We start from the raw sequence: 72089 nt of genomic DNA, 5'->3' as shown, positions 1-72089 counted from the left end.
TTCTAAAAAGCACCTAATGCATAAATGGCAAATGTCAGCACACTTAGAGAAGAAAGTATAAAGACAGACGAAGAAAATTAGTCTGTGAATGGAGCAGTAGCAGGAAAAGAGGCTTACTGTATGGCTTTGTAACATTAGAAATGGTGTTCAACACAACAGCTTAGTTGTCACATGCCTTTTCCACAGTCCAACACATTGCCAGCCACAAGTGATTCCTCCAGAAATCTCTCTTTAAACTATGGCATAGAACACATTAAAATTAAAAGCTTTTATCCAAAGGTAGCTCCCAAATGCTTCCAATAAGTAACCTCATAGCACAGGGAAGGAATTTTAAACAGAAAATTATTGGGTCTGGACCTCAACATCAGAGGTGACATCATTTGTAAGGCAATTTACAGACGTTAGTTTCCCTCCCTCTATTTAAACATTCGGGTAAAATTGCAGGAAGACTTAGTTTCCAGTCCTAAGTGCTTATAATCCTTTGCCCTTGGTTCTTTTTCAGTTAGGATCTGCTGCTTACATGGCATTTTAGACAACATGCTTGCCTCAATGGGAGTGTCCAGAGCTTCCTGGAGAGCAGCCCCAAGACAGCGTTTCGTTTCCTGGCATTAACCTATTGAATCTCAGTCCTGAGATGAGGTCAGCTGCAGGACCAAGCCTGGCTTTCAGCTACACAGAAAATTCTAAGGAGAAAGAGTCCTGGCAGAGTTACTCTGTGCAAGGTGACAGAAGAGTGACATCCTCCCTCAAAACAAAATATTGCAGTAAGTGATCTTCCAGACCTAGAGGTGGGCAACAACCACACTTTTGGGGTTTTATTGTCCCTGTAGCAGCACATTCATTGTTGCTGATGTTTCTGAAACAAGTCAGGATTACAGCACTAGACCTGATCACAGAGTAAGGTCCAGCAATGAGCAGGAAAGATGTTGAATCCTGGATCTCTATGAAGACATACAACACCGCACGCACTGCTTCACCCTGACATTAAGCCAAAGCAGTACCATCTCTGCACAGCTTCTCCACAATCAGAATCTCACCCTGAAGTGACTTTCAAAGCAAACAGCAGTGGCGCAACAAAGCTACATTGCAAATGATGCAGCAGAGGCGCAAGGATGTGCAGAGCTTAAGGGGCACCTCCGTCTGAAACAGTTCTTGCTGAAAAGGAGAAATGGGGGATTAATTTGCTGTAGTATTTGCGACAAAATATATAACTGAATGTCTTCAGTGATAAAAGGGCTATTAGATAAAGTGGAGCAGAAAACATATTGATGTTAGGAAATATAACATGGTTCCCCTTGTAATAGTATCCTGCCACATGACACAATGCAAGCTTTTGTGATATTGCCCATTATGATGAAGTAGCCACAAAATCAACGTTCCATCTAAAGAAAAGAGAAATCCTTCTCTGCAACTTTTGAAGAGAGCCTGTCCTGCCGACTGTAAAAACATTTCGCCTAGCTAAAGGGTTAAAGGAAGGCCATCTCATTTAGGGCCCCATGAATATTATGTGGTTTCTTTGGCTAGCGCTGTTTATTTTGAGGGTTTCACAGACAAGTCTGTTTGCTTTCTGTTTACATTTGTCGCCATTGGGAACTATGTACCTCTCATATCTCAACTGGTACCAGTAATAAAACAACATAGCTGGGGGCAGGCTGCCAATCGATTAAGGCAGTAACAGGCTGTGTTAGAAAACGTTAGCGCTCTTGCAGTGGTGATCAAGAAGAAAAGAAATATTAAAATAAAAAGTAGTAAAAAAACCCTGACAATTCTTTCTAACTGATGACAATAACATTACAGCAAGACAGGTAACAGGCAGAGGGCAGAACTGAAATTATGGCTAGCTCAGATTTCTTCAAAAGGAAATGTTTCAGAATTTTTTTACCACCTACTAAGTAGCTCTGGCAAGTCACCCTCAGAGAACTGCATCCCTTGGCCAGTCTGGTGGTGTCCTTCTTGCATTGAAGAGGAGAAGCTTTTCTTACAACATGTCAAATCTTGACCATTTAACCCTGCCTTTCTAGCTCACAAAGTCAAAACACAGATCTCTAATGAAAAATATGACTACATATCTAACAATATTTGAGAAGTTTGTTAACACTTCCAATTTCATCACGGCAGAGAAAGATGGAAAATATAAAAAGACACTTAAAAACACTAAGCTTCCCCTTAATACACTGCATAGGCATATGACGTAGACATATGAAACTTGCTACTTCTTTCTTCAGCAATGGGCCCTGGTAATTTCAAAATGTCCTGTCAATCCTTCATCATGCATAACACGCTTTACACTCTCCCCATCTCATTTCTCCTTCTCCTTTCCTAATGTTTTTCTTCCCTTTCCCACTCCCTCTCTGCTTCTGCCTCTGTGTTCCATCCCTCCTCTTCTCCCTCTTCTTCTCCCTCTGCCTCCACAGACAGATAAACTTTGGAAAGACAAGATCACACAAAAAATATGGAGTAGGAATATATCATATAGAAATAATTTTTCACACTTGAATTAAGCTTCCACTTTTTCAGTGCACATACATCCGCGATGACCTCTAAAATCTCAGGGAACAAGCCCCTTTTAACATTAAGGGACAAACACAATCATGAAGCAGGAGCCGTATTTGAGAGTCATATTTGACATTCAGAAGTCACTAAATCCACCTAGATTTACTATGCCTCTGAACCAATTTTTTTACATAAAAATCATAGCACTTCGGTGACACTTCAACATAGTTCCCATCAAATAATACTGAGGCTCTTGACTAGAAATCGTGAGTCTCATCTTGAAACGAGGTGGAGTCTTTATCAATCTGCTGAAAAAGATTTTTGGGCATACACTTACAGCAAACAATTATGAACAGTACCTGCTACTTGAATTTAAAATGCATAAGCCACACAGGAAGACAGCTGGGCTGTTTACTTGCAATTTATCATCTTATATTTTCATTAAAAGACCATTCCATACTAAACCAACAGCAACAACAAAACTTAAATGAGCTTTGTTGCATGTCAGCAAGTCTGCACTAATAGAGACGGGTGCTGTTCTGACCTCTACTTACCAGGGTCTGACATCTGGTTTAGATACCAGTTAGGAATGTCACCTGAGAGTGATGTTACTGATGCATCATAATGGCCAATTGCTGCCATTTATACAACACTTACAATTCAGCAAATGGAGGCAAAGCTTGAATGAAAAAAGCATTCCGCTACTACACCAGCTACAGAAAACTTGGCTCCTAACCTGCCTGGCTATATAAAATAAAAAATTCTAAATATTTCTCATGTGATGAGAATATTTATTTCAAGTCACAAAGACAAAAATGAAACTCTGTTTCATTTATCATCACAGTGATAAACTAAAATACTATAGTTTCACAGCTATCAACTGAAGACTTCTAAGAATTTCCTGTCACTCCTGTTATTTACAACTTACTAAAAGTACCGACCTTTTCCCTTATCTTCAGTGCTCTATCTTGCAGCATGGATATCTAGTTTTTTTAGTTTCCTCTTTACTATTCTAAGTAATTGGACATTTCTTAAGTACAGACCCTGCAGCACTCAGGAATGATCTTTTGGGAGCTTAAACATTACAATTTAACTGTAATGTTAACAGTTTTAAACTTCCCAGTCTTGTACTCGCTAATTTAACAGTGTCTTCCCATCCCACAAAAAAAGAAAGAAACTGAGAAGCTGCCAGTTTTAAATAGATAATAAACTTCATGACAGTGTCAGGTCTGTTAGAGTGTAACCTTTTGGGAAAAGCCAGACTTAGTCTGTTTTTCCCTGACTACCTCTACAACTTTGTTTCAGCAGAGGTTACCCATGATCTTCAGATGCCATCATAACACTAAAAACACAACATATCAAGAGAGATTCTTGTTCTCTCTTGCAGTATATACGTAAATAATAGGATGCAGTTGGTGGTCTGAAAACCTTAGAAATCTACAGGACGAAAATTACAAACAAAATTGCTGTTCCTCCAAATTTACAAAAGGTAAATTGAGACTAAAAGTTTAAATGGTTTAGTAAAGGTTATGTACCGATTTGTTCCTTAGTTACTTGCTTATGATGAAATGTCCCTATATATCTTCCACAGATAATTATCCACATTTCTACAATATAAAGCTGATTAAAGCAACAAAAATAAAATTTGACTTTTTAATAAGTGTATGTCTGTAGATCTAGTTCAATATACGTGATCAATAAAAGTAAATTAAGCAATGCAGTGTGCTTATCGTGATCTAAATATGATATAGGTGACAAAACTGGATACATTTTAATAGCAACATAATGTGTTATGTGTAAAAATAGAAATTGAAATTACATGGCTTTAATACTAGGTTTGTTTCTATTTTTAAAAATCAATATAATTAAAAAGGTGATGATGTATAGAATAAGAGAATTATGAAAAAAAGAGGACTATGTGCAATTCCATTATTCTTACCACATTTAACTGCTCAAACAGGACACAATGCTCCTATACAAAGTACAAAATGTAATTGAAACAGGGGGAAAAGAGGAGGGAAACAGAATTGAAAGATTGTCTACATTTATCTTTCCCAGCCTCCTCAATCATCTCTCACGTGATTACCTTACTTGCCATTGAATTGGTCAGACACTTTCCATTATTAAACGCTGTTGAAGAGAATGTCAATAATGCCCAAATTTCCTTTTCAAAAGCAGGGTTTGCAAACATCAGAGGCATCTGTGCCTTAGCTCCTGAAGCACAACGAGAAAGGCTGATGCTGTCAATGAGTTCCTACTACTGGAAAATGTATGTGTGCTCATCACAGATAGAAGAGAGAAATCCCACAACAGACGTGTAAAATCAAAGTGTTGCTTTTTCCTTTCAGGTTCACCCCTTTAGGACTGCAGCATGGCTTGCCTCAAAGGCTCAAAAGTTATTTCAAATCTGACTCTGAAAATGTTTGCCTCCTCTACAACAAACCAACATCACATAACAGAGAACTGGGCCTTCAAATTTCTGGTGGATGGAAATATTAGAGAATGCGAAGAAATGGTTTCTTTTTTGTTTACTTTCATTGCCATAAGCACACAATGCAGTCTGATAACCAGAGTAGACACCTGCAGGCATTCTAAAGATGCCCCTACTTCAAACAACAAATGCTGTTCAGAATGGTTAATAATGCTGTGAGCTTTATGGAGATAAAAAATGACTTTTTTTTGCCCTGCTTTAGGCAATTTTTTTTTAACTGAAAAACATTTCTTGTCTCCTGAGGTTCCAAATTTAGCTTCAGCTAGCTAGAACAAGAAGTGGTGTACAGCCAGTAAAGCACTTTCAGACTGAAACCCAGAGCCCAAATCCCTCTGTTCCGCTGCAGACCTTCCAGCATCTGCCTGTCATAACACGTGTCTTACAGCACCCTCCCTTTCGCTGGTTGCATTACTGAATGAAAGTTGTGGTGGGTGCTTGTGGTGGGTGCTTCTGATGAACTCAGTCACATCGGTCTACGTTGCTCTCAGATTGCATGGGCCTCTCCAGGGGATTCACTTACATAGAAAGAGACTTAATTTGGAAAGACCATGTAGTGTTAGAAATGGAATAGTCAAGTCATGATTCTTGGCTTTCAACAGTCATTCAGGACCTAAGCAAGCTCAGCAGGGTTTTTATAAGCTCTCTCTTTGACTCATGTTCTTAAACTTTGCCTTTATTACACTTGAAGTAATTACATTGTACTTGTGATATTGAGGCTAATTCCATATTAAACATTTACTCAGGCTGAAAACTGTTTACATAGGAAATCTCCAGAGACTGAAAAAGAATTGGGAGGAAGGAAAACTGCTTTCACAACCGAAACAGATAAAATGGTTTAAAAAAAGGCAACACTTAAAAAACATGCACAAAGTCTGACAGCTCCCTGGATATTTTGTGTCTGCAGGAGGAGTGGATTAAATGCTATATTAAAGGAAAATATTACATGGGCCAATGTAATGTTTCTCTATGGATCTCATGGTATCGCTTCTAATAGTACTGCTCTTTGGAGTATGCTTTATGTATTTATCTTTTTTAATTTCTGTTTTAAAATTAAGGGGAAAAAAATCCCCACTAGACTAGCAGTAGAAAGCATTACTTTTTCTGAGATTTTTTCTAGCCTTTAAAAAAAAAAACAATAAGGAAGCAAATTAAAAAGAGGAAGTTTTATCTCTCCAGTCACTATTGGTGCTTTATCACGCAGCATTTTCAGTTTCGGTTTGACAATGTAACATATAAAACACTTGATGATTAAAGTAAGAACCAACTATTTTGCAGTTTAATCTCATATGTGTATAAAAGTCTGAATTACCACTCTTGCTAGCCCATCTGTTTCCCTCATTGCTGCTGGCTTCTCCACAGGGATAGAAAACAGTAATTTAGTTGCCTCATTATTAACACCTGTGATTTTTGCTGGCTAAGTACAAATATGCTTGGTTCGTGAAAAAGCTATACTAGCTTTCAGGTCCCTACTCTTAGAAGATCATTTAATGCTGGGCAAAGGTAGAAGGTTACTACCACTGGAAACTCTTGATAAGCTAATATAAGCTTCTGTATATTACCCTGCCAATATAATCGAGTTCTGGCTTAAGTTTTATTCCATCATTTAAGGTGTTGGGGTTTTTTTCTGTGTGTTTGGGTTTGTTTGTTTGTTTGTTTGTTTCAATTTATGGATCAATGGGTTGTCTCAAGGGAATTAGCAAAAATTAGTACCATGAACTCTACATTCCAGATATTTGGACAACACCTGAAGTTTTACACTGAGGGAAGTACAGTACCTTGAATAATTAAGTAATTTTTTAAAAACTCATTTCACATTTTTAATAGTAGAATCTGGAGATCCAAATTCTCAAAATCCAGCCATTTTCCTTCTTTATTTCCTTATAATAAACAAAGTACATTTTCTTCATCAGTTCAATCGGAAAAACTCTATGAATTACAAGGAGCCTCACGCAAAAAGAAATGTGGATATTTATTCAATTGTTAGAATTACATTTTGGTATCTCCATCAAACAGAAGATCATTTCTGACAATGTAGATTACTGGTTTACAGATAAATCAAAGTACAGGATTAAAATAATATTGGCTTCATAATTATTTTTTCATTATCTATTGCAAAACTATTATTAGGAATTGGAGCCTTTAATCTCATACAATAAACCAATCCTCATCAGGTAATTTAATTTGTGCAGCTGTGAATAACATGAAAGAGTCTTACAGGAAACATTTTGTCTGGGAGCTGTAGGTTGGGGACCACTAATCTAAAGATATGTAAATAAGTTTTAGGTTTATCTTTAGGATGCTCTTCCTCTTTTTTATCCTCCATTTAACATTTACTCCCTCTACCTCCTCTCTTTGAGTTTTCTATTTCCATGCATGAAATATAGTTTCTGTAGAGATAAAAGTCCATAGCTTGATATCCAAGTGGTAGAATGCCTAAATATTGTGATAATGTGAGTGGGATTTGAAGGGCATTAACGCAGTGCTTTCTAAATTGGAGGGATTGTCTTGTTCAATACTAGTCCACCAACACTGACATAAGTGCTAGAGAAAGTACCTATACTTCAAGGAACAGTCGTATTTCAGACTTATATCTTGCATCTCAAGGTGTTTATGAAGTTAACTGAAAAAAAAAAGTAAGATTTTTGTTCGTTGCTAGGTAATGAAATTAATACTTTCTTAAAAGGGGAAAATCATCAGATTCTGTCAGAGGAATTGCTACAAAAAGAGTGAACATGTCTCAGGTTGAAACTGATGTATAGTGTAGAAAGACCTCATCGTTTTTTCACTCTTCCTGCCAGTAGATAAAGAACGTTTATGTTAGGCTTGATGAGTGTGTTGCTTACTTTTGATATGAGAAAGCACAAAGAACTTTTGACTTGGGAGTGAACAGAGCTACTCTTGAAAAGGTTTCATCTTTTCTGTTGGACATTTCAAAGGGTAGTTCTGATAAAAAATTCTTTTGTATATCATATAAGGACTGTCTTATTCTTGGCTTAGTCTTTTCTCTGGCCAGCAGGACTGTGAAGTGTAGGAGCACTTTCCCCAGAATTTTCACTGCGGTGGTAGCATTCAGGAGATTGACAGACTTACAACAGCTATCACACTCTTAACCAATGAGAAAGTTACAGCTGGGCAGATGAAGCTCAGTCCAAATAAATTCTCAATATAACTGTTAGGGTAGATGATTCAAAACATAAGGCAAGGTGAAGATTTTTCCTGCAGTGCATGGTTGCCAGTTTTTTTACAGTGAAGGAGTGAGATTTCCAGGCACTGTAACATCAGTCATGTGCAAACAAGATGTGCAAGAAGGCATTTTTCTTTTTCTTCTTTTTCTTTTTTGTTTTTTTCCCGTGTGATAATGTCCTACCATCTGAACATGATAACTCTTATCTAAAGAGGTATTCTTATTGGTTTACTGGGACTCTTGTGTTTACAGTTTTGAGACTATCTTGCTGCAGGGTACCCTAAACATATTTACACCTCAGGCCAGTTTAGAAACCAAAACCAATATAAAAATCTGTGGCTTCTTTATTGAGTTGATTTCTCAGTGGGAATATATATGATAATTTTGTGCTTTGCACTAGCTGCCTTCAGATCTCTGGGTGGAATTTAAGAGTTTGATATTTATCTATAAAGACCAAAATAGTTTGGTTTCTGCCTATTTGATAAACTGCTTCCCTTCTATGGTACAGCAGTAGACAATGAAAAACACTGCAGTAAAATGTCCTCAGTTTCACCGAGTAAATGGTATTTCTAGGTCAGAGGGCCACTTTCAAGGTGTTCTCCATTATCAATACAGAAGAGAGCAAAGGGAATGAGGACAGAGAAAGAAAAACAAAGGAAGGGTGCTTTGCCTCCTTAATAGCTTGATTCGTATTGCACTCTGGGGCTTTGTGAGATGCAAAACTTCACCTTGATAAGCTGAGGAAGGACTGACTGCAGTTTTCCATTTCTTATATAAGTAAGTGCTGTACAACATCAGGAAAAAATATGTTCATTGCAGCATTTTTGAGACAGTTCAGAGCTGACCATGTACATTAAGAATCCTCTGAGCGCATGTGAAGGGTTGGGGTGGGTCTATGCATGACATCTCAAAGGATCATATATGATTAGTGAAACTGTGGAATTATCCCTTTTGGGTATCTCCAGGATCAGGACGTTGAACTACTGTGTTGTGGCAGAAATATTTCGATTGATGCAGCCTGCTAAAATTTAGTGCCACTTTCCTGCTTGGGTTGTTTGTTAAGGATTTAACTAATATTTTGGATCCCTCTGCACTGGGAAGAGTAATTCATCCCAACATACTGTAGACTCCTATCGGCTGGTCAGCTGAAATGTCTCATAGAGTCCCCTGCATACACTGACTGCATTTCCACTGAGTATAGTGGCAGCTCAAATGCTCCTTACTCATGCAGATAGCTAAATGTTTTAGTCTCAAGCTTATTCCACTCCTACTCAGAGAATATGGGAGGAAGCCACCAGAATGTGGAAGTATGCTTCATCACAGAGGAAAAAGTAGCTCTGTGTGCAGACGTGTCCACAGAGAGCAATGGACTGATAGCAGGTTCCAGATTCCTCTGTGTAGAAAGTCTCAAATTCCTCATCTCCAAGTATTTTGATTAAACCAGAAGCCAAGATGCCACCCAGTAATGTTCATTAAGAGACAGTCTTCTTAATTTCGCAGCTTTTCTTTTTTAAATCCAATAAAGATATTTTCCTCCAATGATCTTGTTTAAACAGTAAGTAGGGTTTTTTTATTATTTATTAATAACACACAGCAGTCCTGGGGGCTGAAATTGGTTGACTTCATATAAGCAACTTGCTCTTACTCCAATTGACAAGCTACAGATCTACTACTGATATGCACTGTTGGCATCTCCATTCATTGGCATCTTCCTGCTTATTGAAAGGAACACTGCACAAATTTTTTCTCCAGATTTCAAATGATTAATGGTACTTTTAACCCATAGTGGTAAGTAAAGAAATGGATACACGTGTCATGGTTCAATCACAACAGGCAACTAGACCACACAGCTGCTCGCTCACCCCCCTCATTTTGGGTGGGGAAGAGAATCAGAAAAAGTAAAAGTGAGGAAAAAAAAAAATCATAGTTTGAGATAAAGACAGTTTAATAAGTAAAGCAAAAGCCACATCACACAAGAAAAGTGAAACAAGGAATTAATTCACTGCTTCCTGTCAGCAGGCAGATGTTCAGCCCTCTCCAGGAAGGCAGGACTCCATTACATGTAATGGTTACTTGGGAAGACAAACATCATAACTCCAAATGTCACACACACACACACACCACCCGTCTTCCTCCTTCTTCCCCCAGCTTTACAGAGAATCATAGAATCTTCATGGTTGGAAAGGACCTTTGAGATCATCGAGTCCAACCAAACAACCTACAGTCTCTGCCACTAGAGATGATATACTGAGCATGACATCATACGGTACGAAATATCTCTTTGGTCAGTTGGGATCAGCTGTCCCCAGTGTATCTCTTCACAACTGCTTGTGTATTCCCAGCCTACTCACTGGCAGGGTGGTGTGAGGAGCAGAAAAGGCCTTGATTGCTTAGCAACAAGCAAAACCACCAGTGTCCTATCACACTATTCCCATCCCAAATCCAAAACACAGCATTACACCACCTGGTAGCAAAAAGTTAATTCTATCCCAGCTGAAACCATGGTAACGTGGTAAATGTTCTGGTATTGATGGATTTTCCTCTCTTGGCTATAAGAATTAGGAACTGCTAAATAATTAAACTAAGCTTGTAAATTTGGTCAAACAAGACTACACACTCTTCCCATATTTCACCTGTGATTTCATCCAGTTTCTCTCCTAATTGTGAATGTAGGGTACCATTAAAGTATTTGCTTTTTCCTTCTGAATTTAATTTTTGCTCCTATTCTGTTCTGGTTATCATTAGAAAGGATCCTGCAGTGCCTTTAACTTTCTAGTAGGCTAAACGATGTATCATTATGGAAACACGCAGCAAGAGTTTACACATTCTGCATTAACTAGGGAACCTGCAGATTTTCTCTGAAGTTTTCCGAAACAGTCACAGGAAATACCTCACTCTGTGCTATTGTGGCTGCCCTCTCACACCTTGTACATCTGATTAAAAAACACTGAGAAATCCTGCAGCCATATGCACTTGTTGGCAACGAATCCTGTCCTCCACCGCTGGCCAGTGCAGGATCCACTACATGCACATCATTCTTTGCACGTGCTTGTCTCGTCTTTCTCAAAGCCTTCCCAGAAAAGCTATTCTAGAGATCTGCCATTCCTTACTGTTAGGAAGCTTTTATACTGTTTGCTTGCTTTGTTGGACTCGAAATTTATGATGAATAAACCTAAACAATGAACTGGATGCAAGTTATGCTACTTGTTTAAGGTATGCTAAGGAGATGCCTACTTCAAACTGTTCTATACCGTAAAGCAGCTGTTTTGGGGTAGTTGCCAGACTATAAGACATTGTTTTATTTCACACAACCACATTTACCTACAGTTTTACAGACCTCATAAAATGCTTAATTACCTCTCATGGACAAATACCTCCAAATGAGGACTGGTGAAGCGATACCATTGTCTGAGATTGTTGGGTTCTTCGCTCATGTCTTCTTGTCCTTTTTCATTGCTTCAGTTGGAAATTGGCACAAAATTTATTTCCTCTTGAGAAACCAAGCAGGAGTGACAGAAAATCTAAATGTGACTGTACTTATATATTGGCATCTCTGTAAGATTTTCATAGAGCTGATTCTTATTTTCATGACCATGAGATGGTCTTGAAATAGATCTACTTATTGATCCTCTAATCCTTAGGTATCTCAAATTTTGCACTTCTTTTAAGAGTTAGAAGGTCATTGTCCAGTTCTTAACTTATCTTAAAATTCTTCTCTGTCAGCCATTTCATGCACAGAAAAATTATAAAATATTTAAATATTAATATCTCTTCAGTGCTAGAGAGTAAAAGTACTTTTTATGCAATGGCAATTTAATAGTTCCTATTCTATGCCATAAAAGAGCATTTTTAGATTTCATCTAATTTAAACTCTTCATTATTCCAAGTCTTCTGTCATGTTTTCTTGGTCACAAGTTTCCCTCGCATAGCAAAGTACAAAAGTCATCTGATGTCTCTTCTCAAAAGTGCTTATGCCACACGCATATCACTCCTACGGGACACAGTTTCTTCTCAAACATCTTTAATGAATAGAAAAAGACTTAAGCACATGCTGATCACTAAGTATGACCATAAATCTTTTGGTTAGCTGAAACTCAAAGCTCTGGCAGGATTTCAGCTCATTAGGTATTTTCTCTGCTATTTTAGAAAGATGATGTATAGTTTTTGGCTTGTTTAACATTAACACATAAACTTCAAGGCAATTAAAATAGTAATTTTTAATGGCTTAGTTAGTTACAATTGTAGACAAGCCTTTCCATTTACTGAATACTCAGCCAATAAATGAATGATCATTTACAGCCCGAGATTCTACTTAGTATAGCTCAGCACTGTTTTACTTACATATTATTAAAACCTGGTTAAACTTTAGCTGAGACAAATTCATTGTATCAGGATACCAAGATAAACACTGAGTTAGAGTATGGAATAGCTCTATTGCTATCTGATTAATTAAATGAATTTTTAGAAAAAAAACCCAACAAACACCACAAACAAACGAAAAAACCCAACCCCACCTTGTTTGTTCTGATACTGAATAGCTGCTTAAATGCACGTGTGAATCCCAGACCAGCTGCATTAAATGTCTTATGCTTGTCTTTGATCGGTTTTCTCTGAATCAGTTATTTCTTATTCAAGACAGTATCTTAAAGATATTTTATCACTGCTGTTAAAAATGTAACAGATAAAAACAGAGTGTTAGCTGAGGAGTTACTATCTAGAATCAGGAAATTTTAAGAGCTTTGCACTTTTTTTGTTTCTCTCTTCAACCTGATTAGTATCAGATGTGATCAATAAGGATCATATCAATTAGACGTTGTTATATTCAGATGTTGGTAAAAATAATTAAATACATCTCTTTCTCTGCTGATAACAAAACAAAGTAACTGTTTTTTTCGGTTTTTTGTTTGTTGTTTTTTTTTTTTTTTTCTGAGAGGTACTTTAAATGAATGTGAATTAAGAGAATGGAATTCTTTAAGACGTAAATGCAAATAATTAAAATTATTACAGTATACAATCAGTGATTTAAGATCAGTTTACCAAACATCTCTAAAAGTTATCACTGAGGAGACATCATTAAATAGTATCTACTGGAAAGCCAGAGGGTTTGGTTGTAGCCTTAATGCTATCTAAGCAATGCACGATACACCCGTACCCCTTCTAGAAAGCAGTGACTCTGAATAGATACGTAACTTTTCAAGTAGAAAATCAGCGGACTGTGACCTCCCAGTGATACTCTGTGGAGGAACATCCTTGGATCTGTAAACAATTCCTATAGAAGAGTAGGAATTTGATTTTAACCCTGAATAAAGGCGTTTTAAGGAGTCCAGCTTTAAGCATACCAGATACAAGAAACAGAATGAGATACCTTATTCCAGGATGGAGATGTCTTACAGAAGGAGATTTGCATGCATTTCTTTTCCTAAAAAACAAACAAACAAACAAAAGGATGTCAGGCGATTATCCTATAGAGTGCATAAATATAATCTTTCATACCTCCTTTTTTTTTTTTTTTTTTAAGGGCTCTAGAAGAAGTGTCAAAGCTATTTCAGTGATGAGATAGACAGAGATCAGAATAGAAATGAGGACACAGCCTTTCACAGTGACAGTGACTAGTCATCGCAACAGCTAACCATTCAGTACCAACTGATTCTCTCTCTCTGAAAGCCCTCAGATTAAAACTGGATAATTCCATGGAAGTTGTCTCTTAGTCAAACCCAGACATTCAAATCTGTAGGTAGTGTAGCTTGATGACAACAAGTTTCAGTTAAGCCCAGGGTTAACCTTGCTGAATTAAAATTTAAGTGTATTCAAGGGGCTACAAGGACATTAGCCAATCTAATGGGCTCCTGTAAATTCAGAAGGTATGTATTAGCAGGGTAACTACACTGCCCTCTTTGACATGCTATAGTTTTTGGCAGCTATTGTTCATATATCCTGGACTGCGGGATGATAATTAGACTCGCAGTATCATTTCAGCAAAGAGAAATAATGGTTCTTCTGAAGCATCACTGTGGTATATTTGATTTTTCTAATTGGACCAATACTAGATAAAGTGAAGTCATCTTCATCCATGTGGTGTTTAAGGCACAAATGGGACTTTGAGCAAGAGGATCAGAGTTAGATATCTATTACAAACTTTGCTGTATTACATTGTAACCACTGCTCCCAATCTTGGGCAGTTTTAGTATTTCTTTTTTTTTTTTTTTTTTCACATCGGCAGCTTTGATTAAATTTGCCATATGAAACTGATCCTCCTCCTAGTCATCTGAAGAAAACACTCAGAATGGAAAAATAGTCCCAGTGGAGTTCAATTTGAAACTATGATATTAGAAGGTAATATGTTGCAATGTCCAGGATGTGTGATGGTACAAAGGGAAATAGTTACAGTGAATGAAACCACAAGAACCTCCCCTTAGAAACAAGGTTAAAAACATGTTTTTAGGAGACCTTTAATTTACTACTTGCTGAAAGCTGTGGTATCACTCATCTTGCCTGAGGTTTTAAAACCTCTGCGTTAGCAATCCCAAGAAAATGACGAGGCTTTGTATATTAATTACAATAGCTTACTTTGCTCACTCTGCAGGTAAGTAGGGGGGTTTTGTTGGGTTTTTTAGTTTTTGGTTTGTATTCTTTTTGTGTGTGTGGAAGGCAGTGCTAGTTTTTAATCAAGGATGAAAGCGTCAGTTGCTCAGTTTTACTTTGTAAATTCTTCAATTCCCTCTTATGGAGGGAAGCAAAAACGAGAAAAAAAGTATGAAAGTACTTAAAAGAGTAGGTAGAAATTAAAATTACATCTGACTGACACAAAATTAAAATTACATGTGAATGAAAAAGGAGAAAAATATGGGTTCATTTTTGTATGTTAGGAGTCTATACTGATGTTTCTATATATAGGTCAACCGGACAACATGTTATTTCAGGATTTTTTAAAAACTGTGTCTTGGAGTACTTTTAAAAGTGTATGTATTCACTTAAACCAAGAAACTTAAAAAAAAAAAAAGAAAAAAAAAAACAAACACAAACAACAGCATAAAAATTAATTGGGACTATATATTTTTTTTTTAATTGTATAGCCTGATGAAAATGCAAAGATATTTCAGGTATGAGTCAACTGTTTCTTTTCACAAAGTTCGCTACATCATTGACTGAGGTGAGACTGATTTTCTGTGGGTAATGAAATATTGCTATCAATGTGATATATTGATTTTTAAGATACTTATTTTTCACCCAAATGAAAGGTGTGTCCTAGAAACTCTTCTGGATTATTTCAATTTTAAAACATTTTTCACGTTTGGCTTTCAGGAAACTCTTCCAAGTACAGCTCAGTCATTTCTGAACATACATTTATTAGTGTATAATTTCAAATGATAAAAAGTCTAAAAAGAATGACTGTATAAAAGAGGAGTAACCAGCTGTTTTAAAACATTTTATTGATTTGTTCTTATACTTTTAAAATCGTATTTTGTCTGTTCTTAGTAATAACTTTCCAATTTTTTGTACTCCATATAAAAATGCTGATGTAAAACTTAAAAGACAAACTCTGTTTTATTTGAAAGGAATTCCATAAATACAAGAACATTTGTGGTAAAAACAACCAACATTTTATCTGCTTAAACCTTTATTGTGGGATGAGATTAATCTTGCCTTTAAGTTACTATTTTTGTTTATTGACTACAAAGGGAGAGCACGGTTAAATGTAGGCATTTAAATGTGGCCATTTAAAGTATAAATAATTGAGTTTAAAGGTAGAATAATCTCACGTGATGTATTAGTTAAAATTTCAAATCTCAAATGTAGATAAAATTTAGTCATGTAAGGAGCTAAAAAGAGTGAGATGTGACCTGAAGTGGGTGTCAAGGGGCAGTTCTGTTATTCAGAAGAAATAGTAAGAGTTCATCACTACACTGCCTGAAAAAGCCCCTTCAAACTATTCTCCAGGTGAGGATTGCTTAAGTAGAATGCCTTTCAGTGACCTCCAGGAGTTGGCTCATGCCATCATGCCTGTGGTGAGGGAGGAAATGCAGACATTGAAGCCTGCCAAGTATTAGACAGGCTAGCGATTGCCTCTGGAAGAGGGACTGTCTAAATGCATTATCAGTTTAGCCTTCTGGATCCTTTGCAATTAATATCAGATTTGTTTCTTGAGGTGTATTGTAGCACGATGCTTTTTGTGCACACGCACACACACACACACTTTCTTTTTTTTCCTTTATCTATTCAAAGCACAGCAGTAGATTTCCTTCAGGCGCGCTCAGTCATTTTGGTCATTGTTGCCTGTATATGTGCAAGATTTTTTTTTTTTCAAAATCTCCATCACCTATCCATATAAGGCTTTACTTGAAAAATCAAAAAAAATACCCAAAGACCCTGGAATGTGATGTCAGGAACTACCAAAGCTGAAAAATTATAGAAATTGAAGATTGTTTTGAGATTGTATAGAAAATATTCCAAGCAGTGAGTCAGTAGCTGAATACAAGCACAGAATTTCTTTTTTTTTCATGAAGTACTTATTACTGTTGTGTTTATTCCATTTTTAATTTTTACTCTATTTCACTGTAATTGTGTTACCTTGTTTTACAGTATTTCTGCCCATAGCAAAATGTATGCAAATATTTAAATAACAATGTATTGAAATAATAAGGTAAAATTAACGGATAATTAAAATTACTTCTAATGAAGGTAATAATGATCTTTAGTTTCCTTCGGTCTAATCCCATTTTAATATAATCCTGTCTTTACATATATATATATATATATATATATATATTCACACACACACCCCCCTCTAGAACAGTTGTAACTGCCATTTTTCCCTAGATCTCCTTCAAATTCACAGCATGGAAAGAGATTTTTCACATCTTTTCCTTAGTTTAATAATATCTATATTATATTCTAAATTTTATCTGTGCTATTGGTAATATGTATTTCCTGGTAAAAATCCTTCATTAAAAGTACTATATGCACATATCCAGCAATTGTGAAAAGAGCATTTCAGTTTTGCACATTGATCAGAATAAAGGTATTTGAGAGCTTTTTCAGTAAATTATTACCAAAATGAGTTTTAGTATCATCCTTAATTTTTATACAAACTTTAATATGCCCAATGACTATCAAGTCATTCTTAATTGTTTAAATACTGTGTCTGACAAAATTTTATAGAGACAATAACATTTGAGCCAGAAACTATTGTATACATAGGAAATACGCAGACACTTGCAGAACAACATTTGAACTTTGTAAAAGTAAGTGCGTATTTTCCAGGATTTTTTGCAAGTGGAAAATATTGTCTGAAATTTCCCAGATCAAAGCTTTGTTATGAAGGAATCCCAGAAGTTTAAGAATAATAACTGTACACAAAATTAATGTAGTCCTCAGTTCTGTTCGCAATTCCTACATTGTCACCTCCCAGGCTTGCAGTTCTTATACATTACATGGAATTTACTCGGTATACAATCTTTAGGCAAAGTTACTGACTGTCTAACTCTGTTTTGAAAGCTGAGTGCAGCGTTTGTTCCTCGGAAGGCAGTTGTTTGCCTCACTCAAGTGGACCTTTTGTGCTTGTAGCTGTGGCTTTCTGTACGTCCGTATATCGACTACACCCACGTATTCAGCCGGCCAAGACAACCCTTCCTAAGAAAGCATACCTCTGTTTACTTGAATGTGCTTTATTTGCACCTTACAGACAGCACTGGGTCAGAGCTTTTGGTGATGCAATACCCTGAAGATGCCAGCGTGCTCCTTAACTCCACGGTGTGGATGCTGTGTGTATTTGAGTACCCCAGCGAGGAGAACGAGGAGCCAGTCGTGTACTGGAGGAAAGGCCCCAACTGCCGCAACCAGCAGAGCCTCCAGTCGAGCCATGACGCAGGCAGGCCACAGGTACAAATTATAAAGAACACTCTCAGGGGATTCTCCATCTTAAAACTGAGCAACGTCGACCAGAATGCCAGTAACTCCTATTTCTGCGACGTGACGCTAACGCAGAAAATCCAGGGCAAACGTGGAAACGGCACCAAGCTGACCGTGCATGGTAAGGAGCGTTTGGGAATGACAAAAATGGACTTGATGTGTGCAAGTTGAATTAAATTTTCTTTCAGCCTTCTCTCTCACCGCTCATCTCAGCTGTAAGAAGGGTGGCAAAAAGCAGTCTGCAGTCGTATGAGTAGGAAAGGGAAGGGATGCTTTTTGTTTGAACCGTTATACAGCTGGACAGACAGACTTCTCAGGGACAGAGACTTTTCTTTGGATCTAAACCAGTTCGCTGTGCAGTACAACATTGACTCTATACATTTATATAAATATAACATTAATTATTATATATATGTATAAAAAAAATTTTTTCTTAATATTTTACACAAACATTTGCTGTACCTTTACTCCATACCTAAACAAACAAACAAACAAATAAAAAATAAAATCCCCGACAATCTTTCATTATCTTTTTTTGTCATTTTCTTTATTCTTTAAAAGCCAGTGGTCTCTTTTGAAATATATAGTTTGTGCTTGCTCCTCCAGTTACTGAAAAATGAACAGTAAATTCACAGAGCAGTGTGAGGGCTTTTAGATAGAGTGTACGTGAAAGTAGGGATATGTGGGAGAGAAACTTTCTTTCCATTTGACTGTAAAATCAGTTTCAACACCTTATAACTCTACCCCTATCCTCAAATTATGAATCCAGTTTCTGTAACGCTGCTGGGAATGTGACCTCAGTGACCGAGATACACTATTTCAGATGATCCAAGTTTTCTTCCTGTAGATTTTCCAGACTAGCAAATGCTAAATGCCACAAAGCATCTTTCTCATTTTAGATCTCACATTATGTTTAACAATTGTCCAACGCAATTCTTCTGAGCCTGTAAAAAAACACAGCAGCCAATGAAGTCTTCTGACTATAGCAACATAAGCATATGTTTGGTTTAGTTTTTTATAAAGATAGAAGAAAAAGTTGTCTGAGACTTCGTAAGATAAATGTCATTTAATTTGGCTTTTTCATTATTACGTAAGTGTGTGCTGCATAATAAGGATGGGTTTGGATATGACACTTTTAGTAAACTGAGAATCTTGTTTACTATCCATTTTGTAAGTAGCTTACAACAGTTCAAAAATCTCATGTCTGAAGTAAAAAGAAGACAACAGTTGTCTCACGAGAAGCTTAAACTTTTAGCCTGAAAAACAGTGAAAGAAAATGTGATAAAAATAGACAAATGCGCTGCTTGATCGATCCTCACTAATACCTCAAATGAAATCTTATCAGAAAAGCAACTTGCTTTTTTCTTTTTCAAATACTTAATATTCTTTCTCTTTGTTTCAGATTTCAAATGCAAGGACTGTATAAGATCTGATAAGACCTGGTGGGGTTGGTTCCTTCTTCTTGGATACACCATCTTTGTCACCACAGTTATCATAGCTTTCGGTGTAAGTAGTATTTTCAGAAATAAATACTACAAACTTAAAGATGGGTGTCATCTTCTGATGGAAGAAAATCATAGAGAGATTAGCCTGAATACGCACCTGTGGCAAAGTAAAAAGTCACTCTGTTTTCTGTTAACTAAAGATTTAGAGGTAAAACCCCCTGCCTGTGAATGTTTTGAGGGCATAGCCATGGATTAAAAAAAAAAAAAAAAGCAGCTGTGACATATAAATTACACTTTTTTCTGTAATCCCCAGTAATGCCAGGGTTTATGTCCACTCCCACCCACTAGTTGGTGTGGGCCACGGCCTGACGTTTATCTGGCCAGCAGAGCAGCGCCGTAGCAACTTGAAAATTTGAAAATATTTTGCAAGAGAAGGAGAAAACATTTTTTGGATGCAAAATTGTCTAAGCCCAGGGTGCTTTCTTATGCTACTCATGGTGTTTTAAAAATCTTTCCCTCTTTCCTAGTTGTGGCTGTGTTACTCACTTCAAGGAAAAACTTCATAATCGTTTAAATGAGTTAGTTTCTGTGGAACCGAAACCTAAAAAGCCAGCTATTAATGAATAGCTCTACTTTGATTCTACCTGGGAATAACTTTTATGTAAATTAAACCATCTGGAAGGAAATAAACATGAGCTGGAGAAATGTGAACTATGCCGTAACTTGACGCAAATGAGCATCATAGTCTTTGAAGGCATGGATGGCACTACACTCATGCCTAACCCTCAACAGTACAACGTGCTCTGCTTATACTTACAAGGTTCTTACTTGCAACTGTAATTCGAAGATTATTATTTATAGGAGACCTAAAAAAATTCCTTGTGCTTCACCAACAATGTCTCTCCTCAAAACCACTGTTGTAGAGTTCCTTAAAAGTTAAAAAACACAGGCTAAAAAGTACCAAGTTACCAAACTTAACAGGCTTAGAGGAAGAAAACTTAACTCTTGAGGAATCATTATTGTTTTAAACCAGTAGCCATTTTAGGTCCAGAAAGAGGGTTCTTCCAGGTAGCTGAGCCCTGACTGAAAGGCAGGATTTCCTTCACCTTGTCTTCTCTTTCTCAGCCTGTGCAGTTTAAAGGGGCTACTTCAGTGTCACTGAACCTGGCATGGCGGCAACAGCTCCCTTTCTGCTGATGCTGCTGCACAGCCAAGCACTTCATTATTATATAAGGCTCAGCACCAGTGACATAAGTTACAAGACTTACAAAGACGCTTACGGTATCTGATTGCCCTTCTAGGTCAAGTAAGGTTTGGGTTTTGTTTTCTTTAGCAACACGTTGTTAAGTAATGTTACCTCAAAGCCACATCAAAAACAGAAATGTTCACACAGGAGACAAGGTAGGTGTACTCAGGGAGACAGTAAACTCGTGCCAGAGAGAGACATAAACAGTCAAACCTTGCTAAAATACAATATCAGAAGCCTGCCAGAAGCTGTTTCACATCCGAATATACAAAGTGAGCCAATCTAGTGACTCCTAAAATGAGTCACTGCGAGCACAATTAGCAAGCCGTAGCAAACTGTTACTGGATCTGGCTGGGATGGAGTTTAACTTTCTTCATAGCAGCCCTCATGGTGCTGCATTTTGGATTTGTAGTCAAAACAGTGTTAATTACGCACTAATGCTTTGGCTGAACCGTGCTTAAATAGCATCAAGGCTTCCTCGCTCTGCCGGCCCAGCAAGTAGGCTGGGGTGGGCAAGAGGCTGGGAGAGGACGCAGCCAGGACAGCTGACTCCAACTGACCAATGGGATATCCCATACCTTATAATGTCGTGCTCAGCAATAACATCTGGGGTAGGGGAAAAAGATCAAAGGGGTTTTTTTTTGCTTCTGAGGTGATCATTGCTCAGAAACTGGCGGGGCATTGGTCTGTTGGATGGAGGTGATGAGTGATTTCCTTGTTATCGCTTTGGCTTTTTGTCATGGTTTTCAGTTTATTTTTTCCTCTCTCCTTCACCCGTTAAATTGTCTTTATCTTGACCCATGAGGTTTTTTGCTTTTGTTCTTCATACTCTCTCCCCAGTCTCACTGGGGATGGGGGAGTGAGTGAGCAAGCAGCTCTGCGGATGCTCAGCTGCTGGCCGGGGTTGCCACACAGACCTACACTGAAATTTACAAAGTTAGGAAGTTTATAATTTTTAGAAGTAATTTATTTACTAAATTAAAAATGTTTCCTGTCATGAAAATGTATGTTGTGTCAAAATCAGAGTGTAAACTAATGAAGGTGGGACTCAAGGCCCTGTGGCCCTTACAGGCCACTACTTAATTCTGGCATGTCATGGCTGGTTGAGACCTTCAGGGAGCTTCTGTATGGAGCTGTTAACCTCAAGAAGATGTCTGACCTGTCTTTTCTGAGTCTAAAGTCCTCTCATCTCTTCCCTAGCTTCTTACTTCTGCCAAACTTTTCCTGTGCTTCCAAGTCAAGACTAGGGCACAGCAACATGCTATCCCAATGACACCTGTGTGACAGTTGTGTCTGTTTTACGCAGAAGCCATTACAGCAGTCGCTGAGGGATTCTCCCCAAAAAAAGACACCCACCTCGGCCACTCTCCAAAAAATATGTTTATGCTATGTTATGCTATACAAGAATAAAGAATGGATGAAAATTTTTTTCCCTCCAATCTATTTTTTCTAAAGTAACAGCACACATCTGTCCAAAGATAGCATTGGGAATTGGAGAAGTATTAAATGAAATCACTGCTGTACAGTCGGGCACCCTTTCTGACTATTTCTTGACCAGAATATGAAACAACCTGGAAAGCCTCAGAATTCTGCATATAAGAAGCTAATTCACTGAAATCAGTTAACACTGTCCGATATTAGTTCTCCTACTTTAAACCAAAATGTACCATAATAATGCTGTATCATAGTGTCCCACATCTGACCATATTCAATGTGTTCGTTAAGTTGGAACCAGCTAAACTATAAAACAATAACTACATAGGTATTAGTATCTTAGCTTACTTAACACCCACAACATTTATTATTAATAATAATTCGTTAAGTCAGTTCATGAAGGTGTAGTTAAAATTAGGTTTTGCCATGTTTCTTTTTAACTTTGATACACAACTTTAAAAAAAATTCAGAACGAATGCTGGATGGCTATCCCAGTAAATTTAGGTATCTAATGGAAATATTTTTACTGCTTAACAATATATTTTATGGAATATTGCAACAGATTCACCAGTGCCGTAAAAAATGCAAGAATGAATCAAGAAACACAGATAGCAGCGCTACTCTGCCAAGTGAATGGATTTATGACCAGCCGTCCAGACCAGTTAATAATGGGTTTAATCAAGAATATGAAGATATGTCACTAGTAAGAACTCTCAGTGACATTGGAAGGAAAATGATATAAAAAACCAAGGTGCGTGCAGTTGTAACTGAGACATGAGCATGTGTGATGTGCTACTTCTATCAAGACAGAAAAGGAACATACACATAGATCACTTCATTAACTTTTGTTCAAGGTTTTTTTATCTGTTAATGTATTTATTTCAAACTAAAGAAGTTACCACTCCATGAAGCTACAAATGACATGAGCTTTAATGTATGTAACTGTCATCAAAACACAGTAAAAGCTAAAGGTATTCAAACCTCTTTTCAATGCTAACAAACCTGACGGTACATACTGGGTTTTTTCTACTTTAAACACAAGGACACAGTTGGATTTATTATTATTTTTTTAATCCAGTTTAAGACAGCTTCTTTGCTTTACAAATGCAATTCTGTAATACAGTATCTGTCTGCTGTAGTGACAGATTTAAAGAAGAGTTTGTCCGAGAGGAATTCCTCTCGTGCTCCCAGTCCGCTGTCTGACCTTATTTCTAACTCCCCCCATTTACACATCCCCCGTGTTTGCAAATCCCTGTGACTTCTTCTACTCGCAGCTATTCAGCCAGCTATGCCACTCATGTAATGCATATTGGGCACATGCATCTCCCAGTAGAATGAAAACACTTAGATGTGTTTTTAAAAGTTGTAACTTACATGTTTTCTGAAGAAACATTTATTACTGAAATCATCTTGACGTGTAGATAGGCTACATAGATGTATGTTTACTGCTGTACGGCTTATCTTTACTGCTTATGCACCATATCTCAGACCGTAATATAAAATACTTGGATTAGAAAAGTGTCTTTTAAACTTGTTTTAACGTACTTAGAATACTTGTGGAATGTATGTAAACAACAACAATAGAACTAAGTTGTATATAAAAAGATTATCATAATTTGCATAGTAATGAAGTACTTGAGGAAGTGCTGCCTTGGTGTAGTTATGTATCTATGACTTGAAGGAAATTAAAACTTTGACGAAGTATTTAAATTGTCAAAAATGATTTTTTTCTTTTTTTTCTCAGTCAAATATTGCAAGCTGAATGTTGTGTTTCAAATTTGCTTACCACTGCAAATATATATTATGTGAAAGGAAACAGTTCACAGAATAAAATGGCAGAGGTTACAGCCTTATACATTAATTGTTGCAGTAATTGTAAAAAAGTGATTAAATTCTGTTCACTTAAAAGGGGACAGTAAGTCACATACTTGACACTCAGGGCTGGACATTAAGAAGCGGATACACACTGCTAGCTGGATTAAGCTTCAACTTCATCACTAGCCTCTTTTTCTAAAATATTTCCTTGTTCTATCAGTAAAGACACCAAATAAAATAATTTCCATTTAAGAAATTGATCTGAGCATTTGATTCCCTTCGGTGAAAGTGCTGGCTCATACACTTAGAAAAAGTGAAATGTGACTTTCAGAGGAACAGAGAGACTGTGCTTGAGCACTTGGAGGGGAGGGGCGCAGTCATGAAGAATATATTTTTTTTATTTATTATTTTTTATTTGGACTATGGGAATTAAACAATGGTCTTCCCTCCTCCTCTACCTAAACTGGGAACTGACTGCATCTGCAGTCATATGTATTTAGGTTTCCAGAGTCAGTAAATCAAACTCTAGTTTGTGGGTGTAAATATGTAATTCACTTCTTTTCCAGCAAAACTATCTCTTCAGAAGCACTTCAAATTTTCTATTTTAAGAACCTTTTAAAAATAAAATCCTTGTTGCATACGTCTAACTCTTCATTTTGAAGTTAAAATTATAAGTTGGGTTAAATATGAATGGGTTAAGTTCAGGGAATTTAACATGGAGCTTTAGAGGAGAGGGAAATAGCCATTCCATCCTTTAAAGTGCAAGATGTGAAGTCCATCTGAGGCAAAGATGAAGTTCTGTGAAGAGAAGAACTGAAGGCAACAGTCACTGAACAAAAGTCACCTTCAAGTACAAGAAGCACAAAGAGGTCAGTGCATTCAGTGAAACCTTCCAGCTCTGGCATTTTGGCAAAAATGACAAGAATTCCTACCTAATCTAGCAGACGTAACTAGAAGGTACATTTAAAAAGCACCTCATTCAGATAACTCATATACTCGAATAGGGCTGTTTTCTTTCTACTTTATAACACTGCCTCCAGTTCAGATCAATGGCCCTTCAAATGAAGGTCAATGTGATTTCTGCACTTTTTCCACATGCTTCTCAGAAACAGCTGAGCTATTTTCTACATAGTGTTTCCAAAGAAGTTGGACATAAACTTCCAGTCTGAAAGGTTAAATATTCTGAAAGTTCTGGGGGACTGAAAACAAGTAATAGGTAATATGTTCCATCATCTAACACCAACATCACAAGGATAGTAAAAAGACATTATTTGCTATATTGCAGTCAGCAAGGTCATGGATTTTTATAGCAGCTTAGTATAGAATGAAACATCAGGACCGAATTCAGAGTGAGTTTAGAATACAAACAATTCTTAATGTTAGACATGTGAAATATCTTTTTTTTTCTGTTTATACTTCTTTTTTAAAAAGTGCACTTTGTAGCGTTAAGTGCTGATCCTACAGTAAGTCAAAGAATCAGAGAACCATTGGTTAGAGGGGACCTCTGGAGATCATGTATTCTAACACCCCTAACTCAATCAGGGTAAGATAGGGCTGGTTGTCCTGGACCGTGTCCAGGTGGCTTTTGAATACCTACAAGGAGGGAGACTCCACAACCTCTCTGGGTAACCAGTCACTCTCACAGTAAAGTGTTTCCTGATGTTCAGATGGAACCTCCTGTGGTTCAGGTTGTGTCAATTGCCTCTCATCCTGTCACTGGGCACCACTGAGTAGAACCTGGCCTCGTTTTCTTCATTCCTTCCCATCAGGTATTTATACAAATTGGTAGCGTTCCCCTGAGCCTGCTTCAGGCTATACAGTGTCAGCTCTCTCAGTCTTTCATACATCAGATGCTCCAGTCCTTAATAATATTTGTGGGCATGCAGCGGACTTACTCCATTAAGTCCATAACTTTCTCGTACTGGGGAACCCAGAACTGGACCCAGCACCCCAGATATGGTGTAGCCTCTGCTATGTAGAGAGGAAGGATCACCGGCTTTGAACTTCTGACAATGCTCTGGTAATGCAGGGCAGGATGTTGAAGGCACATCGTTGGGTCACAGTCTGTTTGTTATCCCCAGTACCTGCAGGTCCTTCTGTGCAAAGCAGATGCAGGACTTTGCATGTCCCTTTTTTTGAGCTTGATTCCATTCTCTGCAGCCCAATTCTCCAGCCTGTCCAAGTCCCTCTGGACCACATATTTATCTTCAATTCCAAGTGACTCAAACAAAGAGTCTCAAGTTCATGATCTAATATATGAAGGATGGAGCCTTAGTCCTCTGGGAACTAGAGACAGAACTCCTGCTAATTTTAGTAGGACTGATGTTTACTTTCAAATCTCTTGAATATATACTCTGACAGGAAACACGTAGACCAGCTAAAGGAAAATAGTAACTGAAACAGTAATTTGCAATTACTTCTGATATTAAGCATTATCAAATATATGCTCAGCTAGGAGTTTAACAGTAATATCAGATTTCAAGATGTATTATGTATAAAGACATTTAGAGTGTGGAAAACTGGTCTGAAATCACCTTCATGGAATTTTTGGACCCTGGAAAAAGGCATATAGTAATACCATATAGGTCCTCATTCTAGAGAACCAGAGTTGGGAAAAAGGATTGAAACTGATGTTCATATCAAGAATGAGATAGAAGAAAGGATGAGTATTGCAGTTAGAATAAAGTACCAGTCTAGGCATCAGACATTCATAGAGTGCCCACATTTGGATGATGAACATTACTGCTCAGCTTAGTAGTCCCAGCCAATAAAATAATTGTTGCATACTTATAGTGATCTTCATTTCCAGTCTTCACACACAAAGCCAACCAAAGGTTTGAAGGTCAGAGCGGAGTTCAGAATCCTTTTAGGAAAACAAGAGCTGTTAGAAAAGGCAGAATTACTCCTGAATATCCTAGACAGGGCATTGACGTGTTCAGATAGAAATTCATTGCATTTCTGAAAAATAGAAAATTATGAAATTCAAGAATGCATGCATTAATTGAATGCAACATCCTGACCACTATACAATTTCCAGGCAAAAATCATTTCATTTCAAGAACTGAAGTGATCCTCCTCAACAGATCTAAAAAGAGGTGAAGCTGTCCTGTTTGCCTCAGCCTGCCAAGAGATCGAAGTTTTAACTGAAGACTCAGTGCAAAGTGCCTTTTTAGAGGGCATGCCTATACCAAAAGCCTGAGGCTGCAGTATTTCCTTTTCAAACACCTGCAGCATGCTACATGCACACGTTCAAGGCCTCAAGAAGATCATCCTGTTTTCATTACAATATCAGAAATGATAAAGCTTTCATTAGACTAGAATGAACAGTGTAAAGAAAAATTACAAAAAAAACCAAAAACCAAAACAAAAAAACCCCACCAAACAAAAAAAAAAACAGAAAAAGCCACAGTTGGATTGTTACCTGGTCCAAGTCTAACAGGGTAGAAAGTTAAAACTGTAGCTCAAGTTCCAATGCACTCAATGCTCCCTGTTGGGAGGCTCCTGGACTGCGACTGCAACACAACTGTACTTCAGACTGAAATTATCAGGATCACTAACTCATGAAAAATGCCGCAGTAACCTCCTAGCAACAGAGCTCACCAAGAGCACCTCTCTTCTCCTCTCCCTTCATCGCACGTGTTTCCCAGTGAATATCAGGGTGATTTCCACTTCACAGCACTGCAGGTCTGGCTCGAGTTCCCGGAGGTGAGCACCACTTTCTCCCTGTGAAACAAGCTCTGGTGTTTGCTGCTTTCTTCAGGCAAAACCTGAGCCGTCGTGGCTAGGCGAAGTTAAGGAAACTGAAGACTAAGCTTTCTGCCATCTGAGAGAACGCACGCATGTAGCTACATATGAACAGGGGATGGAGAGAGAAAACCAGGAGCAGGTCATCCATAACTTCATTAATTATGGAGAAGAAAAATAGTTAAAAGACAGACTTCCATGGCTTTTTGGGGTACTTTCATGTTTTGCTTCTATAGTTGGTAGCTTTTCCATAATTTATTTTTAGCTTAATGAGGAAAGATGGAAACTTTCTGTTGTTTTCTGTTCTCACATTGAAACTCCAATTTTCTGATCTCAGTAGGTGTCATGTTGTATATCCTTATCAAGATTATAACTAAAATGGAAAGCATGAAGTCTCACACAGCTGTCCAATTCACAAATAAGGAAAATAATTTTCTTAATGCTTCTCTGTCTTTCCCTAGTAGCAGTTACAATTGCACAAATTCTCTCCTTTGTAAGTAGCTAAGACTAAAAAAAAATATATTTCAAATTTGTCACTATTTTGTGGCATATGAAAAAAAATGGTGGTAACTGATCTGACTAGATGAGAAACAGTATCTACATACAGCTTACATTCTCAAACACAAATCTATTCTTTGGGAAAATTTGAAACCATTTGAGAAAAAAATTACTCCCTGACCAATTAATACCTAAATCATGGAACAAAAAAATATCACATAGAGCACATCTCTGAAATAGAACAGGATCTCAGACTAGTTTACTAAAATAAGTAAAAATACTTAAGCATAGAAGGATCTGTGATGCCTTAAGGACTCTTTACTATCTATAGACCAAGAGGGAAATACACAGATGTGGTACAGAAATTAACTATTTTTAATAATCTCTTAAGATTTTTATGTCTTGTCTGCTTAAATATACTTCTGTATGGAATATTTAAATATTAGAAAAATACCTTAGCGTATTTTTAACATAATCTGAAGTAATATCAGAACAGATATATTAACATTGGGCTTTATCATAAAAATATGTTCATCCTCAGGACAAAATATTACCTTATCCTGTTTCATCTTCTAGATTTGACTGTGTTTGTACTAATGATTTTTCAAAAGCATTTGTGAAATCTGAGTTTAAACAAAACCCAACAAAATGGTTTCCCAGACAACACAGCTACCAGAGCTAGTAACGTTTCAGCAGAAATGGTGCCTTTTTTTTCAAAAATTGTTAAGTATTGTTTGTAATTATCTTCATTGCAACCGCTTATCAACAGCATCATGGTACAAAATAGGCATGCGTTTTAGCAAGTTTAACTTCCTTCAGCCTTTTAAGATATTAACGTATTTTTTAAAAGTTATACAGCCTATTTGTGCAGCAAGTCCACCAGAAAATGAAATTCTGACAAGTGCAGGTTCTGCTTTCAGCCATACAAGGACTACACCCCAAACAGAACAGAACAGAACAACAGAATCTGTTTAAGAAGTATTCTTAAAATTACAAATTAACATATTTCATTGTGGTTTGTTTTGACAAAAGAGATCACGAACGGATTTTCAACTCCATTTGTTTAGGACTCTTTGAAAGAGGACTCCCTACTACCTTAGGCTTTTCTGAAAAACTTAAACAAGGTAGCTAGGATCCTTTTTCAGCAGAACCGATTTATGACGTTCTAAAAGAATATTCCAGCTTTTAGTCAGCATAATTAGCCGTGAAAGATTCATACCAAACTGAAGAACCTGAAAAGTGATAATAAACCCCTGAATTTACTTCCATTCAGAAAGGATAACATTCACTGCTTGAAGAATACAAGTACTGTTAACAGAAAACAAAGTCTAAGAGGCGCTCATCTTGTTAGATTTCTCACTGTTTCTCTTTCAAATAGAAAATATTTAACCAATAAAAATGTACAAGTGTAATTGCCCAGCAAGACTGTTCATAGAAGAGGTTTAAAACAGAAAAAGGATTAAGTTAGGAACATAAGCAGCCATACATATTCCAACTAGGAAAGCTGGGATGGGGTATGGATAGGATTAGTACTAACACCGATGAAGACAGGTAGGAGACTATTGAAAAGGGATCAGATTTTTTCCAGTGAAACAGATTGACTTAAGTAAAGGCACTTATTCACCTTCCTACCCTGGAAGCAGCCTTTGCAAACACTCCTCAGTTACCCCTCATTTGTGTAGTGAACGTGAATGGCACAAACATGCCACAAAACTAGAAACATATGCTATTTTATCAGGTATGGGAACTGCACTTAAAACCAGAGATTTTGAAATGAAAGTTCTGTCCAGGCTCAAACATTCAAGTCAGCAAATACAGATCCAAGCACAAAACTGAATTAGGAGGCTTTGAAGTTGACAAAGAAATCATGACCAATTCACACTAAACCAGAAAGCAAGCAGAGTCACCTTTAATAAGGTTATGTCTCTATTGTAAAAACGCTACTTTGCTTAGAAAAAACAGGTTTTCTTTAAACTTTAAATCTGATATTTTCAAGGTGATACAGCGGAGGGGTTGAGGGAAGGAGGAAATAGAATGGGTATAAGTCACAACACCTGAATGCTTAGAAGCAGCCTTGGCTTCTTACGTGAAACAGTCTGTGACTATCCTCCCATAGGACAGTCGATTTACCTTTTGCAAATATTTCCCAAATACACTAATCGATCAAGAAATATCCCTTTTTACAAACAAGATCTCATTTTTCACACAAACAAAATGGATTTAAACATAGCTGGCTGAAAATAATGCATTTCTGAATGTGCTTTACTATGCTTCATCAGGACCGGTTGAACGACTTACAGAATAGTGTTGCATCCTTCTGCTTGGGTAGGTCGTACACAATCAAAAAACATTCATAAAATGGTGGTAACTGAAAAATCTGAGTCTTTAAATGCACACAGCAGTATCCCCTCTGAACACTAGTGTTATGACTGAACAGATTTCTGTTCTCCTTCAACTTTTATGCTCCAGCACACAAAAAAATAAACCCACTTTATCGTATCACAGTGAACACTCCTGCATCTTATCTCTGCATTAATATGATTTTATTCTTCGTGATTTTATTCTTCCTGAAAAATCTTGTGTCATCTTATTATAAACCTACGAAGGTTGATTTCTAAAGCACCCAACATTACCCTGTGTGCTGAATTAATACGCGTGCTGAAATAAGTCAGATTTTTATGGATTAAAGAGCATAGCAAACTGACAGTGTTGATGCTCAAAAGCAATATGCATCATCGGTAAGCGAACTTTGCATTTAACAACCTTCTCCTTTAAAACTCTTAAGAAAACTGCATCCAGATAAAACAACATAAACAATTTCTTACCAGCATTATTTACTCTTTCTATTCATGCTAAGTTATTCTCTGTATAAAGGAGCGTGCAAGTGAGCCAGGCACATGTGTCTTGGCAGCACAAAGGTAATTTATTTCAGTTTTACATGGAAAAATGCTGTCCTACAGATCTGGAAATCTTGCAAACTATATACAGAACCTTGTGCATCTAGAAAGAGTTGCTGTTCTAAAATGAAAGTAAGATGCTTTCCATCAGCATTTTTTTATTTAATTATTTCTTTCACTATCAAAACCAGTAATAAAATAATTCCATCCATACCACATGAATCCTAATCTGATGCAATCTACATACGAGTATGTGCTGAAGAGGCTTTCAGCTATATTGGATTCTTATTTTTTTTAAAGCTTATTTCTCACCTCCCCAGATTTTCTGTTAGATTTTTTGAAATGCTATAATTTTTTTTATTTTTTTTTTTTACACATTAAGAAATCAACTTAAAAATACACTTCAAAAACAAACACTGTTTGCTTTTAAATAAACAATTGTGGATTTTAGGATTTCAGCATTAAGACTGAAAATCCTGAACTTCCACTTAAGGTAGCCAATGCAAGATGAATGGTAAAAGAACGAGATTCTCGAGTCCAAGTTCATTACTTGCTGACTTACTTCAACTTCTCTCCAACAGACTGTTTTTTTGGCAATCACGTTGTTACAGCATTCTGAGAAACTTAAAAATGAGCTCGACAAAAGTTTCAAGAAAATATATTTATTCCATTTTAGCAGAGGAAGAAAACATAATAAATATAACAATTTCTTACAGCCTTCTTTACAAGATATTTTTACATTCAAACCACATTCCTGTTACAAATTTCAACTAGTATTTCAAATTTTAAAAGACTACATTCACTGAAAAATGCAAGAAATTTTAATGTTAAAAAATAACACATATCAAAGAGTGCAAACGTTTTATGTATTGTGGCTAGTGTTAAGTATTCAAGTCCTCAGAACACTGCAAGATACGTATTAGATCAGTAATATTGCAAGTTTCCAAGTAGCACACATAACTATTATATTAAGTGAACAATACAGATTGTAATTTTTCATGATAGAACCTTGATTTGTCGCTCAGATAACATTGAAAAAGACTTTTCCAAATTTCTCCAATCATGACAACACGAGCTTTTACAAATCCCATGCTCAGGTCCTCAGCTGAAGCAAAATGGGTCTAAGTTTGAACCTCCTCAAAACAAGACAACTACCAAGTAAGTTTGATTCCATTACGACATGTTCATATAGATCTTCAGAGTGCAAGTCATAGTTTCTTGGCAGAAGCAGATGCAATTCCATCGGGATTTTTATTTCCATAAACTGGAATTGGAACAGCAAGCCCTTAGATTCTGTAGGATACCTGTAGCTATGTTTTGACAGCCACGAGGTTTTGTTAATTTTCTAAGCACCATCTATTCAAACCAGTTTTCTTTCAGTAAAAAATGTACAGCATCATCAAATCCATTTTGGTATAACGATTCCATTTTCTCGTGGTTTGGTGGGAACAAGGCTTGATTAAGCCTTACTAGGTTGGCTAAAGACAGCTGCAACAGAGCGAGAAATTATAAATTAGCTCAAAGTAACTTATGTAGAATTGACTGTGTTGCTGTCTGTTCTGTCATGTTTCCTGTGCCATATGTAAAAACAAAAGACCAGCATGGCTATGTCTACGCTAGTAAATTAACCACGTTAAAAACAAAAGCCCAGCATGGCTATGTCTACGCTAGTACATTAACTGTGTTCAGGTGTACTGCTGAGCGCCAGGACAAACTGGCACAAAGAGTTGGCATATGAATTGCTGAACTCACAGCCTCCAAGACAGACTGCCTGTAAAACTGCCCCAAGTTTCTGAAACATTTTAACTTCAGAAACATTCCCAGAACTGTCTGGCAGAGTGGTAGCTGGCACACGCTAAACTTGTGCAAGGAAACATTTTGACAGCTTACTAGTGCAAACAACCACATTCTTGGGAACATTCCCAGGCAACGTTTAACATATAAATGTAGCTTGTATTACCAACAAATTAAGAACTACTCGGCATCTCAACTCGTCACTCTGATGGTGTAAAGAGACTTCATAACTTTGTTCTTGAATAAAGATATTATTAAATTGTTTACAAAAAAAATAATTAAAGTTCTGAATGCTTGACTTTTATGATTAATTTAATACTTCAGCCACGTACTGTATTATACAAAATTCTGAAAAACAGTATCAAAATGATAGTTTAAATTTTAGTTTAAGTTTTAGTTTAAATTTTAGTTTAGTTCTTAGTTTAAATTTTTGCAGCTCTAAAAGCTACGGTGCTTCAAATGGAATAATTTAAAATGTCGCCCGAGATTCTGCACAAGCCTGCACTTCCAGGAGCCTAGACGCAATGTAACTCTGCAATTAATTTTCTATCTCTAAGCTAATCTAATCACAAGCTCATTTTCCCTCCTCTAGATGCACTAGATATTAGATACAAATCACAATCAAGAAATATACAGTAAGCGATTGCATATATTTTCAATACATACAAGATCAATAATCTTATGCTTTATGATCATGATCATCAGCACTATCATGTTTAAAATCTCTCTGAGAAACATTATAGATTCAGAAATCGGTTCAATTTAGGACAACATTACTCAAATTAAGAAAAACATATTAAGAAATGCCTAAAATAATTTTTTTTAAAAATAGTACAAATTATTGCTAAGCTTTATTTTTTCTTTCTATTGGGAGTTTTTTTGACAGCTACTGCTATTCAATATTTTCTTCCATCATGTCAAAGGGAGCTTGCAAAGATAGAAATTTCAATGATGAAAAGCAGACCATAAAAATCAGTCTTAGCCTATATTTCAATATACAGAAATGTTTCTGTAACATCTAACAAAGTAACTTCTGGAAAAATGTTGTGGTCTCAAATATTCAAAATCCTAACACCAGCTCTCTTGAGCAATAAGGTGACAAGTCATTTTATACCATTTCAAATGTATGACAAATTTGTATTTCAAATTCAGTTAGAGCAGTTAATGTCAGCAAGTATAGCAGGATGTTCTGTAGTTTCACCCTCTTGAGGTATTCTAAAGAAGTCTTTTTTTTTCCCCCCTATAAACACTCTGCCTAGCCAGATACAGCTGATACTTAAAGCAATCCTAGTTGATACATAAACAGAAAATAAACACTTAAAAATAAGTATAACCTCAACTGCTCAACAACTTTTTCTTCTAAAGTTATTTAATTAAAAAAATCAACTCACCATTATATCTTGTTTTGCAAATTTAACATAAAGATCCACACGTCCTTTATCCTGCGGACAGATATCTAATCGACCGCTGAAAGGAGAAATTGTCACAGTTCTTCCAATCGGCAAGATAGGAAGGCCATTGGTAAGGCCACCATCAACCCACTTCTATTGGGAAAAAAAAAAAATAAAAATTTCAAAGTAATCTTAGTACAGTATGTTCATTAACTGCATACTTCATCCTTCCTGTCCCTGCCTTCTCCACACCACCCTAAAGAAAACTTACAAGTTTCCTTCTCAGAATATCACGCACAGGCTTGAGCCTGAGACATAAAAACCAAGGAACTGACAATGTACACACAGAGTGTTTAATTAATGAGCGTTTGGCACAATGTGTAAATACATGTGTACTAAATTTATTGAGCTATTAATAAGGCTTGTTAGTTGATCTACTAACAAAATGCCCCATGCAGAATTTTTCTCAACACATACGTGAAATGAGAAGATTGTTAATATTACATGGCAACTACATTAGATAATGAATACTCCTCTACATTACTCTGATTCAAACTAGGAGCTGGACAATCTGTATGTGCAGGCAAACTGACTGCACAAGCTAACCCAAACATGCCTTCTCTCTTCTTCGTCCAGAGCCTCCTGTCTTCTTAGACACACAACACAGGACAGCAATAGCTAGAAAGTGGAGGGTAAACGTGAGAAGAAGCTGAACAAATACAGCACATAAGAGGGTGAAGACATCAAGTCTGCTACAGGAGTTGAGTACAGGAAAGAACGAGGAAGAAAAAACAAAAGCAACTAATAAATATCTTGCAAAGCTCCACATATGTCTTGGTTCTAAAGGCAGTCTAGGGGCACAAGCCTGATCTTCACAGGGACCACAGCCAAATTCCACCCCAGTATAAGCAGCAACAACTGTGACATCTCTTTCCAATGTATTTTATACATTCATATTTCTTTCTGTCCTTATATGCATAATCCAAAACTCAACATCAGTCTACTGGATACATGCATTCACTGACACCATACATGAGGTCTGGTGGTCAGATGCATCTCACTGAAGTTAATACATCTACAGACAAATTACTCATTCTACACTTCCTTTATCGTCAAAGAAGAGAAAACGCTTTTAGCACATGATTCACCTTATCCTAAAAAAGGCATTTACATCTGATTCGAGTTGTACTGAAATAGTTCTTTTCTTCTCCGCTTATTAAAAAGGAAACATACATTAACTAAGTAGACTACTACGGACACTGAAAGCTAGGCAAGTTGAAATGTTGTAAGAAATAATATAAGATTCACCTTAGTGTTTTCTTAAGGGTTTGACCTCCCCAAAGATAAACTGAATAATCCAGGATATCGGCTTCAAGTTTCGTTAACACAGAACACTACAAACAAATGATAAATTTTACTAGTATTCTTTAGCACCAATCAGGTTTTCTGCTGTAGGTGATACTATATGTGACCGCTACGAAATGGCAAAATAATGCAAGTTTTCCCACAAGATTACTGAAAATGTCATAGAAATTTAGTCACAAAATTAAAAAACAAAAAAATCTTCCACAAAAAGTATACTATTAGAAAGTTCTTTATGCCGTCTAAATTAAAGTTGTCTTCAAATTCTTAGCAAGACACTGGCTTTCAATGTAGTGCCATACAGAACGCATTATCTCAGGTTACAGTGTGTGGTCTTCAGAAGCCCCTGAGATTCTCTGAGGTGCATCACTTAGTGGTATAGATCCCTCTCAGCTGTGTCCTTTACTCTCGCTTAAAGCAAACTTCCTCTTAATTCTGTAAGTATAAATTTCTCCCAGTGCCTCATCTAAGTTCATGCAATCAAATTACTTTGTTGTCACCTGCCCCTCCTTCCACTGTCAACTCCATATCTCGTGATAAGTGGATTTACTCTTTTACACATGGATATATAGCAAATACCATCTGGGGAGGCTGCTTTGTCATTCTACCCCACCCTTTTCTTCACTTTCTCAGATGAAATTTGCCATTCCACACTTCTGTTATGCTCCTAAAATATGAGCTGCAAATATTCCCATTCAGTAGTCTCCATGGTCCTTTTCACTCTATTATTTCATAATATGCTTTAGAGCTTGACTCTTGACATTAGCTCCTGATGTCAGTACCTACAATCCACCATTTAATTCCTTCGCCTTCCACAAAAGTCATATTTCTCAATGCTTAAGATTCAAATTGTTTTGCCTTAGAAAAGGGGGCAAAAAAAAGTAAAATTCCTAAACCTTTCAAAGCTATCTTCCAGACTTCTCAACATCTATTACACCATCGCTGTGCTAACTGTGAGTGAAGCTGCAACACACCTTAACGTTTCTAACACCCAGGCTTTTTTTCTTTTGTGCGTGTGTGTCTATAAATAGTCATTTATTATTGATTTATATGCAATGTTCCTTGGAGTACTAAGTGGCTTTTTGTTGCAATTCCTACAATGACAAGAACAGTGGAGTCCCCACCTAAGCCAAGCCAAAGACACTAGCAGATGACATCATTAATATCTTTCACAAGTCTAGCTTAGTAATTTTACCACTTAAAAGTTCTCCCACTTTAAAAAAATCTGATTATTTATGTTCCCCCCCCCTTCTTATGTAACTTCAATATTTATTTGAAAATCAAAACATTTACCAAGAGAAGGGCAATACTTTTTATTAAGCACTATCTTTCATTGATTCTGTTATTCCTGGCTGACATGCCCTCTGTCATTTTATTTTCTTTCAAGTATTTGTGAGAAATGTCTTCTCAGTCAAAAATATTTTGGCTCCACAGTCCCTCATGTTACATAGTTAAAATAAAACATAGATACACTGCAAATAAAGAGATGAGATGCCCCAGATTCTTTTAATTCCATTAACCAATTCTTGAAAAATGCTTCTTAGCTGATGAGGCAAATTCCTGGTAACTTCTGAATCAGTTTCTCTTTTGTAAGTACAGTGCAAAGACAGAGAAAATTCTGAAATAATGCGCAACGAAAACCAAACCAGGCAACGAAACTGAGGATGAGGGCTGGACCTAATAGAATCTACCCTTTACCAGTAGATGGTTTTTACAAAGCTGTTCTGTAAGAACTACAGTGTCACAAACTACAGCCTCATCATCAGATACAGTCAACTCAGTCACCTGCGGATCTTCATCTGTCTTAAAGATTAACCTTGCCAGAGATTCAGAGGACACCTAACCAACTCAAAGAAAGATAATTTCCCATGGAGCAAGTTTACCCTGCTATTACTGGAAGCCTAGTCCAAGGGCACCTTAAATACCCAATCCAGGTAAAAAGTAACTTGAGGCCATTAATAGACTATAAACTCTTAGATGTTATTTTACACTTCATTTTCCTTCAGATTATTTTTAGGGTCATCAAACCAGAAGAAAACACACTATGAATAGATCGATGTTACGTCTATGCTACCATGCAATTTAGCTTATTCACCCCAAAAGTCTAGCCTCCAATCATGCATGCTACAGCTATGCTAGCTAATTCCAGTGTGAGCCAAATGCTTGCCAAAAAGCATTTGTCCTAAAAAGAAAATTGCAATGCTGGGAACAGTTTACCCAGGGTTTCACTCTCTATAGGCAGTAAGGACAGACTAGCAACAGGTTTGGCTATTTCCTGATACTATTCCAGCAAAACTGCCACATACTTCCTTACGTATCATGCAACCTGACTTCAGATTACATACTGGAACACATTTCAAAAACACTCCCAGACGACCTGGTGACAGGTACGCAGGTGATGTATGTAGCCAGACAAGATTCAGATCAACTGTCCTGAAGCGCGCTGATAAGGCCAGTAGACTCGAGCAGTTAGCAGGGAGTAAGCTCTATTCCATACTGCCATAGACCATATGGCCTAAGGAATTTACTCCCTGAAAAGAGTGTAAATGCACACAGAGAGCGCTTTGGTCTGTTACAGTAAAGCTTTCAGGAAACTTGAAATATGATGCTAGACAGGGGACTACTCGAGAAAGTCCAACAGAGGGCTACAGAGATGATCGAGGGACTGGAACACCTCTCTTATGAGGAAAGGCGGAGACATCTGGGTCTGTTTAGTCTGGAGAAGACTGAGAGGGGATCTCATCAAGGGTTATAAATATCTAAAGGGCAGGTGTCAAGAGGATGGGGTCAGACTCTTCTCAGTGGAGCCCAGTGACAGGACAAGGGGCAACGGACACAAGCAAGAACACAGGAAATTCCATTTCAACACGAGAAAAAATTTCTTTACTTTGGGGGTGACAGAGCACTGGCACAGGCTGCCCAGAGAGGTGGTGGGGTCTCCTTCTCTGGAGATATTCAAAACCCACCTGGATGAGTTCCTGTCCAGCCTGCTCTAGGTGAACCTGCTTTGGCAGGGGGTTGGACTAGATGATGTCCCAAGGTCCCTTCCAACCCCTACCACTCTGTGATTCTGTGAATATGATAGGTGGCCTCACAGAGCCAAATCAATATCCATTCTGTCTTACTGACTTCAGTGCTTACCATTTCTGGATCATTAGATTACATGCCATGCATCTGGCTCTATACTGCAGGCTTTAGGGCCCCTATTACCCCCTCGCGTATGCTCATTACCCGTTAATCCAAGCCATGGAACTACTACTGCTATAGAGATCCTATGGTTTATGCTCTCACCAGTATTCTGGACCGAAGAATGGAAGTCACTCATTTATGGGCAATGGTTTTCTCAAAAAAAAAAAAAAAAATTCCTCATACCACAAATATACCGTTTTACAGAGTACAAGAAAAGTCAGTGCAGCCATGCAGAACTAATCATTCTAAAAAATTACAATAAATGAAAGCAACATTCTTCTCAAACCACCTTTTCTGAATCTCACTTAAGAAGAGTAGTAAGAAGCTTTGGGAATGACAAGAAGCTTTCAAGTAACAGAAGAACCAGTTTCCATGAAATACTAATTGATTTCACTTCTGAATACAAAAAATAAAGTTGGGCAGGAACAAGAACTGTCCACTACGAAGAGGCTGCAGGTGTTTCAGTAAATACTACAGTACCCAGGCAAATCATAACAACAGTGTTCATCCAGTAAAATGTGTTTTAAATAAGTTTAGGACAAAAGTCTGAGACAACATTTCATTTTCTTAATTAAAAGACCACCACAAGAAATTTAACAACAACACTTCCCTTTAACTATTGGCAAAATTAACCTAAAACATGCATGTATGCCCTTTGAACTGCACAAGCAACATATAAAGACTCCAATCAACAAAATTTCCAGACCCTGGGAAGCTGCAAGCAGTCTCAATTAAACTCAAGCAGTGAGGCAATACTGATTTAAACCCTTCAAACATTTTAGCTGATATGTATTGCTGTATACATAATTCTAAAGCTGAGAAGCTTTCTGACATAACGAACTCCAACTCCCTCTTGCTAGAGACAAATGCATGTGGTTTTGTGTGGATTTTTTGGCAGGGTGGCTGTGAGGATTACAGATGTCCTAAAGGTATCATTTGGATGTGTATGAGGAAATAAAGGAGAGAGTATCATGTAGCACTTCTCAGAAATAAATAAATATCTGTTTTCATGCTTCTAGTAAATACAGAGTAAACAGTCAAGAATATTCTTAATATATTTATGGAAGAAAGACAAAACAGTTCTTGAAGCTAAAACAAGAACAGGCAACTGTGAAAAAGTTCTCTTTACAGTAGCGTATACCTCTCAAAACTTCGTAGCCACGTTACTATAGGGGAAAAAAAAAAGGTTTATTATTTATGCTTGTCCAGAGATAAGAGATTTGAAGGTACCTGGTAAGCATGTAACTCTGTACAGAACATGAGAACAACACATACATAAACACACACATGTACTCCAGCAGTGTCCAATCTGCTAAGATCTCCCTTATTCCTTCCATTAAACAGAAAAGCAGAATGGTGGTCCTTTAAGTTGCATAAAACATTTCAGAGATGGTAACAGCTTGTCATGAGAAGCATCTTTACTAAGAGAACTTTCCTCTTGTGGTAAGTGTTAGACATTATCTTTAAGGAAACAGATTCATGCTACAGAGATCATCTCAGTCTCAGCACCCACAATTTTCCAAACAACACATGAACAAGCTCATGTCTTCTTTCATGGTGTTAATCTACAGTATCAACAGAAACAAGAACTGTTCTACAAAATATAGTACTGCAATTGCCTTCCCTTAAGATCAAATAATTACATCATAAATGAAGAATGCTTTTACACAAACACAGAAAAAAGTTGGAAGTTAAACTTAATGAAAAATTACCTCTCCTTTATATTCCACTGGCTTAATTCCTGCATATACTGGTACAAAACTACTTGCTAGCAGGACCTATAGGAAAAAAAAAAAAGGAGAAAGACTAGAGAATAAAACTGAAGAAAAGGTAACAAAGTAATTCTGAAACAATGCAAATTTCCATAGATATTTATCTATATTAAATAATAGGGCAGTAATCAATCAATGCATTAGTTTTACATAAACCCATTGTTATCTCAAAATGTCTTCTTGTTATGGTATGTCGAAATGTGAACAAAACTATTCAATAGGGTTCATTTTTTTATGACTTGACAGTGACAACTCTCAAAACAAAATACCACAAAATAACTCACTGATTAATGTGATCCCACCTCTGGGGTCCTCAAAATAAGAAGGACATGGACCTGTTGGAGTGGGTCCAGAAGAGGGCCACAAAGATGATCAGAGGGCTGGAGCACCTCTCCCATGAAGAGAGGCTGAGAGAGTTTCAGTTGTTCAGCCTGGAGAAAAGAAGGCTCTGGGGAGACCTTATAGTGGCCTTCCAGTACTTAAAGGGGGCCTACAGGAAAGACGGGGAGGGACTCTCTATCAGGGAATGGAGCAATAGGACAAAGGGTAATGGTTTTAAACTGAAAGACGGGAGATTTAGATTAGATATTAGAAAGAAATTCTTTACTGTGAGGGTGGTGAGACACTGGAACAGGTTGCCCCGTGAAGTTGTGGATGCCCCATCCCTGGAAGCGTTCAAGGCCAGGCTGGATGGGGCCTTGAGCAACCTGGTCTAGTGGGAGGTGTCCCTGCCCATGACAGGGGGGTTGGAACTAGATGATCTTTAAGGTCCCTTCCAGCTCTACGGTTCAAAAGCATACAAACTTAGTTTTACACAATGTGAAGTAAATCTATGATTTTGCAGAAACTAAATATGCATATGCCAAAAAAAAAATGCAATCTAGAGTATTGTCAAAGATGCTGATCCAGTCTTTCTGCTAAAATACTTATATAGTGTTTACTCTTCTAATTAACCAGATTTTTTAAGAATTCAAAATTTCCAAAATACTATGAACAGCCTGAAAATTCACATATGTATATCTTTATCTAACATTTTCAGTATTTCCCTAACACTAACAGACCAGTGTGGACTCCTATTTCACGGCTCCCACTTTTCCAAACTAAATAGAATCATAGAATGGTTTAGGTTGGAAGGGAATTTAAAGTTCATTTAAATAAAATAGTGCTCTGTGCACTGCTCTGTCACAAATATACAGATCATGCCTCTCTTCCCCCTCACCTCCAGTTTAAGAACTGCAAGTCTAGGAATGCTGCTACATGATGATTGTAAAGGCTATTTCAAAAGCGGGAGATTATTAACTGCCTTTCCACGTCCACTGGGAATAGTAAAAGAAAGTAAGAACTTAAAATTGTATCAACACATACTCAGTTTGGCCACAATGAAAAATTTTGGAACCATAAGGCTTGCTAAGTGTTGAAACCAACTGCATATGGAAGTGGAAAGATTTTTGGCAGAGGATACCCAAGTTTTGCTGCTATAAAACGCTGCCTGCCCAGCAGTACCTTTTCCCATGCCTTGGATATAGTACATCATGTCTAGGAGAAGCATAATACGCTTATATAACCTAAGCAGCTCTACCCGCCACGCTACCGGGGCAGCCACCAATATTCAGGCTGCTGTATAAACGATGCACACTTAGCTGAAGCCATGCACAAAAGCATATATTACACTGAAAGAACAGACAACATGAACACTTTTCAATGTGCAATTATTCTGAATTTTATTACTGTTATTCCAATCCATTCCACTGCTAGCTTATGGAACAAAAGAATAGAACAGAAATCGTTAAGTCAATTAAGGAACTATTAAAGTACTAATAAAATATACGTGTTTCCAAGATTATCTTGAAGCTTCTAACTGTCTTCAGGTTAGAAGAGATCACTGGAGAAACTATAAACCTACAGAATAATAATCTCCATGCTTGTCACTGCTGGCTAGCATAGCTAGAAATAACATTGCATAATCTGAGATAGTTATGCAAAGATAATTATGCAAAAATTTTAAGTCCTAAAAATTATGAGAACTGATTGACTGTGTAGAATATAACGGGTCAAGATTTTTAAAAATGACACGTTAAAGGCAAACTTCCCATGCATACTTTGAGATTTTGTTAACAAGTGTTGTTTTTTTTTTCCTTTAAGTGTTAATTAAAAGGAATCTCTTTCTTACTCTAAGCATCCACAAGGACAGAGAAAGAAGAAAATCATTCTTATTCTATTTCCTCCTTTATTCTGCTGTATCTTATGATGTCCTCCACTAAGATATAATCAATTATTAGAAAGAACATTTGCCTTACATGCATCTAAATTCATCCTACAATTTCATATCAGCTTATGTATACAATCCTGATCCAAATTTAAAAAGTGGTATTCAAAAGAAAATAGATGGGCAGTAAAAGATATACTTTCCAGCGACAGTTAAAATACAGTTTATCTATGGTACTTAACATTACATTATATCTATTCCCCACAAGGACTTGTAGAAAGTGCTGGATTTTATTATTGTTTTAAGACAGGAACTTTCTTTCCTTACTTCCTTTTGCGATGAAACATGATATAAATGGTATCAATGACGTAAGAGATACAAAAAGACTCTGAGAATTGTTATAAAATTTGGAGATCCTCTATTTTATTCTCATTTACTATAACCGTTAGTTATCTGGTTACTTTTTAAACAGACTTTGCCTACAAGGTAGTCTGTTTTAAATCAGACTTTAAAAACAGATGGAAAAAACACACACAAAAATAAAATTTTGCAAAATTTATGAAACTGAAGGATCAAATTCTGTTTCCATTACTTATGTCATGGTTGTAGCACCACTGATAGTATAAGTGATTACTTGAGTAAAACAGTGACTTATTGTACAGCTAATAACATACTCCTAAACCTTGAAAAAACTCAAGCATTTTTATTTAAAGCAGCAATATTCATTACCTTAATGAGGTCCTCCCTGGAGGCAAAATTTGAAACCAAGTGATTTTCCCCATTTTTCGTGTTAGTGACTGACACATAGAGCCGGTTCTCAGCTATCTCATGAGCATTAGAAGGAAGAATAGACTCTATGCCTTCCCTAGAGCAAAGAAAACGCTAAACATTATTCACCATCACTATTTAAAAACCTTGCAAATAAGTTAGGGGTGAAATAGTGCTGAGCTCCCCACAGCACAGCAAAAACATGCACGCTCTCCATTCTCACTTACAGAGCTTCACACAAAAATTATCTTACAGATAGGTACCTAAGTGTTTTCATAAAATCATAACCAGGCGTTACAGCACCGAAGTCCAATTTTCTAACTTCCTCTGCAAATCCATAGGCAAACTGCTTACATTTCTGCAAATTAAAATATTCACAATTAAGGATATTTTAGCTATGGGAAGTATGTTCAACTGTGGTATCTAAAACTTACTAGCAGCTAAAGCTTTAATGAAGAGAGAGCTATAAGATCAGACTAAAATATTTTCCCATATGTGCTGGGTTTCTAACAACATATGCATAACAAAATGTTGATCCTTTTATAAGAACTAATTTGTAAGAAAACAAGATCCAGAATTAAAAAATAATAAAATAATAATAATAATAAACAACCCTCACAAGAATACCAGTTTAACAATCAAGGAAAGCTAAAGGCTATTTTTCTATGTATAACCACTGCTAAATCATCAGTTCTCTGAACCATGTCACTACAAGAACAATCATTTATATTTCAAGTGTAAAGACACCTTTTATTTTAAAGACTACTTTGGGACTAAAACCAGACACAAGTACCTTAAGATACCTATAAGCATTAAAAAAACCCTACAATTACTACAATTTCTTCTCACTAATGCAAAAAACCTGCTACTAACAAATACAAATATTTAATGAATAAAACCAGAAGTATTTACTGAATGGAATACTATGATAGAAGACAAGGGAAGAAAAGACAACTGCAGAAAACCAGACAAAAGATTCCACTGCACAGAGAAACTCTTTTGTGCAAGCTGAAATGCACAGTGTTAACAACTGCAGAAAAATACCTTGAAGCGTGACCCGTAAGAAGTCCTAAAGGAGAGTAAAGCAATAGGTAGCATTTATTTTTTAGCAAAAAGATTCTGAAACAATGAATTATGATTCTGAATGCTTAAGACTCACTATTCAGTATTCATATACCTTTTTTTATCCTTTCATGCAGAGTTCTCCAACGATTTTAGGGACTTGGGGAAAAAACTAAATCCAATCTTACGCAACTTTCTGAAATTGGTACTCAATAAATACATTATATCCATATTCACCTATTTAACCACACGTTTACAGAATAACAGATTTGTCTATGGATAGTCTGGGGTTCCTAGCTTACTAGCTTCCTGCATGAAAAACAAGTATGTTGGTAGTAACAAAATAAATGATTGACGTGGCCAGGGAATTAAAAAAAAAAAATAAAGAGAAGTGAATGTGTTCTACTGAGGAGGAAGGTGCAGGATTTAATGAATGGAAAAAGAGGAAAGAGTTGGAGTGACGATTAGTATGAGATCAGGAACAAGCTGGTTGGAGCAGGTTAACTTTCTCAGATCATTCGTATAACAGAGCAGTCATACCTAGGTGAAAGGCAGAAATGTAGTTCTCACATCGACTTTCTCTATATGGCCTTCTGATAAATGTATGAAAAAGGTTTGTTAAGAGGCCCATACCTCTTAAATCAATAATCACTGTAAAGATTTGTGCTATTCTGTTTCACATAGGTTAGATTAGCATGTCTACCCTAGGAGGTATTTGCCATTGCCCGTTCCAAGCCAATTCAAATACGTAAAACTAGTTACATGCATCCCGTCTTGGAATTTATTCTACATTAGGCAGTTAGGCTTCTTCTCTAGTCAATCAGTTGGAAAGAGGCACATTCAGACACCTCTCTCTCTTAACAGAGAAGAAACACACAAAACCCTACACAGAAGCGCATGAAAACTACTATCTGTATATCTAAGATGCTTTAATAAAGTGACAAGGAGCTAAGAGTAACAGGGAGGTACATGAATCCAAACCTAGGAGAAGGACAGAAAACTACTTTCCATATTACAAGTTTAAGAATAGACCCTACCTACACTCTCAATTCTTGCTGCCAAAAGGGAAAACTTCTTACAGCTATGAATTGTTTATAATTTTACTGCTAGAAGCATTAAACAATACATCTAAATTTTAAATATAGTGACTGAGGATGTGTTTAGAAATTATAACTACTTGTATTGAGTAAAGCAAACCTGACATCAAACACGATCAAGGTACTTTTGAAATAAATAGGTACTTATCTGTAACTCTATATAAGCCTCCCTAGAATTCTTAAGTCCCATGCCTTTTCAACAGTGACAAAAATCTAAGATACAACTGAAAAACATTTGCGAACTGTCATATTAGAACAGCAACAGTCAAAACAAGAAATCCTCAATGTTACATTCTCTCCAAAATAAGGAAAGGTTGTACTAGAGCTTTGAGACTAGGAGATGGAGGACGTCCTAATTATAGGTTGTCTAACAGCCATCTCCGGGGAAAAAATTAAAAATAATTAAATGATGGAAGAGTTATATTTTTGGATATAAAATATTTCAAGTTAGAAATGTAATAGAAGTAATAATATAATTACTTGATATGAAAATTTAATTCTATTCAGTACCTAACACTGCCTTCACTTAAATTCTATGAGAATTAAGAATTATTCCTCCCAAAAAATACCTCTAAATTTTCCATTTAAACAATATAAGAGAATGACTAAATAATAATAAAAATTAAAAGGACTAAAAAGCATCCTTCAGTTTATTTAAAATGATGTATTTGCACGGAAAAATCCATCAGGCTCACTGTAATATAGGCTTAGTTTCCACAAGCATAAAAAATAAACACTCTTGTAATGTTTTTACTTAGAAAGATCTTTGTAAGTTGGATCAGGCTGGGAACAAATGTTCATACCCAGAACCTAGTATAAGCAGAAAAATTTCATTGGGCTAAGAAAAGGCTAGCTGCTGTGCTCACCCTAAAGGAAATTAAAGTCAGAGGTATGCATTATACCAGGCAAAACTGAAACTGAACTATTAGTCAGAGGCTACAGAAAAGGAGTAACACCTGAAGAGAATACAAGTAAGGTTCTCTTCACAGAAGAGTGGATTTTCCTAACACCAAATTGTCTAAAGAATGCACCTAGGGAGTTGTGGGACGGAAACTGGCCAGGGAAGAACCTACTGCTGAAAGCAACAGAAGTAGAGCTAACTGCAAGCTAAGTTCATATCACAGCAGAAAAAACCAAGCAGAAAGATCAGTGGCAGAGTGTGGTATTGTCTGTGACTTTTGTTTGAATCAAACACAGTGAAAGTTCTAAGAAGCGAGGCCCAGAGAAACTTACCTGATGCTCACTGGACTGAAACGTAAGTGTACTTCGAACAAAAATCTAGCAGCCTTTTTTTCCACCCACAATAATGCAGTTTATTATAATTAAAAATATTATAGAAATATTAACATTTTGGCAAGGCCTAGTTCTCTACATATGTTAAGGCAAAGTCACCACAGGCATCTCAGAGGGCAAAGCAGCCTTAACTGAAGGGGAGAAACAAACAAAGAAAAGCCAATGCTCTCCCACAGAACCTGTAACAGACTACTCACTGAATATCACTTTTCTGTCTCTACATGACACCATATCAATGGTGAGAAAAGGGTAGCGTCTCTGGAGGAAAAAAAAACCCTCAAATAGAAATGTATGCAGCATGTTAGAACAGAACACTGTGAGGGTTAACCCTCCCTGGCATACAGTGGGGCTACTGCTGTTAAATCATGAACTATACCGAGCCTAAAGGAGGTGCACAAACCACTTCTTGCACTGTCTAATGGAGCACAGACAGCAAGGAAAAAAAATGATTCAGTGCGTGGTGTTCTCTGACTTTATGAAGATACAGTCCATCTGCCATCTTCATCTCCTTTCACGAAAGGATGGTGCTATGCATTTGCTTAACAAAGCCTACCTCTAGCCAAGAAAACAATTATTAACTTTGTAACGTACGCTGATTGAGTGCATATACATTTCAGTATATTAAAGTAAGTGTTGAGTTGTATGCAACCAGATACATACACATGAAATTTATATTTACATAGCTTAAAATATAAAGTTCATATGACAGACTTTTATCATAAAGAAATACTTGATTCATAAACATTTCTGCCCACAAGTCACAGATTTTGTTAATGAAAACACATACACGAGTTCTGTTTCTTTATAAGAAGCAAGAAGAAAACCAAGAACCAAAATATTTAAGAAAACTTAATGGTAGATGATTATATCAAAACTATCCTTTGAAAATGATCATGTCCTATACCTACGAGTTTATTAATTTACCTCTATATTTTCTGGTACTGCTAATAAGACAGTGGCAGCCAGTGATCCCGCTGAAGCTCCCGCAAAAGCTTTCACAACTTTCAGTAACTTCTTACCATGCCTGTAAAAAGCAGCTGCTGCCCCCAAGTGGTAAATACCCAGAAACCCACAGGCTGCAAACGACAGATTGATATGTTTCATTTTTGCTGTGGAAATAAAGTTTCACAGTCAGAAAAAAGACTAGTTTTATATAATTTATTATTTTATTTTAAAATAATATTATAATATAATAATATAATATATAATTATAATATAACAAATATAATCATATAAATAAAATATAATAATAAGAAAGATTAAATTATTTTATAGTTTTATCTTATACTATATATTTATTCTTTTTGCACGGAATACATAATATAGTATACCTATATAACAAAAAGCAGTTTATTTAAGAACAGTAAAAACTTTTGATCACCAAATACACCAAACAAGTAGCAGTTAGTCTAGCCTCTCCGAAATTTAAAACAACTCTAAAATCCTCCTTAGCACAGATCACTTTTTCAATCAGGAAATATATATCTCTCTATATACAACGTAACTGCACATTTTGATCCAATTTGTCAAAGAAATACAAAACAAAAGTAGCTACTAAAAACTGATAAAAGAATGCTGTTAGAGAGCCAACACTGTTAGCCACCTAGAGTAAAAATCAAATTAATTATAAAACTGCTGGCTACTGTGTCAATATACTCCCTTCACGCACACAGGCTTCAATCCAATATAATTCTCTAACAAAGCAATTTTTTCTTTCACCCTTGGAACTCATTTGCTCACTAGTATTATTAGTAATCATTAATAGACAAATTCTTATTTAAAGTCATTTCTTATTAAGAGAAAAGCACACAACATATTGTTGCTAATGTTAAAATAAGAAAGAATAAGAAAACATCAAAGTAAAATACAAAGCACTAAATGTATGGCAAGACAAACTCTGAAGGTATCAGGACAGAATTTAAATCTAACAAAACACAAACAGGAAGCCTAAGTTCAAATCCTTAGGGGTGGTTTATTTAAAAAAAAAAAAAAATGTATATTTTATTAAGTCTTCTGCTTCTGCAAATAACAACAATTACGAGTGCAAGCGAATCCACAGATTATACTGTAAAGACATACAAGCTATTGTACAGATTATCTTAGTACTGAATGAAAAATAAACTCCTAGTACATTTGAGTACACATCAATACAAATGGGACTAAAAAAAGTAAATCAGTATACTCAGACCTATACTTCATCTAGGCCAGGCTGCATGGGGCTTTAAGCAACCTGGTCTAGTCGGAGGTGTCCCTGCCCATGGGACAGCAGAACCTTCTGCTCGAAGTAGGGTCAGCTACCAGATCAAATTGGGTTGCTCAGGGCTTTATCCAGTTTTTAATTGAAAAATCACGTAATGTTTAGCTCCTAAGTGATAGCTAGTACCTGTTGCTGGGTGAAACAACCAGGTCTTCTTTCATATGTTCAGAATATTAAAATCAGTAGAGTATTGCAAATAATCAGCGTTATAGAGAAGAAACAACAGAACATTAATATCTTCATTCAGCACTATGCATCTACCTGCGAGGAGGTTCTGTACATTGAATTGAGGGCCTCTTACAACAAGTCTGTAACAAAGCACTTAACCTACAAGGATGACACAGATGAGTAACAATCATGGTTCTATAAGGAACTATCTGGTTGACAGATGCAGTTAAGCAATGTCATTTCAACTTGCAAAGGAATCTCTGAGTAAAAGGAAAAGGTAAGGAAGCATTCATTAGATGAATGTCCTGTAAAAATCAGAAAAGCAAGAAATAGGAAACCAAGATACTCACTTTTATAAGACTATAAACTTTCCCATTTCTTTTGATTCTTGCAAATACATCATGGCAACACTTGATTTGCAAGTTAGAATGGTTTATTTCAGAGACAGAATGATTCAAAAGTTTCTTTTGCTTTGATGATCTGGTAGATCACTGCTCTCTTGATCAAAAAGAATAGCAGAGTTATAACAACTCCCAAGAGGGCATATTGAGAAACTTAATTAAGTCTACAGTATGAATATTCCCTGCCAATTTGTTCCAGAGTACCAGAAATAGGAGCACACTCACATCTGGACATACGCCATTTTTTCAGCTGCCTGAGCAAACAGCAGAAATCTTGCTATCTTAGAAATGGTACAAAACACCTCTTCTACAAGACTTCAGACCAAATAGTCTTAAAGGGTTAAACCAAGTTCTGACTACTAAATATATTATCTATTAACTCAAAGTTATATTGGCATGTGTTAAAAAAAATAAATCAATGAACCTTAAAAGATGCACAAGCACATGTCAGAGATACGATGGAAACAGGACATAGCAAATGCTTTTGCCACTGCTTTTCAAAAATCATCTTACATGATCAGAAAATTTCAAAATATAAAGCTTTTAACTGGCTAAGGGAATAGGTATGCTTCTGTTGTCTACAAGAAAAAAAAAAGCATAAGAAAAGGTACAAGAAGAAACTAGAAGGACACTTGGGCTGTTCAATCTCATTACTTTACAGACAGTGCAGGAGCATTCAGGAATAAACGTAAACCTAAGAGTTCTATTTAAAAGATCTGTGAAAAAAGAATTCACTGGTGATTAAAAATATACTGAGTAGGTTGGGGAGGACATTTCTGATTAGTCAGCAGTATCTCATCCATTTGTAACTTACAAAAGAATGTATGTAAGGGGACAAGTCTGTACAGCAGAATTATGATATGGTACAATATGGCTTTTTCAGGATAGGTACCGTCTTCCTAATAGTCAAACACAAGAAATAGCACAGCAGTTTCTCATGCTGCTGTTTCCTGAGCAATATAATTATATAAACAGTACACGATCTCAGTGTCTTAACCAGTCATAACTACCTCTATGTCATCCCATTTGTAAACAAAAGCTGAAAATGCCCAAAGCAACTGACTAAAAAACCTTTGCAAACAGAAATTAAATATACATAGAATGCGAATGACCAAGCACCCTGAAGCACAGGAGCTGAAATGTATGATGCATAAAAGCGTATTTGAGGATGAGTTATTAGCTAGTAATGACAAAACAAGCAAAGTTATGGAAAGAACTGTTTAGCTAGGCAGCATTGCTAAAATAAAGGTCATAATTGAAAATACTAATTTACCTGAACCAGAAATCATCACTCACACAGGAATATTCATTTTTTCACAGTTATAACAGAAAAAAAAGTTCATTCTCCCAGTCAAAAACAGGCTCACACAAAACAACCACCCATCCAGTAGACTACTCTACTAAAGAGTCACCACAGTTGCTAGCAAGAAAACGGAATAACCGAGTTTTGCATCTATACAGTCACACAGAATAAGCATTGTAAGAGCTTGATGAAGTTGAAGAAAAACCTTTAAAACAACAATAACAGAAAATAATCAGTACGCAATCCAATCATCCATTAAGACACTTAGGAAAATCAAATGTGTCTTTGTAAACTATAAAAATGGTGTACAGTCCCCTTAATATTAAAAAATAAACACATCACGTGATACAAAACTTTCAAAGTAAGAGTTTAGACCATCTTGATCATTAACAAAAGATGTCTAGAGAGGGCAGGGAAGGCTGACTTCTTAAGAAGAAAGTAGCAAAAGGTTCAATACCTTCTAATGAATGTTGGCTTCCATCACCTGCTCCACTGGGACTTTTTCCAGCAGCTATTTTTGTTCCCTGTGCACTAGTAGCCATTCTTCTATCTGCTACCAATTGTTTATCATTTACATTGGAAACCTACAATCATACAGTCAAATATTACTATTTAAGAGAGAAACAACAGGCAAATATAAGAGGAACATTATTTATCCTTAAACAGATTAATAAAGTGAATTAAAATAGTTGTAAAACCATGTAGATGAATTTCTCAATTGCTTAGCCCCCCCCCCAAACTAGTTGAAACCACAATACTCTAATATTTATAAAGTACATGCAGGAATTTATATTTAAAGATTAAGTTAATTAGACATCTAGAAAAGCATTATCATTTGGAATTGCCAGTGTCCAAAATTAGCCTTAATTTTGTATCATTTCCCACTATTTTTGTTTATACCTAGAGATTATTTTTTTTTATAAATCAAACTCTTAAGTTTTTACCCTCCCTTGCCAATACAATAAAAACTGTCTTTTTGCCCTCCTTTTTTTGTGCAATATTGCATTAGTAAAAAGTTTTCCAGAGAACTCTGGTCCTACTCTTCACTAAATGGCTGTCACTCTAACTAATATGCCTGTCAGTTATCGTGCAGTATTGTCTGAAGAACAATTTGAAAAAAAAAATAATGTTTCTCCCTAAGTTTGAACTATCAGACACAAAAAGTTATTTCTGAAACACTGGTTCTCCTACAACTTCTTGCTGCCTGCCCCTTCACCCTGATAGGCATCTTCAATTCACAAATAAGGCTGCAAGATCAAAAGCTCAGCTCTGTAGATTCTAAAAGAAACACTACTATCACTGTGTTGATGCACATCACTTACAGCTAGAGCACCACAAAAATACTTACCTGGAATTTAACTTTGTTACGTGGCTCTCTTATGGTGCAATAGTCTAGAATTCCAATCCAGAACTGATGAGTTTTTGGAAACATGCAACTACACAATCTGCCTTCTTTCAACCGAAGCAACAGTATTTGAGCACTACAAAGACTTTTAGCAGTCCACATTTTCTCAAAAGTGACCTCTGGATGTGGTAACCAAACTGATACCCTCAGAAGCTGTTTTAGCATGGAGTTACAAAGGAAGTATCAACTGACAAGTTGCTTGGACAGCATAGAAGTACACAGTAGAAACCTTCTCTCTTCTAAACATAACCTGTTTAAAAACATTAAGGGGCGGGAGGGGAGAAAAAAAGAGAAGAGTAGTTGAAAGGTAGTTGCACATCAAGGCCTTAATACTGTAACATGGTCCCCTTTACCACCCTCTCACTTAAAACACAGATGGATTAACAGTTGATTCACTTGACATGGAAACAGCTGTAGTCAGAACTTTTGTTCAGCAGCTACTCCCTCTCACCAGCCTCCATCTGGCACTGTAGTGTTCACCACTAACCATAAAGTCAGCTATTCCTTTCGGAAACAGGAAGGACTAAAATGGTTAATTATGCAAAGAACAAGCAAACAAACTGCCCCTTATAATTAGCAACGTGAATACACTGTTCCTTCCACCTCAGGTAAAAAACGCTCAAGGAGCGCTCCCGCAACTTCAAGCCAACTGTTCACAGAAACAAAGTGCTGATGGCAAGATCCTAGTAAGAAAACCTCCAGCACGCTGGCCTGTACGAGGCAAGCCTTGTCACCTTCTATGCCACAAGGATACCGTGGGAGCGACAAACAAATCAAATGTAACTGCGGTTTACACCTAGCAAGACTTTGACCATAAAGAGTAACGTGGAAATGCACTCGTTCAGACGAAAAGCAGAGCAGGTTATTGCCCTGACAACCAGTGCAAACAAACCCGGTGTGATTCTGTGTCGCTGAGTCTCAGAGGCACCCTATCAACTCCACATTAACCCCCATCAAATAAGCAAGTTTCAGTTTTTTCCGCTTCGTAGCGCGTGCCACGAGGCCTACAGTCCAGTTTCATTTTTCCTTCTCCCACTTTTGCTCAGTCAACAACCAGCATAAAACAGCAAAACAGCGCTGAAACGACGAGACAAAGTTGTTAAACGTAACAACCAGAGAACGCTAAGTGACAACTGGAGCGAACGCAACACTAGGAAAAGTCACTGCCTCCTTACAACCCGTAAACCTGCGGCAGGAGGGCGATTTTTAAGCCGTCTGCGCCCGTTCAAATTTTTATCTCAAACGCCACAATCTTTCCCCTTTTGCCTTCGCGCAGGCCCCCACTTCAGACCAACGTCCCCCCCCCCCCCCCCGGAAAGGTCTAACACGACCTACGCCACACGGCGGCAGGGCCCTGCCCCTCTCAGCTCCCAGCCGGGACCCCCCTCACGGACACAGCTCCGGCCGGGCACCAGCGGAGGCCGCAGACGGCTCGCCCCTCCCCTGCTCGGCGGGTCGCGGCAGAGCCCCGGGCGGCCCCAGCCCTGAACGCGCTCCCGCGCCGCGCCGCGCTACCTCCCCCGGCGGCGGCACGGGGAGCACGGGGGGCGGATGCCCGCGGAACCTTGCGGGGGCCGGCCGGGGGGGGGCGCCGGCTCCTCCCCCGTGACGCTGCCCCTGCGCGCGTGCGCAGCCGTTGCCCCCGCGTCAGTTACGTCCCCAGCGGCGGTGGGAGCGGGGGCGAGCTTCTGTCGCGCTACTGTCGGCGGGCGAGTTGGGGTTGCCCCGCCGTGGCCACCCGGCTGCCCGGTGTTGGGTGTTTGGTGATCGGTCTGTCTGTCTGCCCTCCTGCCTGCCGGGGCTGGCCTCCCCGGGGAGAAGGCCCGCGGGCTGCCCCTCTGCCCGCCTCACGCCCTCAGCCTGTGAGCCGTCGCCGGGAGACGTCGTGTGGGCGGGTGGCGGCGCTCCCCAGCGCCGCCCTCGTACCGGGCCGGGCAGCGGCGGGGAGCCGCACAGTGCGGCCGGTGCCGTGTAGGGTCTCCCCGTTGCTGGCGGAGTGACCTCAGGGCGGCAATAAAGTTGATTGTGTTTGTTTTTCTTTATTTTACACAGATTCAAGATGGAGGGGGATCCCTTATCCAGCAGTGGGTGAAGAAAACTGGGGATAGCGAAGACAGCCAGAGAGGGACTTTTTACAAGGGCATGTAGTGGTAGGATGAGGAGTAATGGCTTCAAACTGGAAGAGAGTAGATTTAGATTAGATATTTGGAAGAAATTTTTCACTACGAGGCTGGTGAGGCACTAGAACAGGTTGCCCAGGAAAGCTGTGGATGGCCCATCCCTGGAAGTGTTCAAGGCCAGGCTGGATGGGGCTTTGAGCAGCCTGGTCTGGTGGGAGGTGTCCCTGCCCAGGGCAGGGGGGTGGGAACTGGATGGTCTTTAAGGTCCCTTCCAACCCAAACCATTCTATGATTCTATGCCTGTGAGATGAGAATGTAGATGTGTGAACTCTCCCAGGGGCCTGGCTCAGGTTAGAACTAAACTAGCCAGGGAAAAAAAATAAAATGTTAGATATCACGCAGATTAGCCTCTTCCACCTCAAGCAGCTGTTGCTCTTTACTTCTTACTGGTGTATGGGAGGGGCTGATACAGGTCTGGGATAGAAGGGGGTACAACTGTTTTTAGGGGGAACCTTGACAGTTTCTGCTGTCTAAAGTGGTTGTGTACAGTTTAGTCATCTTTTCAACTACTAAGTTTATACAAGTAATTATTACTTTGAGCTTCAATTTAGTCTGTTGTAGACTATAGGATGAAAGAATAGCCACATTTCCTTTCATTCATTTTCACATGAATGGTGATCTGTAAAAGCTTGACAAAAAAAACCAAAAGAAAATACAGACCTGAGAATGTCTCCCACTAATTAACCCCCTTTTTTTCCCTCTTCTTTCTACCTTTTCCACGTCTGTTGTCCATTGCTTTTATCTCATTCTTACCCTAATTTAAATGATTGGCATAATTAGCGATATTACATGCCACTTCAGATGATTAGTAAAATACATTGTTTCATTACTCAGGATAGGAAATGTAAAATGGAAAGTATTTCAGAAACAAAGGAACCTCTTTTTCATTGCAATGTGTTAATACAATTGTAATCATATAGACAAACACTGAATTTCTTGAGGTAATTTAAGTTTTCTACAATCTTTTTCCCACAAAAGTATTTAACTTTTATTAAACCTGTGACATACATGCAGTTATAAAATAGACCCATCCCCAAAGAAAGATCACTACACTAAACAGCCTGCATGTAGTGCTGTCCATCTCTCTCTGCAAAAAGAAAAAAAAAAGTTCTGCATCCAGCTTTTTTATGAAAGTGAAGGCAGCAGTCTGAACTTCAGTTTGCAATAAAACAGGAACAAATTCCATGGAACCGGTGAAAGTTGTACTGAAACCTTTCTGTGTAAAGCACTGTTTCCTTTGAATTTTCAGTGTCTGTAAGGAGTAGTCTTTTAATACCTTACAAAGGGAGTTGTGGGTGGTTTTGATTGGTTGGGGTTTACTTAAACTGAAATTTGCTGTAAAAATTTTGTATGAGACTGAAGATGAAGCAGCAATAACAGCAACTGGCTTGCAGCCCGAATGCAAAATAAAAAGCAATAGTTGCAAACAGTGCCCTAGGATTGTCTTACACAACCAAACCGTCTCGTGATGGAGTTACTGCCTTCTCTTTTCATCATGCTGCACTCTTGCCTCCTATTTTCAGGATGAGCTTGTAGACGAGAAAGCCAGTCCCCACCCCCTAGTGGTGGGGAAAAAATCCTGCTTTAATTATAGATGGAGTTCTAATTTGTAGTGGGCAGTAGTATCATTAGGGCCACACTTGCATCTAAATTGACAGTTTGGTTGGTGGCTATGGCAAGTACAAAGGTCACAAACATGGCAGCAGGACACTTTTTATTCTCATCCTGCCAGGTGTAGACTCAATTACATCAGTTAGCTTCTTGTTCCTTCTGTACTGTGATCTATTAATGAATTGGAAAATAAGTGATGTAGATTAAGCTTTCTGAGTTGGTGAGAATTAAACCTTTAATCAGGGGTAGATACAAGTACAGGCAGAGCAAGTAATTGCCAAGGACAGCAAACAGAGGTAGTGTCTCCTAAATATAGCAGCTGGCACTCATGTCTCTTTTGCCCTTTTAGAAGTATAAACAAGGCTTCTTTGGCTCCCTCAATCCTTTCTCTTTCCCTTTCCCATAGCTAGACTTGATCAGACCCTTATCCTTCAAGCATCAAAGCTTCTTTTATCTGCTGCGTCTTCATGTTTAGATAAATTTATCTGTATTCAACATCTTTATAGCATGATGAGTGAAAGATATTTCACTCTTTGCTCCTTTAACAGTTGTTCTTCGTAATACTCTGCCATTTCCTTAAGAATCAAACGCACCAAAAAAGGCTTGTGTGAATTATATAAACATTTCAGTGGTTTTACAACATGATGTTTGCCAGAATAGGTATTTTGGAGCATGGATATAGTTAGGTTAAAAGTTATTCGGAGGTGTGTGCAAAATCAGTTCCCTTAACAGGCTAAGCTACAGCAGCAAAAGGAGCTTTTGGTAATATGACTGTAACTTTGTTACATTTTTGGTCAGCATGATTAAGTGGGTTACTGGTGTGACTACTATAACATGTCTCTGCCAGCGTGACTGTGAATTCTTATGTCACAGATTAAGTCCTACGTGGAAAACGAGGAAATATATAAAGAAAATCATTGAGAGGGAAACTTAACTTGGAAGACTTCTTTTAGCGCTGACAAAGATGTTATTCGTATTACTCAGAATTGTATATATTTAAAAATTATGTCTCCTACTGAATGTCTCTTTTCTATGATCTCTGCATAATAAATGTTCATGGGGAGGATGGAAGATTCTGTTTTGGATAGGTGTCATTAAAGGATTTAATGCAGTTTTTTGCAACATTAATTCAAATTGGCCTAGATCCAAATGCTGATAACATGGATTGAAAAGTTCAAGAAAATGTAATGATTTATTGCAGTACATTAAGATCTGAAGAAATGTCTAGTGGTGTATCACAAGGAAAAGGATATGCTTTTCTTATAGGGTAGGCAGGAGCGTATAGAAGCTTACTGTTGAGCAACTGATAAGAAAACTGACGGGTTTGGCTGGTAGCCACCTATAATCCATTTCCTTTCCTCCTGTGTCACAGTCATCTTGGTGCTAAAAAAGAGGATGGTGACTCCCTCTGTCCTGAAGACTGTGTATTTCTGCTCTAAGGATACCAGGGCCATTGCTGATACTACACAGCTACGTAACCATGGAGCAGACTTCTGAGGAAATTGCTGAGTTGGGGTGGTGGGGGGGAAGCTGTCAGAAAGTCTGGAGAAGAGGTTTGTGTGAGATGAAAAAGCTGAAATTGGAGACAGGGCAAGAGAGGGAAAAGCACCAACATGGGCAAGTATAAAAACATAAAGAAAAACCAGGGTGTCAGAAGATGGCACAACTGCAGGAACTGCCCCGTCTCCTCCTGACTCTTGCCTGCCTGACTAGCAGAGGTGGTGAGCATATTAATGCCTAACCTAGTGGCGATCATTTCTGTATCATAACCAATACATAATTTTTCTACGTCTAAGGTGCGTATATTCTGCTTGCAGAATCACTTTGTGCTGGGCTAAGGTGTGACCCAAACAGTGACACAGAGAGGAAAGATTACAGGAGACAGAAGTTCACAGATAAAACAAATGTAGGAATTGTCCCCTGAAAAAGTGAGCTTAAAGGAACATAAGTGCTTCCAGATTAAAAACCAACTGTTTTTGGAGGGAGGCTGGTGACTTCATAGGGTGGAAGGGTCGGGGTGTGTGTGTGTGTGTGGCTTGGGGTGGAAATGTCTAGCTACAAAGGAACTGCAGGAGAAAGGAGTTGTTAACAAAGATGAAGATGTGTTGAGGCTCATGAGAGAGAGGAGCAGTAGCAGGAGTCTTTCAGACGGTAAAGTTCAACAGGTGGCTTGGAAACCAGCTGTAATGCTAGTGGTGAATTTTATGAAATTAGAGTAAGCAACCTCTAGCAAAGATCTCCAAATGATATAGACATAATATTGAAATATTTAATAAAAAGGGAAAAATAGGGGGGAAAAAAAAGTTCACCTTGTTGAAAGGCAAGGTGAAAATAGATCGAGGTCATCATTGAGTCATGACCGAAATCTTTCTAAGGTGTACTTCCAAAGAGAATTTTCAGGAAAAGGTACATATTTTGTGAATGATACCTACAAGAAAAGAAAAAAAAAAAAGTCTTAGTTTGACTGTAAATAAGTATGAAGGTGAAAAGCAGTTTGGGGCATCGTATGGGAAGATAATTTCTCAGAGCAGTGGGTGCAGTTGTTTGTTTTCATTAGTTGCTTTTCCCAGTTCCTGTCCTGCTTCTTTTCAAGCCTGTGGGAAACAAATATGTAACATGGGGACTACATTTTTGCTAGTGAACTTTGTTACTAAGTGGTAACGTTACTAAAGCCAAGGCAACAGTGCAGGAACAGTCCACAATTAAGAATTGAATTTCATACAATAGGTATAGCTTGCATTAATTTCTGGGTTTGTCATGGCAAATGAAAAAAGAGTCGAATTCCAGAGAAAGTAAAAAAGAGAAAGATTTTTGATTACTGGGAAGAAGAGTTAGATGCATGTACTTGAAGTTAAAAGTTTCAGAAAGCTATACCACAGTTGATCCAACAGTGTGAAGATGAAAGGAAAATGGTGATATATCCATGTCAGAAGAACATCCAAAAGTGACAAAGAAGAAGAAAGTAGATTTAGCTGCTGCTTAAGAAAACAAGTAACTTCAGTTACAATAGTAATTACCATGACATTGTATTATTAATTACTACGTGCCAGTTTCTGACTATTCTTTTGATTATAAGCTGAATAATGCAGTGTCTCCCAGTATTTGAAGCCAAGTCTCTCAACAGTATATAAGCAGAAGAAAACCATCATTATCAACTGGATAGACATTGCATTAGTAGTTTGAATAAATTTTAGAAATCTAAAATCTCTGTTATCTGCTAAATCTAAAATTTTAACTGGTAAATAAGAGTCATAGGATTCTGACTAAAGGGGAAAAAAACCCTGAATTACCTAATTTAAATTGTCCATAGAAATGCTTATTTTATTTTTCATATCCTATGAAATAAGAACCTATCTTAAGCTGCAATTTAGAAAGCCGGAACATAGATTACCAGAAGTCCATTGAACAATGGACTTTCCAGATGCAGCCCTGTATTATGGCCTCTCAGGTGGAGGAATCAGAACAAAAAATATATAAAGTGTGAGACAGTTCTCCTATTTAGTTAATTTAAGCCAAGCAAATCATTCAAGGCAGAAGGCTAACAGTCTCAGTCTTTCTGAACAAAAAGGTACTATACAATATGGTATACAGGTGGTACATAGTAGTTGGTTAGATCTGCTGAACCCTACCAGAGGTTCAGTCCAAGCCTGGAGGCATTTGTTTGAGTTTAGTCACATCCAGCGGTGCATACCAGCTTTATATGATGTAACTTGAAGACTGACCAGCCTGTAGTTGACTTGAGAAGCAAGTGAGGATATAATTGACATAGTTAACTAAACAACACATAATTATCGTGACGACTTACTGACATTGTGTAATTTAAGGCTCCTTAAATAAAACAGTACAATATTGTTTATGAGGAACATATAACACTAGTTTTTCATGCTTGTATTAATTAAAGTTTGTCTTTATTTTGATTTCTGCCTGTTCCCCTCTGCCCTCAGTTTATTACTTGGGTGCCACTTAAATTTACTTTGATCAAGCTGACTAGGCAAGATACTCTTCATTTTTATTCCCTTGCACCTGTCTGTGCTTTATCTGTAGCATTCTTTTAATTAAAACTGAGTAGCAGCAACAAAAAGACAAGAGGGTGAGATTTCCCCTGGGTTGACTCACAGCTGCTACCTAGTCCAAAGATGACACGTTCAAGTTACTTCTACATATCAAAGAGAAGATAGTTCTTCTTCAGTTTCCAAAGGCCTCATCTATCTAGATTGAAATGAGTAGCATTATTTAAATCATACATTTGATCTTCTTTTGCCACCTAGATACTCTACTAGGCCAGCCTTTCAGCACTTTACATCTCCCAATGGCCTCTGGGAGTCCAGGTCGTGCCTTTACATATCTGTATTATCACATACATCAGGTTGGTGAGGTGCTGGAACAGGCTGCCCAGACAAGTGTTGGGCATCTAGCCTGGAAGTGTTCAAGGCCAGGCTGGGTGGGGCTTTGAGCAGCCTGGTCTAGTGGGAGTTGGAACAAGGTGATCTTTAAGGTCCCTTCCAACCATTCTATGATTCTGTGGTCTGGTTATAATATTAAAAGTTGTTTTTAACATTGATTATCATCGTACCACTGATACAGGAAGTAAGATAAGAGTTTACTTGTCTTTTGTGGTATACAACTGACCACTTCAGACTAGAAAATTCATCTGGACTGACACTTAGCCTGTAATGCTAATCTGTGTTTTTCTTTGCCATGCATAGCAAATGTGCTAAGGAGTTTGTTCAAAAGGAATGATAGTGAATAGAGACACTTCCTGTTTTCTACACAAAACCAAAAATTGCAGGCCAAGGTGTAATTTATTTTATTAAAAATAACTGTCATAAATTTTAAAGTATTGCTCTGAAATGAGACTTGAAATTCTTCATTTTGAAAGATCCATATTAAAGGTTTTCCTGCCCTATTAATTTTGGCCAGAATTTTTTCTTCATTTATTTGTTTAATGTAAGGTAAATATTGACATATGTCTGCGGTAAGCTAAATCAGCTCATACCATATCTTAAGATGAAGCAACTCATCCTCTGAATGGCCTCTCTTCTTTGACTCGAGGTGGTTGAATTAGAAGCCTCAGTGTCAGGTGACTTCAACAATTAGCACGTACCCTATATTTAGGGACTCGCATATTACTGGAATATTGTAATCATTTTACAAGAGGGATGGAGAATCTAAAACTCCCAGCTTTCTAGAATGGTGTTTCCAGGAGCCCCTCTAAGGCTTTTTTCGCTGGTGGTGATCTCAACAGAAGATTTTGTAACAGGCTGGTGTGTGTATGTGTGCCTGTGTGTAGTGCGACCAAGGTTTGAGAGAACAAACACACAAAGAAAGAGCACCAGAGGATATTCATTACCTGACTAATACGAGTGGAGGACAGTTAGTTGTTATAAGCTGGAAAAACACCTCCACCACTACAAATGGCCATTACTTCCCAAAGGACCCGGTAACATTTTCCTTCGTGCTACTTTCCATGCTGAGCCCCGCATGCCCTATGCCTGTTGGTGGGAGTAGGGGGCTGGGGGGATAGCAGGGAAATCCTCACCAGGGGCTAATGTGTGGGCACGATGCTCTTCCTATCCTGGCATCTGCGGTGCTGGGTGCTTGTGCCATGCCTCAGCCCGACACAGGAATGAAATCAGGCTCAAAGATTTACTGAGGGGCTATAAAGTTCTCGTGCAGATGGACCCCACTACCCCTACGGCTAAAGCTGCTCCTGGATACCTTATTAAACATGTCAGTACAAACATTTCCTCCAAATAAGATCTGCTAGTATTTTATGTGCCCTTTGTCAATTAATCTGAAAATAACATAATTTTCTGTAAGTTGTCTGTATGAATGAGAACAAATCATTAATTTCAGGAATACCTCAGTCTTCAAGTCCATTTCTTGTGTGTGTGTTGTGAATGAGTGAGGGGGAGAGACATAGAGCGTATGTCTCTCTCTCCCTCCCAAGTGGTGCTGCAATGTTCCAAAATCATATAAAAAATCAAAGGGCCATTTGACTGTGAAAGCAGTTGCCTTCCCACTTCATCCCTTAATTTAAAAACTTTTTAAAATTTCTTATTTCCCTGACTGGAATAATTTGCATGAAAAAATAAGACAGAAGTGGAAGACAGTGATCTCACCCATGCACAGCTATTTAGTTTTAATTTTGCTTTTAAACTTATTTTTTTTAAGCTGTGCTTTATCAGTTACAGAAAGCAATTCCTTCTCCAAGTGAACTTCCCACATAGTGTGTAAATCATGCATAAGGTACCTGGACCCAGCTCTTAGGAGCTTCTGTATTTAAAGTCTAAACAGTAGGTGGCACTGCTGTTTGTCTAGTCTTTATAGATCAATATTGTCAACCTAAGTGGCATTTGCCTTTTCCACTTGCCACTTCATAGTAACCTTGATCTGGCCAAGGAGTCAAGGGGAAATCTGAAATGCAAATCTTTTCTAAATAAAAATAATAAAAAAATCTGTTCAATATCGCTAAGGGATTAATTTGGGGAAAAAAATATCAAGAAATTATTATAAATCTGCAAATATGCAACAGACCTGTGTCATATCTTGCAAATTGTCTTTAAAAATTTCCCAGTAATCTTATGACCTATTGAACAAAACATAGGAATGTTTAATGAAATTTGGAGCAGTCACAACAGGGATCGTGGTTTTGCTTTTTTGTTCTTTTTCTATTCTATTTTTGCTTGATTTTATTATAGCTGAAGCCAAAAGCCTAAGTGACAATGAAGATTCTTGTCAGGCAATCTATAGTTGCTCCTATTTCTTTAATCTCCCCCAAATAAAGGGATTTTTTGTATCCCAAAGGTATGCATGTTGTTTAATATTAACAGTTAAAAATGTCCACGTAGCTCACAAAAGGCCCAATGACTTTTTGCTTGTTTCTTTTCATATAAACAGACAGTTTTCCCTCTCAGTTTTTGACATCTTGGGTGGGATTCATCAAAGGAATGCAGACATGGGCTACAGTCTAGACATGGATATTTGAGCTAGTCATTCTAAGCTGCCTCACTGGTCAGTGAAGAGAAATAGACATTTTTGGAAAGGAATTCATTTCAACCCAGAGTAGACCTTTAAAATATGTTACGTGAATCATTCTCTAAAACTGCTTATTTTTCTTATTGACATTGAAGAAGGTCTAAGAAAACCGCCTCAGAGGTAAATGATTGAAGTTTGGCAGAAGAAGCCTCTGTCCTGGCAACGGTGTAGACTCACTTGGTTGCCAAATGCTGAGTCCGCCATCACTTGAAATTCTGAGGTGAGATGAATTACTGTCTGGAAGCCAGAGAACAAAACCTGAAATTAGCCATTAAATAGAAAATTCAGTGAGAAAAATGGACACTCTAGAAGGGAAATGGCACATTGCTGTTAAATCACTCCATCTGCTATCAATTTGTCTCATTTCATTTCCTAACACATTATTTAAAATGTCTACTTTTGCACTCCATCTTTTTCCTCTTTTCACAGCCTGCGTGGATGCCTACCTTCAGGTTCACAGCTGCCAGGCCCATGAACATGCCACCAGAGGAACTGTGGATGCCCCGTCCCCGGAAGTGTTCAAGGTCTGGTTGGATGGGGCTTTGAGCAACCTGGTCTAGTGAAGGTTGCCCCTACCCATGGGGTTGGACTAGGTGACCTTTAAAGGTCCCTTCCAACTCAAACCATTCTGTGATTCTGTGATTTTGTGTTCTTCTCCCTACCGCTTCCTCTGACAACCCTTCTGTAGATGTTGGTTTGTTGTTTCTTCTGTTGAATGAGTAGCTGAGATTCAGTACAGGAATGAGATTTGTTTGTAAAGAGTGACAGCTCATAATCATCACTATTGATGTGTAGGTTACCAAGTTCCAGTTCAATGTGCAAGTAGTTAGGTTTTTTGCATCTTTCACAGCCCCTAATACTTCAGCTTTAGCAGATTGATAAGTTATTAAATTTTTTTGCCTGATTCTCTATGAAGTTATATTTTCGTTCCCCAGCCCTGTACTACTTTTCCAAAACCAATTTTTATGTGGATTGGAAAAGATTTTAAAATCTTTATACTATTGGTAACTTCCCTTTATTGCATAACAGATTGTACATGCAGTTACCAAAGTCATTAATTTTCATCTGTTTTTCCACCTTTTGCCGTCTGTCCTCTTTTGACCCTTTATCTCATCTTCCCATTGCTTTATCTTGTCTTCTTTATATATTGTGTGTTAAAGTAATTGAAAGCATTTACAGTGGTGAACTTAATGAGTATGCGTGCTTCATGTCTCTTTATGAGTATTTCCTATGTATCCACTACATTTTGCATGTGACATCTCTAAACATAGTGTTGCTTGTAACAACATTTGTCTTTCAGTGACTAATTAAGCAAATTACCACTCGGTTTATTTTTTTGTAATATGCTTTCTATTAATTTATTAGTCTTTTTTAAGCTTTTGTCCACATAGGAACAGTGAAGAAAATTTATCTAAATAAACTAATGGTGTGAATATGAAGTGGATTAGTTAGGCCTCATTAATTCTTTGTAGCTACTGATTCATAATTAAAAAGGTCATAACTGAGCCTGTAGACATAAAAAATGTTTGAATGTTAAAACAGAGCTCTCAAAACACTCTAAAGCATTTTCTTCTTTGTTTTCTGTTTCTGTGCATAGAAAGGTAAAAAGAACAGATAAGACTTTGATTCCTGTACTTAGGCAGGGTTTTGAACTTTGTAAAAATACAGAAAAGTAACTGAGGAAAAAGCCAGACTCTCCGAGTAAGGACATGAATGATCACCTCAGCTTTTTTGGTCCACTTTTAATGTCCATATGACCTATTGTCTCCCCTCATTGTGAAAACACAGCTTCCTCTTTGCATACAGGCAGTATGCGATGGGTCAACACAGCCTCAAAGTGCTCACGAATGGCATTTAGCGACCGAAGAGACTTGTCCTCTCTTTCACCAGGCAACACACCCCAAGCGCACGTGATCTTGTTATATTATTGTACATGTGTTGTACAGATACTGTTAACTACAGCATCACTAACATTTAACTTACATGTCTCCTTTTCTGGCTGAGACAGTAGTAGACTGCAAGAAGAATGTTATTTGTTGATTTACTACGACAAAACATTCTTCTTATCTAAAAATAACATGTTTGCAAGGAATTGTGGCATGTTCAATGCAAAGCAAGAGAAAATTTGCTGAGCGGGGCAATAGGAAAGGGCTGAGTGAGACTGAATAAGACATTCTATAGACAGAAGGAGACAGAAGGCAAAATTATCTGAATCCCTGTTTTTATTTTGATCTGTTTTGGCACATATGGTTTTGGGTAATTTTTTTAAAATATCAGATCTGTCTGTTCCGAGTTCTGCTTTAGCTCCACAGCTCCTTCAACTCTATATTTCACTTCCTATTTTATGCCAGTAAACTTTATGAGCTAAAATTATCTCCATCACTGTAAAATGAGCAAAAGACATTATTGTAATGATACTTAGCAGTATCATTAAAAGCTATTGAACAACATTTGCATAAGACAAACACTGGCTAATTGAAGATCTTTCTACATTACTGTAGTACACCAAGGTCAGATATAATTTGTACTCTACAACAGAGATAGAACAAAGCTATAAATATGACTTGTTTGCAGGACCACTTCTTTCTTAGGATTCTACCACCAGTCTGACATGATGCCCACACTATAATAGTAACCATTTGCTTAAATGAGTTGGAAATGTTGTAATAGACACGTGTCTAAATAAAATATATTCATGCAACAAATAGTTTTAAAAAGGAGGCAAAAGTAAATGTAAAATTTCAGCCATTCAAAGCAACCTGCATGAAGTTCATGTGCTGAGTGTTTTGTGTGTGTCCTCTGCTTTCCAACCATGACTACAAAATAATAAGTTACCAGACTCAAGGAATTAAGTGAGGAACTGAAGCCAGACAGAAAAAAATTGTGAAATATCCAGAGTTTAGTAATGTTTACTTTAAACTATCTGATGTCTTTAAAAAAATTGGAAAATTGAATCTGTCACTCTCTGGGATATCTTTGCTAAAGATGACTGCTGTGCTAACATTTTCTGACAGATTTGCTGAATTTTCCTGGGAGGTAAAGTTGAACAAAGCGTGATTATTTTGATAACATTATCTACCAGGAGATCAAGATTTTAACCCGACAAAGCAGGGGGTTTGATGAAATGTTATCCAGTTCTCTGCCTGACTTAAGATATCCTGAAACAAGTGGAAAGCTTGCTGCTGGGGAATATAGGAAAGATGAAGTTGTGACAGTCTAAATAAGGTTTGTATGAAAAGGATAAAAGAACTCTCTGCTTCCATCAGTTGAATTATGTTGTCAGTGCTAGTGTTTTATAAATATTTCTAAGATGTGAATTCTAGACATAAAAAGTCCTCTTTGGTCATAGTTTCTGATCTCCATAAAATTTTTTTTCTTGATACATGAATTAAATTTAGTAGGCATTTAAATAGCTCAGCTCCAACACAAACTCTGGAAATACACCTACCTGAAATAGCTAAGCGATGAAAAGCTCATCTGAGTTGAAATCTGTTCCAGATGGGGCAGAGCTGGGTTTAGAATGAAGACCATTGTCTAACATGAAGTCACTCTGGGGGGAGGCCACGCTCTTCTACCAGAAATAGCATCCTGAGAATTTTTTCTAGGTAAGACTTCGTTGAATGGTTCTGCTGCTATAGGTAAAAAGAATTTGTTGAAAAATTCCTGTGTCTTTGCATGGCAAACCTCTCTGACTGTATTCTCTTGCTGTGTATCCTCAGGAGCCTTTGCAGGGGCCTCATAGGCATTGTATAAGCAACCTCACAGTGTTTTCCACTGTTGAGCAGGGAAAGGGTCAAGTCTCTCTGAATCAAGGCTACATGTGGCAGCAAGCAGCAGGAGCTGCCGTCGCATGATGGTTCTCTGACTCTGGTTCTCAGGAATCCTAAGCAGGAGCAAAGAGGTCTGCCTGTGAGAGAAAGGACTTCTCACTTCTCAGCCCAGACCCTTCTCATACCAGGGTAGGGCTTGTCACCTCTGGGAAACATGGGGGAGACCGTAGCACTTTGGGAATAACAAAGTAATTTCAGAGTGAAGGAATTCTTTACAGGTGAAATTCAAACTAAAAATATTTCTTTCCTTACAAACACACTTAAAAATACCACAATGCTTTCAATATAATTTGCTATTTTATGACAACTTTTAAATAGTCCATGGTGACTTTTGGCATCAGTGTGTTCTAAGTGAGTGGTATCCGAATATGTCTTAATATTGGGATATTTTGCTACAAGTTACTGGCACTCACTCCTTTTTTTTTTTTTTAATGTTTTCATATTTGATAGTAAACTAATATCCAAGCAATTTAATTTATTAAATGTTTGTTACAAAAAAAAGTCCAGTGCTAGAAATCACAGTAGAATAATAAAAAATTCCAGAAATGAACATAATTTCAGAAACTGTACTTTAGGGTATATCCTCTTGGTTTTGATCATGGTTTAGATATTCAGTGAATTTGTTAATTGGTAAAAATTGAATTTTAAATTCATTCTTTTATAATTTAAAAACCAGTGAATAGATTTCCCTGAGTATTTGTTGAACTGGAGCAAAAAAACTGAACGGAAACTGCAAATTCTTTTCTGGAATCATTAGAGATGGGTGAAAATCACTTTATGAATAACTTCAGCATGAACTGTTGAAAGCATCTTATAAGTTCAGGTAGTTAAATAAGCATGAAACTAACTCTTTAATCAGAAATACGTCATTTCATGCATTTTCTTTGTCCTTACTGGACAAAGCATTTCTCCTTGCTGGAAGTGTTAGTGACAAAACACACAAAAAAGTCTCTTCTGTCACCATTGTTCTGTGAACAAATAAATCCTGCTAGTTTTAAAATACATGACAATCTTCATGATCACAATCCTCATGAGAAGTGCCGGTGTGACAGATGCACTTGACCCCTTAACCAGACGAGCAGTGGTTCCATACAGGCTCCAAGGAGTGTAAAGGCCTAACCTGTAAATGGGACAAGAACTCCTCTGGTTTCAATTTGTTCCCTGAAAACCCACAAAGGAGCAGACTGACACAGTGAGCATCGATGTATATTAGCCTGGAACACCAATCATGCAATTAACATATGAATAGCAGGTGGCTTTTCCAAGACTCATTTATTAAGGAACGAAGCAAGTTGTGTGTACAAGGAGTCTCATGCATACCTTTTCCATCCCATGTAATTTGACTACGAATCGCTTTATTCCATAAACGTGACAGGCTAAGTGAGCCTTTTTTGAGCTCTCCTGGCTTAGCAGCCTGGCTGCATGTCAATGATCTCCCCTGGAGCTGGGACGCCTCTCCAAGTTGCTTCTCGAGGCAGAGAGGCCTTTTAACAATGACAGATCTTTGTTAAGTGACCAATACTGCGCATAACCTTGTAGTATGGTAACTTTGATTTTGTCTTGGTGACTGATTTGAGCCTTCGTACCTTCAGTTTTTGTCGTGGTAACTTTGATCCTTGTCTTCTTGATTTATGCCTTGGTAGTTTTGAATCATTGTTCAACTGATTCTGCCATACAGTAATAGAGTGAAACTTGCCATTGAACTTTGTTAAGTCGTATTTTTACAACATCATATTAAAACCAATTTTGCTAATACCTTTGACAGTGCTTCTTTAAGCCATCTAAATCACCCATTTGTGACAGCCAGTTACAGGTAAATATGTTTACAGAATACACAGGAGAAGTAATGACAGTGCAGTGTTAGAACCCCTGATGAACATCTTATACAGGTTGGGAATAAAAGAATGTCTTTTTACATATTTTTAAAAGAGACATATAAGGAACTTTGGCTTAAGTGCCTCTTTCATGTACGGAATAGGTGAAAACATAGCTCGTGGATTTGGAAGATGGGAAGATGGGCTGTCTCTGCTTCTCTCTGACTGCATGGGAATCCACAGAACCTGAGGAAGAAAGGAGCTACATTTTTATTTTCTCTTGATCAGTCAGTGCAGCTGGCAGGGAAAAGTACATTTTAAGATGTTTTAATAGGTATGCAGCCTTCAAATATGTATTGAAGGCCCCTTGAAGCATTCTGTTTCCTTAAGCAATGTAAAGTTCAGTTTTTTTAATAAATAATAATACTATAGCTTTGGAATTATACTATATACAATGATCATTCTTTGCACTTTTGCATGAATGTGTAAAAATAAAATAAAAAAACCCCAACCTTCAGCTACATTTAATTTGCTTTAGTGCTTGCAGAAGTGTTAATTGACCTTAAAGTATCTGAGGGCAAAAATAATTCTTTCCCCTTGCAGCCAAACAAAACCACAAGGTAAAGCAGTTGTCACTGCAGAAAGCATGGCAATGCGTGTACTGTTGCAATCTGGATGAGACCTTCATGGACAGACGCTGTGATGCCACTCTGTTTAAATCAGGGTATATGCTGACTGAAGGTCTGATAAGAGTTAGATAAACCTCTCAAAAAAATCAAATTTTTCAGTTGCTGTTTGTTTACAATTTCATAGTTGTCTCTCTCTCTCTATATATATGACTCATTTACTGTTTTGATTAGTTTTAGTTATGACAGTCCATGTTCAGATAATTCCATGCAACTGGAAGCTTTTGAAGTGCAAGCTGTCAGAGAGTGAAATGCTGTAAATCCAGCCTGTTGCCACGTAGGCTTTGTGCTACAAAAGGTGAAGTTCATTCAGCAAAAATCCATGACATTCTTGCAACTATGTGAGGCAAAAATCTTCTTCTTCTTGTATATTACTTTTTTTACTAAAAGTAATTTTAGGACTTTTTCCTTCAGGCTTTTTTACTAAAAAAGGATTTTGCTTATCATTGTTTAGAGTCTGATTTATTAAATTTTAAATTAAGATTGACAGATTATATTTTGACAGTTTCTGGGTATTTATGCTTTCAAATCAGCTGAATCCAGGAGGAGATCATCCTTATCTTGTAATTATGAGCTGTACGAGATGAAGAAATTTGCATATGCTTGGCTTAAAATGTGAGGGTGCAAATATTCTCAAACGGGAATAACCTCTATCATTTTTGCCTGCTCTTGGACTAGTTCAATCTGTGTGGTAATGTTCTTGGGATAAGTTTGATTGCAGGTTTGCATATCTCCCATTGTATTTCCCTTTTCTGTACTATTTATCTCTGCCTGCCTAATTTCTGTGGTCTAGAACTGAAAAACTTTCATGGTACTGTAAAGTTGTAAGACAAAATAAAACCAAACTTTGAAGAAAAACAGAACTGAGATTCAGTTGTAACATTAAATATGTATCTATAAAAACAAAAAAACAAAAAACAAAAAACCAACACACCACCTCTTAATAAGAAGATCAACTAACAGCAGAATTAATAGCAGTTATTTCATTTTTGATGTCAGAAATTGATCTGGGTGTGACACGTTTGTAAGAGTATAGTAGCTTGGACCTTGCACTGCAGTAGGAAGAAAAGCTGTTTTATTGTAGAAATAAAACCTTAGGGCTATATCATCAGATGTTCTGACAGGGGATACCTATGCATAACATTTATTGAAGTTCCAGCTTTCTGTGCTTTTCTATTTTGAATAAAAAAGAGATCTAATTTTAAATTAAACCAAGGAAAGGATATTATGGAACTAGATTTATAATTTTTAATAAAGTAACTCACTCCAAAATTCCAGTGCTATTTCACCATTATAGGGCAAGAGTCCTACTTATGCCAGTTATTATTGTTGAGCTGCCAAATCTTGATATTCAGTATTTATAAAGCTAGATTGAAACATCTTAAGTGTTTGATTAATTTTTAGCACTTCCAGTCAGTATGGATGGATAGATGCCTTCAGTCTGAATTCAGACAAATATTGTTGGAGTTTACTCCAGGGGAAAGTGTGAGAAGTAGAATGTCAAGTGCTGCATTTTCTGCTAGTTTTTTTCAAGAAATGTATATAGGTATCTTTCTTCTTTCAGCTAATGGAACAGCACCGCCTTTGAGCTATTTGTAAGCCATAAATCAGCACATATGACTTCTCTGGATTAAGGTTTTTCTAGTGTTTTTCAGAAAAGCATTAGGACTTTACAGAACTTAGTCCTGATAGTTTATTAGTGCCCTTGTTACAAGTTCACCTTATTCTCTCGTCTTTGAACATCAAACACCATCACTGATGTCATACTCGTTTTACAGAGTAAAAGCAGAGGTTAGCCTAAGTTACGAACGTAGCCCTAGCTTTTGGATTTCTCTGAAAATAAAGAAGATGGTCGGTATCATTTTCTGTACCAATAGAGAAGCATATCTCCATGAGTCAGGCATATGAAAGTAAAAGTCACTAATTTTGTTTACTTCAGCTCTTCTTTCAGTAACACAGACACAATCTTTTGACTGTTAGGGAAATCAAACACAACCAAATTAGTCTGGAGTTTAATTTATATCATTAAAGACCTTAAGCAAGTGTTTATTATCCAAAAGCGGTTATAATCTTAGGCAACAACATACCTGGATACTGTCAGTGCTACACAGGGAACCTGTTTCACTTTCACCCACATGAACATTAAAGGATTTAGTTTCAAAGACTTCCAGAATTACAGCAAAATATTGGTGCTGTGGTTAATTACGTGTAGTTGCTAAACTCAAACATAGCCTCTGGTCCATTTTTATTCACTGATTATGGAAGGATATTAATCTACGGTAAATTCATCATGCTTTTGCTTTCAA

The 72089-nt window shown here is 37.3% G+C and overlaps 2 protein-coding genes across 6 annotated transcripts; one reads left to right on the top strand and one right to left on the bottom strand.

The window, feature by feature from the left end:
* The first annotated feature begins 14559 nt into the window (after positions 1-14559).
* Positions 14560-24054, top strand: LOC141737899 (uncharacterized). The gene is made up of 4 exons (XM_074572893.1): positions 14560-14751; positions 17851-18198; positions 19480-19583; positions 22765-24054. Exons 1-4 carry the CDS (start codon positions 14700-14702, stop codon positions 22942-22944), a joined length of 684 nt encoding a protein of 227 aa, XP_074428994.1. The 5' UTR covers positions 14560-14699; the 3' UTR covers positions 22945-24054.
* Positions 24055-31798: 7744 nt separating this feature from the next.
* Positions 31799-54544, bottom strand: PNPLA4 (patatin like domain 4, phospholipase and triacylglycerol lipase). 5 transcript variants are annotated; one of them, XM_074606940.1, is made up of 9 exons: positions 54140-54544; positions 52568-52874; positions 51677-51803; positions 48015-48199; positions 43902-43996; positions 43600-43735; positions 40605-40670; positions 34342-34494; positions 31799-32644 (listed from the first exon to the last, which is right to left on the bottom strand). In XM_074606940.1, exons 2-9 carry the CDS (start codon positions 52787-52789, stop codon positions 32513-32515), a joined length of 1116 nt encoding a protein of 371 aa, XP_074463041.1. In that variant the 5' UTR covers positions 52790-52874; positions 54140-54544; the 3' UTR covers positions 31799-32512. The 5 variants fall into 5 exon arrangements, with proteins under 5 accessions (XP_074463041.1, XP_074463031.1, XP_074463050.1 ...); XM_074606930.1 differs by having other exon boundaries at positions 53960-54502; XM_074606949.1 differs by having other exon boundaries at positions 48110-48199; positions 53960-54501.
* Between the last annotated feature and the right edge of the window lie 17545 nt (positions 54545-72089).

Source organism: Larus michahellis, chromosome 1 (assembly GCF_964199755.1).
Source record: "Larus michahellis chromosome 1, bLarMic1.1, whole genome shotgun sequence".
Lineage (NCBI taxonomy): Eukaryota > Metazoa > Chordata > Aves > Charadriiformes > Laridae > Larus > Larus michahellis.
Note: the sequence above shows the minus strand (reverse complement) of the source record. Positions and strands in the feature narration are given on the sequence as shown.

Bases quoted from the DNA above. Each gene is read 5' to 3' on its own strand.
- PNPLA4 (XM_074606940.1), bottom strand. From the start codon at position 52,789: ATGCTAAAACAGCTTCTGAGGGTATCAGTTTGGTTACCACATCCAGAG. The intron at 48,200-51,676 runs GTATTGAACCTT...TTATTTCCACAG, and splicing joins AAGCCAACATTCATTAGAAG to CAAAAATGAAACATATCAAT. The intron at 32,645-34,341 runs GTGAGTTGATTT...GCTCTGTTGCAG, and splicing joins TTGCAAAACAAGATATAATG to CTGTCTTTAGCCAACCTAGT.
- LOC141737899 (XM_074572893.1), top strand. From the start codon at position 14,700: ATGACGAGGCTTTGTATATTAATTACAATAGCTTACTTTGCTCACTCT. The intron at 18,199-19,479 runs GTAAGGAGCGTT...TCTTTGTTTCAG, and splicing joins CACCAAGCTGACCGTGCATG to ATTTCAAATGCAAGGACTGT. The intron at 19,584-22,764 runs GTAAGTAGTATT...ATATTGCAACAG, and splicing joins CAGTTATCATAGCTTTCGGT to ATTCACCAGTGCCGTAAAAA.